This window comes from Sphaeramia orbicularis, chromosome 9 (assembly GCF_902148855.1).
Source record: "Sphaeramia orbicularis chromosome 9, fSphaOr1.1, whole genome shotgun sequence".
NCBI lineage: Eukaryota > Metazoa > Chordata > Actinopteri > Kurtiformes > Apogonidae > Sphaeramia > Sphaeramia orbicularis.
The window spans coordinates 28857866-28918813 of NC_043965.1; the positions used below are offsets into that span (position 1 = coordinate 28857866).

General features: G+C 39.1%; 1 protein-coding gene across 2 annotated transcripts; it reads right to left on the reverse strand.

Moving 5' to 3' along the window:
- Positions 1-26224: 26224 nt before the first annotated feature.
- LOC115426166 (drebrin-like protein A) lies at positions 26225-60501 on the reverse strand. Of its 2 annotated transcripts, none has more exons than XM_030144162.1 (16): positions 60163-60501; positions 38476-38531; positions 37228-37340; positions 36410-36484; positions 31820-31963; positions 31485-31562; positions 31195-31346; positions 31029-31083; positions 30074-30148; positions 29835-29943; positions 29103-29642; positions 28070-28585; positions 27644-27742; positions 27375-27466; positions 26984-27035; positions 26225-26869 (listed from the first exon to the last, which is right to left on the reverse strand). In XM_030144162.1, exons 1-16 carry the CDS (start codon positions 60255-60257, stop codon positions 26733-26735), a joined length of 2388 nt encoding a protein of 795 aa, XP_030000022.1. In that variant the 5' UTR covers positions 60258-60501; the 3' UTR covers positions 26225-26732. The 2 variants fall into 2 exon arrangements, with proteins under 2 accessions (XP_030000022.1, XP_030000021.1); XM_030144161.1 differs by having other exon boundaries at positions 27375-27508; positions 60163-60500.
- Between the last annotated feature and the right edge of the window lie 447 nt (positions 60502-60948).

Here is a 60948-nt window from a genome sequence, read left to right on the forward strand (position 1 = left end):
AAAAGAAAGCACCAGTTTCTTTCATTTTCACCAACTGAAGACGTCCAAGTCTTTATAGACATGGAGGTCTGTAGTCGATGAGAGCATTTAACACCCACTATATCTGGGTTACTTTGACCCAGTGTTGAAATAATTCACCAAACAAGCAGTCACACAAACAATCTAATGTACAGTAAAAAAAAAAAAAAAAAAAAAAGACATGGTACCATTTACATTTACTCAGCCAGTAAATCTGATATTTAACCATAAGAACAGAAAACACTTAATGACTCATTTCCTATCAAAGACGAGGCATGTTCTGTATGGATATACTGTCTATGTATCAAATAATGCAGTGAAATTCTACTGAATAGACCACATGTAAAAATTCTACAATGCATCTTACAAAAATGTTTATCCTTGTAAAGGAGCTGTCATGTTAAATCTCCCAAGCGTTTTCTCCCTGTTACAGACAAAATGAATCTGGTCGCCTCATAATGAGCCCTTATTATGGCATTGTGTTTATGTTAGGCGAAACAAATTGTTATTCCTATGGGGAGAGCTGAAAAAATGTGTATGTAATTTATGTACCATGGCATTGTCATCAAGAGTTACTGTAAAAGCAAGCTGCTTCTCAAATGTGATCTGTAAACACTCACATACATAAATGCACAAAAAGTATGTAATAGCAAAGCCACAAAAAAGGAGTTCAGGGGCCCATAAAGGCATAATGATAGAGCAGCAGTTGTAAATAAAATGTAATGAAACACCGCTGCTTGCTGTTGTCTTGATTCACTTCATCACATTGTGTTCCAAGATTATGTACATGTGTCTTGTGTGTTAATGTGTACACAGTGTGTGCAGGAGGAGGATTTTCTGTGTTTTATGTTTTCAGCATGGTGAATTGTTTGAGAGTCTGGAAATCTGATTTTACACATATTGGAAAAGTAGTTGTTAGTCTCTAGATAATAAGCACAATGCATTATGTCAGCTGAACATCAAGGTCAATACAACAAACTACTCAATCCAAATAAAGGCTGCAGTTCTGCTAGACTATAAAACCTTTTCATCCCCTAATGTTTGTCATAATCCTTGTGTGAATTCACTGATAAAAATACATGGTCAGTAACCATCATAGAAATCAGCGTCAATTGACTCCAAAATCTCAACCAATTACTTACTAAGTCTGAATCACAATAACCCATAACAGCATCCAAGGCACTCCAGTGGGCTCGGAAATGGTGTACAATTATGTAAATCACAGTTGAAAAAGACCAATAGATGGAATGGTAGGAACTGAGTAATTATAGGGGCATCCAGCAGTGGCTCCAAATGCCCTAAGCTCAGCTATTAAGTAATAGCCTTGTATCCACGGTAACCTTTCTGAAAAAAAAGTAATATGTGTATAATATGGCCCCATGGGATCCCAGAAAGGGAGAGAACAGCAAAGATGTCCAGCATCTTATGACTGAGAAAAAGTCTGAAAACTTGGAATCCACCAATTGTTGGCTTTACGTGACATAACTGCTATGAATATCTAAAGTGCAGTGTCAGTTTCAATCTTTCTGTCAACTTGAAACAATGTGAAAAGCAGGTCTTAGCATATGCTATGTGTTCCTCACATAGTCTGATTCAAAACAGTTTGCGCAAAACTTGCTTTTAAATCTATCTGGTTGATAAATTGGGGGGGGCCTCCAAACACCCTCCTTTTTTCCAGACCTCAGTGACTCCTGCATTTATCTGTCCTTAAAGATAAAATGGAGAAACATCAGTGTGAGCTTTCATCACATACAACCAAAGATGGAGAAAATGAATAAAAACTTTATTATTCATCACAAGGTTGGCAGCGTGAACTACTGAACACAATATATCCATTTGCATCAACCTAACAACATCATCCTCTGTCACCCTCAGCATTAAGAATTGAGCTCTGTATATCAGCCCTGGTCAGCACCTTTCAGATCTCTGCATAGACAGGACGACAACATTTGTATTTCATTTGTATTTTTTAGCAAAGAAAAAAAGAGATGTTTGGCGGTCTATGAACATTGATTGAACACACATGAAATAACGTCACATACATATGAGCAATCACCTTTGTATGAATCCTGAACACCGGAGTGAACAGGAATTGAGAAAAGAGGATGTCAAAAAACAATGCAGCACCTAAAATGGGACCAAGGAACGAAACTGGATGCAAGGTTGTTTTCTTTGCAGAAGTCACCTTTGCAGACTGATACAATGAAGTATAGCTGTGTTGTCCTCACTGTATGAGGTAAAAGTGGGACACAGCCAGACTTAATTTAGAGAGAGGCACAGCAGTTGCATGTGTGCACATAACATTGAGGCTGGTTGCCTAGTCACAGCGGAACACAGCGCTGCATCCTGGTCCCAGAGAGTGGACTGGAGATGCTGACTCAGCTGTATCCCTCAGCTGCAGGCTGGAATTGGCCCCCAGGAGCACAATGTCTGACCCACAAAACTCGGCACTATACAGTACAGCACCAGCATACATTAAGTTTAACAATACTTTACAGTACTTTCAGTTAAACTACATATGGTATTATATGCCAACACAATATCTGCGATAAACTAGAAGATACATCTTCTATTTTAGAAGAGTGCTGCATAAACAAAAAGAGTTACTGTGTGTTATGGTTTTATAGCTTTAGTTGTCCTCGAATGACCTAAGAACTGAATGATGGTAAAAGGCACAAATAATCATCCTATTTGTGAATCATTTGTATAATTTGTGAAGTAGCTTCCAGCTGAGCAAGAGTTTGTTTCTATGAACGGACTAAATGGGCATTTTGTTCTCAAATTAGGTTTAAATCCCATATTGGCCATATACTAGTCAATGACACATACATAGACACACATACACACACAAAGGACAGTCAGATGTGTGTTGGCCTGAGGCTTACTTGCCTGTAGCAACAGACCACACGACCATCGCCTCCCATTAACCTCCTGCCAAAGAGGGGGGAGAGAACTGCAAACAGACAAGAGCTGAAGACTTTATATTTAGAGATGTGCTGCTGAGGATCTGCTCTATCTGTTCCGTTTTTGTTCCACCTTGAAAGGCAGTGCTTGCAGGCTAGCTGTAACCTGGCAACAGGTTAGGTACTCTTTACTTAATGTGTGCTTTTATATAAAAAAAAAGAGAGAGAAAAAGAAAGAATAGGGAAAAAAAAGGGGGGGAAATGACTGGATAACACAGCTGAGAAAGTCAGGTAAGCTCACTTCACTGAGAAAAATACATGCTACTGAAGTTACTTTGATTGGAACAGCTAACAAAGGAGGACAAAGAAGGAAATAGGAACTTATGCAGTATATGAATGTGGCCTGTGATATTGGATGAGCATTTTCAGCAGCGTAGGTTTTCAGATATCTGCCCTATTCATAATCTTTCTATATACTCTCCCCTGGTGGAAATCCTATCCTCAACATTTTTCAAGATCAACTTTTGTATGGAAGCATGCTTTTGTGTGGGATTGATTGGTGGACTGGCAATTTATCATGCTGGTAAGTATAGCATGAACTGGAGTTTAAGACTAGGACAAGAAGGCACATCTTCCACTTGTTTATGATATGTGAAATACAGGCCTTATTACAATGATGAATTATTGTGGAGTTTATCAGATATTGTCCTCCCACTGTCATGTCACATTAAGGTGCATCAGGGATCATTAATTTAGTTAAACTTGGGGGGGGGGGGGGTTGTTTTGTTTTGTTTTTTACCATAAAGTGTCTAATAAATGAGAATCTGCTTTTACGCTGCTTGTTACACTTAAGCATTATATGGATTCTACTGGTCTGAAGGGCTTCCTTCTTCCAATCAATAATTCAAGGTGTTGTTTCAGGAGTGAGTAAACAGTAAACAAGATCCTGATCCATTTAGATAGCATGACCTCCATTATGTCATCATGAAGGCATGAAGGTCATTGATCGGTGGGGGATCATTAGCAACTGTCAAGTTAATTCATCTGCAACTCCATTTAATTGACAACATGGTTATGGATGTAGCAGTAAGAGGATCAACTAGACCCTGCAGTTAATCACCGATACATGACTCTGTAACCAAACCCCAATAACCAAATATAAGATTGCTCTGACATTACATACTGTATGTTTTCAAACTGATGGAAATAACATATAGTGACTGACACATGATACAAAAGCAGATATTGTACCACACACACCAGTTTATATGACTTAGGCTGTTTTATTTCTAAGTGTACCGTAGAAAAGCTTGTGTGAACCTTTCCATGCCAACTTTGATCAACCGTCTTAGACAAACGGTACTCTGGATTTTGTAAAGGAAACTTTGTCTTAATTGTTAAAACTAACACTGAGTAACCTGTGCTGTGTTCTCTCTGGAATACGGTGGGCACAACGGCAGCTGGCTCCATTTTGTTGTCAACTACAGGAAGGAGAAAAAACCCTGAACTTGTATCAGTAGAGAGAGAGGACACTTGGTATTATTAATAGTAACAGACCCATGACAGTGAACAGAGAGAAGCTTGTGTGAGCTGCCTTTTATTTCAGCTACCCTCCCATATACCCCACAACCTCCCACTTCCCTCCACCCCAGCATCTTATGAAATATGTACAAGGCAAACAGAGGTGGGGTTGATGCGCAGACCTTCCTCCTCTATGACTAACCGCTACACGTCCAGTACCATTACTTATTTATAAGGCATGCCGTGTAAGTGCCAGAGTGGCCTTGCTTGCTTCCCTCCACGCCATAAGGGCACTTTCATAACACCCTGTTTACATTTCAACCACCAAGAGAGGAGTGATAACAAAAAAGGATCTCCAATTAGTTACAGTGTCCAGAGCATGGGCGAGACTCACGGCGCTGTGAAGGTTCTGATAAATATTTGTAATGTGTCGCAGAGCCCATTGGTTTGTGCTGGTCATCATCCAATATTATTGGAGGAGATGAGCTGAATACTTTTCCATACAGTCTTGATTGGATTTTTAACTGCACAGAAAAACTGTAAAAACAATAAAGTTCTACTTATAAAAGAGTTGGACTGCGGTAAGATAGAACTAGTATGCTACATAGGCGTGTTTTTTTATGTGATTTGGCCCTTTGAAATTACGTTTTTGCCTTCATTTCTGCCTTCATCCATCCTTAATCACAAAAGAATACATATTTGTGGTGTCAGATTGTGTTTTTATGTAACAGAGCCATAACTATGACCAGCATTGAAAATTCTATCCACTGTACATGGTTTATAATCATTTTGAAACGCTATTCATTTCAGTCCATCTAATGATTTTAAACAGATGTACTGCACATTGAGAGGAATGATGGATGCTCAATAGCTGGATTAGATTCTCTTGATACACATGGATATAATAATAATTATAATTCTGACATTTCAACAAAATCAATGAATACAGCAAAGCCTTGTGCATAAGAAAAATATTGCAGATTTTCAGAGGAACCTCTATAATACAGAAATGTGGCTTCTCAGGAAAAATGCTTATTGCCACTTGCACAGATATAAGTGGGAGGATTTATTGTCAGCAAGTAAACAAAGCAGTGTGACAAGCCAATACCCCTCCCCACTGCTTTTGTTACATGAAGAAAGAATCAGATCAAATCTGGATTAAGAATAAAATGCCTGTGGCATTTTACATTCACATTACAACTGTATGGATTGTAAGCTTCACAAGCGTACTTAGCTACATGGTATAAATTAGTCTGCATAAAGCACACAGCTCCTTGGGTCTTTTCAGGAGTCACTAGTTTTACAAATGTTGAAAGCTGATAGATGTAATAGGAGAAGCCATAGAGAAAAGAACATAATTAATTGAGCCTATGAATTGTAAATTGCATATAGTTGTATAGTGTACATTTAACATTTGAAATTGCCTCTGTGTATTTTGTGAAAATGCAGCATCCCTTATGGCAATGTAGGTCATATTTTCCTCCAACTCTGTCTCTTGAGCGTCTCAACATGAGGCTAGCCCTGCCCCATCTCTGGATGCCACCAAACACAGAGCTGGCACTATCTCAGGGGACACACTCAACACACACATTCCGACAGAAGCTGTGCCAGGCAGACCACAGACATGTTACCATACTGCACCACTGTCTAGGACCTTCATTGCCACAGTATCCCCAAACCACTATCCAGCGCCACGCCTCATAGATCCAGCCTGAGGCCAGGCCAACCCTACCCAGCTGTGTGTGATCCAACGCAGACCTAGCTGACATAAGTCCATACACTCCATGGTTTTCCACATCTCCTACACCCTAATCTCTCTCATCACTTGTCTCTCGATGGATGGGGACTTGGGATTGACGGCAGGCTTGCTGCCTTCGTCCTTGCCATCGCCATCTGCTTAGTGAGTCCAAGGAAAGAGAGAGGAACAGTTGCATGCGGCTTCCAGCCAGTCAGCTAGCCTTGCCGAGGGGCGTTGTGTCCAAAAACGCTGTGCCATGCCACAGAACCTTAACTCACTGTCACAGGGCCGTCCACTGTGATTGATCTAGTCCATTTAGTCAGACCAGCCAAGTCTGGAGGAGGCCTGGTCCTTCTGTAGCCCCTCCAGCCCCCTTCAGCCCACTCTAGCCCTGACATCCCAACTAGCACAACACAAACACCAGAGCCCTGCCAGCTGGCCTGCTTATCAGTTAACATGCCACAGGCCTAAAACCAGGCTTACATGGCCGTCCACAGTTTAATTCTTTTGGCTGTGCTATTGAGGACTAATTGAACTGAAGTGAATCATAGTAAATGCTCTCATTGTGATATGCTTTCAGTACATGATAATGACATTTTGTTGGAAAGGCATGGCGTTTTATCTCATTAACCACAGGAAACCTGAGGTTCAGCAGGTTAAATGCAGTTGCTCAGCACTGCCAAATTAACACAACATGAGAAGCTAAGGCTCTGTAAAATTGTACTCATACACAAAACAGGAGAACATAACATACTTTAAAGCTTAAACAAATGCCCAGAGTATTCTCCGGAACATCCTCAGTACATCTATAAATGACAGATGAAATTGAATTCAGAGGAAATAGAGAGGTCATCAGTGCAGGTTTGAGCAGCTTCATTTTACATTCCCAGTATTATTTCCTGTTCTTCATTTTTAAATATTCCATCCCTTTTATTGAATGGGTGCTCTGGCTTGGCTCATTCAAGGGAAGACATTTTATTGGTGTTTAGTTACTTTGAAAATTAGTTCCCTAGACACAGAGGTCACGGCCACAGCCCTTCGTGCAGTTGCTATTTGTGCTGTGTGTATTACATCACTTTGAAATCACACTAGTGAAAAGCACTGACTTCTCAATGCTCCCTTTTAATAGACCTAGTGTTAGTTTTTGGGATTTAGCCATTTCCAAGCGTTATGGTTTTCCTTAAGATTCCAACCACATCACATGGGCTTATTTTTCTTTTCAGACGTCTGACTGCTGAGGATAAATCGATTCTTGTACAGCTCCATTTCACTATATAAACAGAAAATTATTGTAGATTTAGCATTAAAAGTTATATGAGGTTTACTTGATGTGTTGATATAGATGTGACATTTAGCTGAAAGAGACGTTGCACTAAAGCTTTAATTGTGGGCACTGAGGCACGGCTAAGACACAGACCTTTTAGTTTAAAGGCAGGATTGAGATGAGAAATGGACTCAATGTGGAGTATGTACGCTGAGTGAGTTTCAGAAACTCAGGGAAGTTGTTAGGGAAGTTGCATGTCCTTTCACTTTAATATTTAACAAGAGGAGAGCTTTTTCTGTGAAACTTTACAGCATCCTTATGGTCACAATGTTTTTTTTTTTCTCATCTCATCTCCTTCTCTCTCTTTCTCGCTCATGCTTCTTTTTTCTATTTCTGTATTATCTTTACTGCAGAAAAAATTCATTGCATCAGCTCCAGGCAGAGGGTATCACAAGGAAGTGTCTGTCATGTTACGTCCTATTTACCAACATATTTGTGTAGATAATGTTTAAACTGTATTTACTTAATTTCTGTGTGACTGTGTGTGCTTTCAGCTTCGTATCAGGTGACTTGATTCTGTGCTTTAATTGGAGGCTTCAGTTAACACTCTCCGTCCTGACACACCTACTTTCATTAGCGTCATATCGAAATGGGTGTATCTCCACTTACACGTGTCACTCCATTTAGACCATTACACCTCCATCTAGTCCAGTCCTGTTCTTTGTGCTCAAACACACTGGGCTTTAAAGCTCAATTGGCTAAAAAAAAACACAACTGTTGTCTTTTACATATTATTCTGCTTCTATTGTGGCAAGTATGGAATAGTAGTTTAACTATGACTAGTTTGAACCAGTAGAGTCTACAGGACAACTTTCAAGCTGTACTAATCTTTATTTCAATGTCACCTGACAAAATACAAGCATTAATGACAGCAGTTTCGGCAAGTATTTTATCTTTATTTACATTAAAAAAAATCAATCATATAAGTAAGAACAGACAAAAAGTCCTTAACTTTATGAATTTTTAGCTTAAACAGCATTCAACTTTGAATACACTGACAAATATTAAAATATAAACTGCAAATCTACTTCTAATGTAAATATGTATATAGCCTATAGAGTTTTATTATAATTATTATTATTTCTTGTATTGTTTGCTTTATTTTTATGCATGCACATTTTTTGTATGTTATCCCGTTGCTGCCTTGACCCGTGATTTTCTCTGTTGTTGAATCAATAAAGTTTCATCTTTTTTTTTTATCTTATCTAAAATCAAATCAAATGCACTTGTGACATGTTGACATTAATAAAGTATCTATCTATCTATCATAGTGCATGCCTCCCTTCAATCTTGATTCAATCGTACTCATATAATATTTTTCTATACTTTACTGGATTAAGAATAAAACTGTTCAATCAACTCCAATTATGAAAACAGTATAGAAAAAGCAAATGTGTTGTATTTATGTTGACTACAATGAAGTACAAGTCAAAGTAAATTTTAATATCTCAGCATTATTATTTCATTTGCATGTTCCACACTGTCCTAGCACTTTCTTATTTTGGTTTGTATAACTCATCCTTAAACCAAACACAAGATATGTTTAGAATTTTTTTTTTTTTTTTTCCGAATTTTAACTCACAATGCGCTGAGACAACCTAGCAAACCCTCTATCTGACTGAGGCATTCTGTCGCTGTGCTGTTCTGTGAGCTGTCCAAGGACCACCATGGGAACTTAAGTCTAAGCTGGAAAGATTGTGGGAGTGCAGTGACAGTTGTGGAACTTTTCTCATGTGAAAAGGGTCCGGCCGTGCCATAGAAAAACACACCACTAGAAACTAAAAGCATCCGTGACCTGATAATGAAGCACTCTGAGTTTGTAGTGGCAGTCCCCCCTTTTTTTTTCTTTTTTTTTTTTTTTTGCCTTCCCCACATTCGCACTCGAAGCCAGGTTAATTAAAGAATTCTTTTCTTAATTCCCCAGAATATAATCATGACAATTTTACAAGCAGCAAGGTAATATGATCTCATATTTTTGTTCAGGGCTGCTAACCGTGTTGCAAAGTACTTTTAAGCGTGTCTCCAATGGTGACATCTCATCATGGCGCAGTATGAAATGGTCCTGAAGTTGAATGAGACTCAAACAAAAGCGTGAGGGAATTAGTACATGCAAGGCACATTTCCAGAAAGTGTTTATGTTCTTCTTAAAGCCTTTCTCTGGCAGAAGCGATTACATGAACGTCTCCTACTTATTTGTTTTCATCTAAACGTTTGGCTGAGGGGTTTATCCATCTTGACAAGCACATAATATGGCTTTTGGTGCTGTGAGGGTGAAAATGAGGGAGATCGGAGGAGAGAGAGGGAAAAAATGTGAAAGTTAAAACAGAGGCTGTATGGTGGGGTTTTATCACTTTTCTTGCTCTTCCCTTCCTCTCTTTAACAACATGCTTAACTCCCCAAAGATGTGTTGAAAGATCACAATAATCCCCTCGAAATGACATTAGTCCTCACTCTCCTCTTTGAGTAGGTGGAATGTATCTGAGCCAAATTACTGAAGACACTCTAGGGTGTTGGGAACGATGTGATAAACACATAAAGTTCTCAATGTAATTTGATTAAGTCTAAAAAGTATAAATATGGTGTCTGCTCAGCATTCCATGCTAAGCCAATTAGAAGCTTTACAGTAAATGAATTTTGGTCCATATGATAGTTTGACTTGACTTCCTCTGCAGTCAAATGGTATCAGATTAAATAGTTAATATTAACTCTTTAAAACTTCCCATCATCTTTGCTTGGTCACTGTATTTTACCACGAAACAGCACGGTAAAATTTAAAAAATGAAGGAAGTCTACAGTAAATCCCGATACTATAAAAAAAAAAAAAAAAAAACAACCAAATATACGTTTTGGATTATTTTACAGCCAGTACTACTGGAAGATCACTCCAGTGGTTTTTGTCTAGGTTTTTTTTTTAAGGCATAATATTGCTGGATGGTCCTCTAACACACTGTCTCAACCACTTAACCACTACTTGACGCAAATTTCAAAATAGAGCATTACAGAATATGTACCTCTCCTCCACCAATGGTACATCTGAACAGTGCAGAAACAGCACCAAAGTGCTTATTTCTATTCCATCAAATAGGGAGCCAGGGAGGCTGGACTGGAGTGCTCAGCTCCTAAAATTGCTGCCAAGATTTGTCACTGACTTTTCAACGAGCTTTCACTTACAATGTATAATACAATAGTAGAAATGAGTCTTCCTGTTCTTTTGCTGTTTCATGGTGTGATTAAAAAGAAAATATTTGGTTGAAAATTTTTTTGTGTTTTAGTGGGTTTTTTGTTTTTCATTTGAGTTCCTCATCTGTAAATTAATCTGTGTAATACTTTCTATCTTGTATTGTTCCTTGTGTTGTTGTGGTGTATCCTACCTGTGTTTGCATATGCCTGACAGTGTTTTTACTGCCCATATAGTTCTGTATGTGTGTGCCTGTCTGTTTGCCAATCCACTTTCCCCCGGTGTGTGAAGTGTTGGATAATTAGCTGCCTTATCAGCCTGGGACACGGGCAGTCTCCTCTCCACTGACAGGTCATGGAGCCCAGGACCAGCGGGAGGTTGGAGGAAAAAGAGGAGGTGGGATGATAAGGCCACAGGAGGAGAGACAAGGAGGATAGAGCGAGGGAGAAGGAGCTGAAGGGAGAGAGAACAGGGGAGAAGGGGGAGGGGGCCCAGAAGCAGACAAAACCTGAAAGAGAGAAATGGGATGAGGAGCCAGACAGAGGAGTAGACAGAGAGATGGAGCAGTTAAAAAGGGGGAGACAGTTAGGCCCCGCAAGGACAGAGCAGCTGCTCCAGCCTATCAGCTCTTCCACGAGACCTCGGCACTCATTAGCATAAATTCGAATGACAAATGTGGCCCGCTTTGGCAAAGACTAATTAATTCACGAAGGGGGGAAACTCACCAGAGTAAGAATTCAAATCATTCAATGCCACAGGCCTGAACAAGTGTTAAGAGGGAGCATGTTGAGCTCCATTGTGTTTTGGAATTACTACAGTTCCCTTACATGTCCTGAAAAGGTTATTTCTTTCATGTTCTTATTTGCGTTACCTTTTGTTTTGTGTTTTGCTTTAAATAATTCAGTTTCAGCATTTTTAGAAAAGTTTGCAAGGAGGTTTTGCTCTCCTTTAAAATATTCCAAAGTTGTGTTTCTGGTTGGAGTTGGTGTGATTAGATTGATTATACTGATAGCTTGTGTTCAGTATTTTTCACACACATACACACACTCACTCAGGACTTCATGATTTATAAGAGGGAACAATGGACTGAAAAGATTGCTCCGCTCTGAAGTGACAGCAGGTTGTCTGAAAGACATAGGGAAAGGATAAGTGCTCCCCCTTGTGTTCACCTCTCAAACCTCTGCTTCTGATGCTGTTTCGCATTGGTTTCATAAATTGTGATTATGCACTGTAGGACAGCGTAACATTTTGTGTCATATTTAAAAGACATTGCACTTTGTCACTAAAAATATCAGAACAATGGTTTGAACATCATTTTCAGCCTCTTCCTTCTTTGCTCAATGAGCGTTACCTCGTTTTATCATCTATTTGTTTGTCTAGAAAAGATTCTGCCAGTGAAATATCTGCCTCCTCAAATTTTTGGTTAACAGGCCTATCACTCCTCTGGGATTTGTATAAACTGAATCAATCCAACATGTTGGCAAGTGACAAAAATTGTCGTAGGGGGCCCGAATGAATGAGTATGAATGAGATTAAAGATAAAGCGCCGGCTTTATGTCCCAGCTTGCGTTAACCCTAAATCCCCTTGTTTTCCACTTTACAACAGGCTTAACTAGCAGGAACATCTGGCTCTCATCGAGTCCAGGTGTTCCCGCTACAGTGTGAGTGGTTTGCCTTGGTATCTGACCGTGTGTGTTGCTAAGACTTCTCTGTTTCTCACCTTTCCTCCCGTTACATCTGTATCACTCTCTGCCGATTTTTACATCTCTCTCTTTTCTTTCCTTTTTCTTTCAACTCCAAATCACACCAAGCTCAGCCAGGTGCAACCGTTTTCCTTACCAAATCCCTTGTTAAAGACCCCACAACACTTGCCCAAGAGAGTTTGCTGCTAAACCAAGCTCTTCCTGCACCATAATTACATCAAAACAGAACATGTTGTGCAGCGTGAGGACTATTTATACATTCACACTGAGAGCCAGTTTTTGCTCTTTCTGCTTCCAAGGAACATCCTTCTGTGACTACTGTGTGTGCATTTGTGCACGTGTGTGTGAGTCTTGGGTAGTTGTTGGGGGAGTAAATAGTTGGAGGCTGGCAAGGGTAGTGTGATTCTCCAGGTGGCACACAGGGGCCCCTGTTACTGCTGCCCATTACCAATTATCCAAAGACTCCTACACCTGTGAAATACATTATATCTTGACCAAAACACTGAAAGTAGGTGGGACTCTTTTTGTCTGACAGAGTAAGACAGCTAAAACGATTTGAAACCAATGCCATAACCAACTGTTGGTTCAAAAGGGATCATTCAGGCAAAGCCACACTATTATAGGCTGACTATTCATATCTTTGCATGAGGCCATCACAATTTCCATACTTGCTCTCTATGTAAAATGATTGGTCTCCGGTTTAAACAACAGAATGGTCTTTGTTAGACAGATCACACAATCGTGCAGTGTTCCAGCCTCTAATAGGCAATAACAGGCAGTCATTTATTTATTTAATACCATTGCTACCATGGCAATGATGTTTTCCTCATTCATGCTAACATGTGGTCTTTGAGCATAAGTATATTTCTCAAAACGTGACTTTTGGTAAGAAAAGTGAGTCTTCAACTTTTGTCACTGATTCAGACATGATCATGTGGACAAAGGAAGACTCTTTTTCATTATTAAAGTGCCAATATTTACTATTAAGATACAAAAATGAACTCCTATTATCACAAGAGGAGAGCAGCATTTTACCATAAACTAAATAATATATGTACTTTCAGATATCTTAAAACATGTAAAATGATTTTTATATCAATTTATTAAATTATAGTCACTAGATGCTCACATCTTCTCAAGGAAATATCACATTTCTGTGATAATAAAAAAAAATTGCAGACATGTAGAAAGGGCTGCAATATCCTTGTCAATGCCACTTTCATGGCCTTCACGAATAATACAAATCCTTTGGTAACTCAAAAGAAAGATACTAGCTTACGACCTGAACACACATTTACTGTTGTTTTACTTACGTGGTAAACACTATTTGTTCCAAACTCAAATAACATAAAAACACTTAATTAAAGTTACCATGAATAACGAATAAAAATGTTTTTAAAATGCTTTGCTGTTTTTTGGTTTTTTTTTTCTAACAGCTGTATTTATGAGCTATTTAAAAATACTTCTGTTTGGCGAATAACTGGTCTGAACCTGGGGTCTAGCAGCAATGTGATTAATGTACTTCAAAAGATATATATGCAACACACTGATATCCATGACAAAATTGTTGTTTGCTTTGGTTATCTTTTTGATGTTTTCAATGTTCTGTGGGTTGTGTTTAGTGCCATCTAGTGGCAAGGTTGCACATTGCAGCCAACTGAACGCCTCTTGTATTGCTCTCCTCTACAGTGGCTGCAAATAATATTGTAAAGTACTCTTTAGAAACAGTTTTTTGTTTGTTTGTTTTGTTTTTTGTGAAGTAGGCATAAAATGGAAGAAGAAGAGAATAACTGTGAGCTATTGCAGGGACATGGAGTTGCATCAATGTGGTAAAAAACACAACACAGACAGGAAACAACTGATAGAAAACAATTAAATGCAAAATTCTACAATCAGAAACCCCACCTAAATCTTATACATTAGCCTTTAAACTAAAACTCCATCATGTTTTTTGTTTACCCCTTTAGCCATCATGTTGGAATTGTTCAGTGACTAATTCAGTGACAGGGGTCTCAAACTCAACTTACCTGGGGGCCGCTGGAGGTAGAGTCTGGGTCAGGCTGGGCCGCAGTAACTATTCCACATAAAAAGGGTTTCTGTACTGTACTTGCAGCGAGTAACATGCACTTTTTGAGGAACTCGCCTTCTGTGAATGACTTTCCGGCCCTTGCAGTCATCTCATTCACCACATAGCTAGCTTCGCCTGCTGCTTCATTCTCTTTGCTAACTTTCTTAAATAAATCTTGTTCGTTCACTAATGTCCTCACCAAAACAAATATTCCGTCTCCCACGTTGCCAACATTTCTCTTCACGGCACGTTTTGAAAGAGACACGACTGGAACTGGGTGATGGCATATATTTTCCGTCCATTTGGTGTCACTCCAGAGTATGTTTCAGCTCAGTAACTGACCTTCACACTTCCTCAGGTACTTGGCGCTCTGCTAGCTTGACAACCGTTGACCAGAGCCCAATAAAGAGAGTTACGACACGACTGATGTCAGCGCTCCGGTGATCACGTGGTTCAGGTAAGCCTGAAGTTTTCCAAATGAGCTGAGGGTTCCCATGTTATTCAATGGGAGAAACAGCAGTGAGCATGGTAAACCAAAAAAAAAAAAAAAAAAAAACACTACCGTATGTACTCTTGTGTGTGTTATACTTTTGAGTAGTGGGGTTGACCACTGGAAGGAGTGCATTTATTACTTTGAAAACTTACATTTTGGGAGAAAGGTTAGTGTTAGCTTGGGTAGGCTACTTACATGAGAGGTGCTAACTTTACAAGTTCATTCATTCTGCAATTGTACTATACTCAGAAGGAGATAATTTACCATTTTCAAGTTTCACTACTATAGGACTGTGGTACCAGCAGAAAACAGTGGTTAGCTGTGAACACTGTGTTTCTGCCAAGTTCTGCTCTGATAACACACACACTAACCAGCGGATAGCATAGCAGCTAAACTCATTAAAAACTCAACATTACCAAACTCAAAACTCAACAGAATTCTTATAGAATGAGTCAGATCTTACAAATGCCAAGTGACAGAAGTTTCTCCTCCTTTAACTCATGAATAATAATTTTAATGAGCTTTTATTGGCAGAGCTCAGCTCTACAGCAACTCTACTTAGCACATGACCTCAGCTGATAAACTGAACCAAACGCCACCAGGTTCAGCAAAACAACTAAAATAAAACCCACCGATAATATTTGTACTAACGTTACCTTATCTTAACGCCATAATTTGTGGTTACAGCGGTCAAATTTTAACAGCTGGCCAAGTCAAGCTAGCTAAATGTAGGGCTACAGCTGAAAATCCAACATAACAGTTGTTTAAGATATAAATTTATACAAACGCTAACACATACCAAAGATAACAGAATTTACAACATAAATGTCCACTAATATTGGAAATACACTGGATAATTTGAAAGATGACAATATCTCATTAACTTAGTGCTTGAATTGCTAGATCAGCTGCAACAGAAATGAATGTGTTCCAACGGTGTTACACTTATGCTGCATTCCAGGCAACCTGTAACTCCTGTTTTTCCAACCTTCTACCGGTGAAAATGCACTGGAATGGCAGTCAAACCTGTGACTTCCCACCCATGAACTCATACTAGATCGATGTACTCCCACTTTCAAGGTCTGACGTCACGTAGCAATGGCAGCCCCCATGGATGCGGTTTTTATCCAGATTGTTTATTAAAACAAGGTATTGCTCTGATATTATTTATCTGCAAATGTTCTGCACAATTAGCAGCTACTCTAGTGTTAGCTAGTTTTCAGTCCAATGAGTGCAAGAATAAATTAATACCAAATGCGTATCCAAATATACAAATAACATAAAAGGTCTAACAGCTTCTCTTGCCTTATGTGCCGTTTTTCCTCCTCTGTTTCCCTCAAATAAGCAAAGAGCAAACGCCTTTGGCGATAGAAATGATTGTAAATGAGCCTAACATACGGTCCACCATGCTGGTTTGTTTACATCTAGCTACCACAATTCCTTGCGCTCAGGCAGTTTGGCTTGACTTGCCTGGAACGTTGTAAAGTCGTGAGTCGTGGTTTGAAGTCGTGACTTATGGGCTCAAAAACCAGCCTGTAACACAGCATTAATGTAGGAACTACTGGCCCCTCCAGAACCTGGAAGTAGGTGCATATTTTGTCCGCCATTTTTTACAGAGGGAGTGTATGGAAGTGTTGCTACGCTGATATATATTGAAGACTCTGCCATTGGCAACAAATGCTGCCACGAGACTATCTTTGGTAGCCCATAAGTGATAAAAAAAATAAATAAAATAAAAGTGTGGCAAGACTCAGCAAAAAGGTGCGTTTGAGAACTATGTGCTGGCCACACGAACACTAAACTTTGATATCAAGTAGGGGGCCTCAATTGGCCCTGGGCCGCAAGTTTGAGACCCCTGACTTAGTGTGTCATTTTGGTCATATTTGTAAATAAATACATTTCCACTTTCCATCTGCCGGATTAATCTACGACAGCTATACACTGCAGGTAATCATTTGACAAATCAGATTTATTTAAGTTAAAAAAAGTCATCTGTGTAAAATGTCCTTTTATGCAAGAAAACATGTTTCTGCAGGGTGCGCATACAAACATGGCCAAGAAATTCAATGCCCCCACACTCATGCTATCAACTTCAGAGTGTCATGGCTAATAGTTTTGATAGGTGATCCACTGAGGGGCTCTCATATCACTGATAAGCCTGGGGAGCTTCAGTGAGAGATGTAAGTCCACCCAAAGACTCAAAAAGAGTCAACTTAATTGTCATCAAAACTTCAAAATTCCCTCATGTTGACTACATTTCTGGAAATATATAATTGTATTGCACTGACTTATTGTGGTTTTGTTATGGTATATGTTTAAGCAACAGTTTTAAAGGCTGGGGCATAAAATGCAAAGATCAGAGGATTTTTCCATATTGTTCAATAATCATATGTATTCTTAAGTTGTCAAATCTTTAAATTTATGCCATTTATACAAAAAGCCAGGAGTCCAATCTTTTTCAAATTTAATAAACATGATAAAACCTTTGAAGCACAATATCTGCCATGAACAAATAATTTCATTGTTATGATAGCGAAATTTGTGCTAACTTAGACTAAGGTGTAACTGCAATACACTGCTGACGCACATGGAGTATAAAAGGAAGGGAGTGGAGAATCATGGGAGGAAATGGTTTCATGGCTGAGCTGACTGTTTGAATTAGTGTATCTGAAATGGGCATCGTCTGCTAGCACTCTGACATGGTGTTGCTCCTGCCTTTGGCATACATCCATCCCTTCAGACTGACACACATGCACACACACACAGTCACAGAACAGACATGTATGTAGACACTCATGCGGAGAAATACACATCATGCATTTAGCTTGCCTTCCTACGACCTCCCCGCTGTGTCTGACACAGCACCCATGATCCTTTGCCTTGCGGGCTGTGAGCTGTCAGAGTGACAGGGCATGGGGAGGTTGACATGTGACGGTGCGAGACAGGATCAAATGTGTCATCATCTTCTCAAACAAAGGAACAAAGAGATGAGAAACTCTTTTCTGTATCATAAGCTAATTTATGTTACCACCAGCCAGGTTAATTTTCTATTTCATTTTGCTTTGTCACTCACATCAATGTATAAAAGCTGTGTCTAGAAAGCAAAACTGCAGAAAAGAAGTAAAAACCAAAATGTTAATTTAATGTTTCCTGGTTGAGGTCTTAGTCGATAAAAATATTGAAAAAATTACAAATATATAACGATCAGTAAGTAGGATGGTGATGTTTTCAAAGTTATTTTGTATGTTTTAAATGTTATATTCATGTGGCCAACACTAGTTTAAAAAGACAAATCTATTTTTAACATATGAATATGCACCATATTCTATATGTAAATAGGGGTTTGTGAACTGCCATTTTCAGCCATTGAAATGTTCAACATGGCCACGAATATGTTGAAATTACAGGGAAAAAATGGTATCGGTTAAAAGGGGTGGAGCTTGAGAAGAGCAAGGGGTGAAAATGAAACTTACTGAAAACACAGACCATATCAAGTAACAGTGTAAAGCTGCAAAGGATGGAAAAAAAAAAAGGGGGGGGGGGGGGGGGGTCCCCATCTCTCATATCAAATCAAAACATTCAATATAAATATACACAACCTAATGTTTGGATTTGCCACTTTTCCAAGCTTCTGTGTGAAGACATGGAGTAGAGCAACAGATTTACAACAAGCCAACAACATTTCAGCATCTGATGATTGGTTATTACAGCTGTCAATCACATATTTAATCCTCATCACCACCTGTCTTAAAACAGCTGTCATTAGCCAACATTGGGGTAGATTTTCTACAGTTTGCGTAGATGAAGTTGTGTTTATTAACAGTAATGACAAAGTTGTGAAGTGTATAAGCACGCTAATTACAACCACTTGAGCTAATTAGCCAGCTCAAAGACCACATAATCCAATGTGAGTTTAATGCTGATATGAGGCAGTTAGTTACACCAGGTATTGTAATTAAGTACCAGGAATCTTCATGATAGATTTACATGATTGACATAACTACAGGAGAGTTACCTATCAAGGAAAAAGCATAGAAGAATTAAGGTTAATTCAAAAGAAAGAAAGAAAGAAACTGAGGTAAGACTAGCAATCAGACAAACTCACCTTTAAATCACAGCAGCCACTCCCTTAATTATGCATAATTTTAGGACAGGTGCGTTATGTAAACATTCACTCCTTATACTGTTGTCACAGATGGAGAAATGAACTACAGAGATTTAAACTGTTTTGGTATGAGGCTGCACCAGGCTGCTGTAAAGTTGGTCATATTTAACACAGGGGATTAAGGGGATTGACTCACTTTTGGAATCAGCCCCTGTGGACATTCAAGTTACTGTAGATTTGAACACTTTGCTTTGGCTTCATTTTTCTGCCCCAGGGATTACCTCTTGATTTGCACCTACAGTAAATCACAAATCAGGTGAAGTCAGAGAAAATCATCATGAGAGGTCAATACTGAGAACTTAGACTTGAGAGAGTTGTTACTTGAGCTGAGCAAGTTGAGGTGCTAAAATAGATTAGGGGGGAAAAAACTAGTGTAAGATTACTCCAGTAATCCTCGCCTCTCCTGTGTATGACAAGCTGTCGACAGGTAGAGCACACATACACACACACATAAAGCCCTCCAGGTCTTACTAGCTTAGTCCAATCTGTCCTGGGCTGTCCAGGCTTCTGCTGCGCTAGTAGACCACACATCCGCACATCAGCTCTTTATTGTTCCTTCCACTGTGGTAATGGAAACAGAGTCAATGTGGCACGGAGGGGGAGGAAGTGGTGGCCAAGGGCTGTGGGCCCCGGCCCTGCACGGCCCCTCTATGGCTGGCATCTCTCTGCTCACACACACATAAATTCACACATACATGTAAGTCTCTCTTTCCCTTTCTCCCTCTGTCTTTTCACTGTCTGGATTTGACACACATAAATATACCATTACTCGGGAGTTAGGAAAGCCACACTTTAGTGAAAACACACACCGCCCCTGCATCCCGTCAAATGGTAGGAAATCCTGGACATGTCGAGCACATTCAGAAAAATACTTGAGGTTTTGAAGAAATTGGGATCACCTCATCTCGGAGTAACGTGATGCTGGATATATTAAAAAATGAAAGGGTCCCCATATGGAAGCTATCGCCGACTTTGTGCACACACATACACATCAAACGAACTCCAGCCCGGCTGCTAATGAGAGTGACCGTGACGTTTTTATGTTGTTATCCTACTGTGTGGCTTAGGTAATGGGATGGGAGGTTTCATCCACAAATGCACAGGGGGTCGGGGTGGTATTGTTACAGCCTAAACACATTTTTATGGTCTTTTTAGCCTTTGAATTATAGTATCAGTTCTACACATGGCAGGTACGGTTTAGTGGTTGGTTAGCAAGCAGGATTTATTTACTTTAAATGTCTCGCAGTAGCCAAACTAACACAAAGGGGAATGGTGCACTGTCTGCAGAGAAATACAAGCTGAAAGAAAAGCAGGACAGAATAGAATAGAATAGAATAGAATAGAATAGAATAGAATAGAATAGAATAGAATAGAATAGAATAGAAGATATATGTAGTCGCCACACAGACCTGACAAAATCCAAACAACTTGTTTTTGTTTTTTTTACTCTAGTTATCAATTCACAGATGAACAAAGAGTTGCTCAAAGCTTTGGTATTTATTTTTTTGCTCTGTATTTGTGTGCATGTATGTAACACCAAGTTACTTTATGGATAAATAAGGTCAATCTGTTCCTCTAATTTCATATTTATGATTTCATATGGTCCAAGCTCATGGTTTTGCAATGAATGAGTTAATCAAAAATCAGTCAGCATTAAATCAACCTGCACAGTGGCTGACAGTTCAAGAAATGTTTGGGTTTTTTTACATTACAGAAACAGGTATTATTTTTCATACATCTAACAGTAACATAAAAGTTACTTTTCCTTGAAACTACTTACTTTTATGTACAGATATTGATGTAATGACTCAATGACTTTTAAGAGACATAACTACTAACTGTAACTATTTTCTCATTTTCAGCACAATAGTGGTGACCATATATTTCATCATGTTTGAAGACTCTTCTCTCTAATGGGAACAAAATCTCTTATGGGGACAAAATTTATGTCATCTTTAATAATATAAAATAAGGTTAGGAATGTTGCGGTTCGTTTAAATCTCCAGGACATTAATATAAGTCATTGTAATGTCCCGTAAATGGAAACACAATGTGTGTGTGTGACAGACATGGTGCATCCATGTCTTTATCTGTATATTTGTGCATCTGTGTGTGTGCTTGCATGCATCTGTGCTATCAGTCTGCGTCAGGTCCCTGCCAGGGTGTGTGAAGGTTTGTCTCCCTGTGTTGTTGCAGCCTGTGTAATCATGGTATTAATTATTAGCTGTTTGCTCTCCATCATCCCCCTCCCCTGGGGCAGGAACCGTGCCTGGGCTGCCAAGGGCTGGCTCTGGGTGTTTCATCCACTATAAATCTGTACGGTTAACATCACAATCACTGGAGAAGCATGTGAAGCACGAGGTCATTTTGTATGTCTTAAAACAAGGGGGGAAATGAGAATTGGTTAAACAAATACAATTTTTACTTGCAGTACATTAATCTAAAAAAAATACGTATGATTTACTCCTTGCCCTTGTCATGTTCTGTGTTTTAAAACCACACTTTATGCCTGAAATCATGTTGTTCAGCCAAGAAATAAACAATGTGTCCCCACGGGCTTAGCCTAAATGGTGTGAGAAAAGATGTCACACATTATCTTGCTTGGTGTCCTCAGGCCAGGCTGTGAATTAGACTCAACTCTATCCGATCTCATATGTGTCCTTTTCACGCACTGCCGGCATATTCTCATCACTCACAAATACACACATGCTTATGTACATTTGTCTCCCTCAAATGCCACCATCGGCATTACTCCTTCAGAGATACTTGTGAAATGAATTGTCTGAGAGAAAGTCACAGCATCTGGCAGTGATTGTGGAGCCACAGGCAGTGTGTGTGTGTGTGTGTGTGTGTGTGTGTGTGTGTGTGTGTGTGTGTGTGTGTGTGTGTGTGTGTGTGTGTGTGTGTGTGTGTGTGTGTGTGTGTGCATGTGCGTGTGCGTGTGCGTGTGTGAAACCCAGAGCACATTAGTGTGTGAGTCACAGGGGCACGGGGGCTTTCGTCCACACGGGTCTTCAGGGTATGAGACAGATCACCCCAACCTCCAGTGACTTACCTACACATCTACATGTCCACTGATGACTTCTGGAAACGTGAAGCTTAGAGTCATGGTTTATTTTGACAACATTTTTCTCAGCTCTTGATCTTTTCTATTGCATGTTATTAAAGAATATGAAAAAATCTATCCAGAACATTTAAAGTCATTTACTGGATTGAAAGTAATTTAGATAATCTACAGATTAAGCTCTTTTATCCATCATTGATCTTGGCCAATTCTACTGCAGTTGCCTTTCAGTGGTTACCACTGCCTGTCATGTGTCCAATTTCTTTCAATTTAGATTTTAGTCATAAAGCCCAGAAAAGATTATTTTAGTAAAACACATTTAACATCAATTTACTAAATGGAAACATAAATGATTGGTATGAACCAAAATCCAATAAACCTAAGACAGAAAGAACCATATTTCTTCTGGAACCACAGCAGAGTTAATAAAAAGCACTTATGGTTTTGAGAGAAACAACAGAATTTCACTGTCCAGGATAACCATTTGAAGATGAGGTAAGAGATTTGATCACGCCTGTTGCAAGATTCAAAGCATGAATTTTTGTTTTCATCTTTACAATCAGGAAAATAAAGCATTTGTAGAGAGTCTGTTGCATTAATTAACAACTACCAATATTCCCCTGTGGTTTCCAAACACTTTGAAGATTCCTTCACAATAGACCAAAAGACTTAACCATTTACGAACTGAAGAAAAAAATCCCTGTGATTGGATCACAATGCCACATGTTGGCTGATTGCAGGCACAGAAACTGTATCGTAAAAGCAAAAACCGCCTCTTGGGAATCATGTCAGGAAAAATCCCAGGGAGGAAATGCTGCCAACTGGTCTTCACCAATGACTGGTAAAAAGAGATTTTTTTTTTCCCATTTTTACTTTTTTGCTTTAAGACAGAGAGATGTTCTAATCCTTTGCTCATTGTTAGGGTTGTGTGGGACTGGCCGAGGGAAAAAGCTTTTTGATGGCAATGGAGGGGAAAGGGAGCTTTGCCAAAGAGGGCTTCAGAAGTTAATGGGTCGGTTTCTGCGCTGACAGTAAAATCTTGGCTGGAACCATCAGGAGCTTCTAAGGCGTTATCTACTTGAGCGGTTTTGAAGATTATCTTTAAAGGGAAACGAGAATATGACAATGTCAAGAACAAGAGAGATGTCTAAAAGCAATGGTTTAATCAAGACTTATACCAGATGGAATTATCACCAGGCTAAAGCTGATTTAGCAATGAGATTGTCTCGAAACCAAACAAAATGAGCACAGCATTTGTATGTTTGATTCACCACTAAGATGTGCAGTAGTTTCTATGTCTGAGTTTCTGCTAGGCGATATTTGATCTATTGGATAAAATCTTTTAAAAAATAAATCCTGCCCTGTAAAAATTATGAAGCAATAGGAAAATGCAGTTTACTTAGTAAGTGTCCTCAGTAACATACAGATGTTCACACTTTATTTAAGGGAAAAGACAGGTGCTTTTGAGCTATTTTAAGAGCGGCGTTGCATGCCTGTGCTCTGCTAAAGCTTCATGAAAGCACACCTCTGTGGATACTGTAAATGTTGGAGTGAGTAACATCCAACCAGGCTTCTCTCTAGCACAAAGACAGTGTAAGGTAACTTGAAGCCCTGAAGAGAGACTGCAACCCTATCCTTCACATGTTTCGTTGCTTTTAGAGTGAGCCAGGAAGAAAACAAGTCCTATTTCCACTCACTTGCACACAGGTGCTCGCAGCTCTAGTAGTGAGGAAAGTCAGAACACAGGGTTATAAGAATGCTGTGGTAAGATTTTTGTCTCCAGTAAACTGACACCTCTCCCAAACATGTAATTAATCACAAAAAGTTGCAGCAAACTATTAGTTAGATGATGACAGGCAGGGGTTGAAGAGTGGCAAGGAGAAGAAGGTTGCTTCTGAAATGGAGTCTAAGAATAGTGGGTGTCGGTGGCTGTGTGTACATGTACGTGTGCGCATCTGTGCCCACATGCATACATTTGTGTGTGTCCGAGCTTATTCTCTCCTCCGAGCATCACTGGCGTTGCTAGGATTTGCTCCAGAGCAGAAATGCAGCCAATCAGCCACAAGCCATCAGCAGCCAGGTCAGATTAGGGTTCTGTCATTGGCCTTTGTGCTGATAACACTACAATGAGTGGCACTTCCCTACCGCCACTTCACCTCGGCTATCCCACACTTGTCAGCCCTCCACCGGTCAGATAGGGTCTGTCAGTTAAATAAGAGATAAAGGGAAAGTCAGGAGGAGAGGAGGGGGGTTGTCTCTGCTAGTTTAGCACCCTAGTCGAAGGTTTTTTTACTGACGAGGGTCACAGAAGGAACAGCCTACAGACAAAGGGGAAGGGAAATTTGAGTGGCACATTAGCTGGTGTTTCTCTATCACTCTGCTTAATCTTAAGAGACAAGGGATCACTTGAGTCGTGGGGATGACCATGGGAACGGGGACGTGGCAAAATGGGACAAAGGGGGGACACAACTGTCGAAACGGATTTGCCTTCACACCATTTGTACGCAGATGTCCACTCTGTCTTAGCCCATCTCTTATTATATTTTTACATACACAAATGGAAAATTACACATGTTAGTGTTCTGACCTTCCTTTCTCTGCCTTCATATAAATTAACTATTTTTTTTTTCCCTGTCTCTCAACTTCCTCATTTAAGCTTTTCATGGTTTTCTGCCCGCATTCCAATTAGTATTTCATAAGAGGCTCATCACCTTTTCACACATATCACTGACGATTAGCCTTCTGGAATAACCTCAGCAGAAGAGTCTCCTGGATAGATTTAGTCAGTCTGTCAACAGGCATCAGTTCAAGCGGGATGAGACCCATGTCAAACATTACCTCTCTATTTCAAAGCAGACGCGGAGCTGCCAAACACTGTTATTGAACTGGCACGACAAGAGCATAACCAGGGCCCCCTCCCCAAAAATATTAAAGGTGTATGGTTAAGAAATATTAATGTCATATTTAATCAATCATTATTACCCTTGAGGAAAATCCTGTTTGAGGTGTAGCAGCATTAGCAATTTTTAGCTTTGGAAACGTCTGGATATCCCACTTCTAAAATGTGTGTAACAATGAGCCTCCTCTCTGCCTGTCAAAATATTTTGCCTTTTGTCCTGAGGAATCCGTTCATTTCAGTGAGCTCCCTCTCAACAATGTTATTAGTGGCACACTGGGAAAGACGATGTCTCCACCTATAGCTGTAAGTTTAGTACTGCAGTTCATGAACTTTTTTTTTTTTTCTTACCACTTCATATTAATGTGGAGGAAATGCATCAAAAGGCAGTGAAAACATCCAAAGAAATTGTACAATTGGGATGAAAATCAAAATGTGGGGTTTTTTTGGACAAATTATGATTTTTTTTAGATGACTTAACAACTGACACGACACCTGCTACACAAAAGTAGCAAAATATTTAAGATTTTAAGATTTCTTCCTTTAAAATACAGACTGAATTTGTTTATTTCCAGATATTTGTCCATAAATGTATCAGAGAGGCAACTGACACGCAATACATGAACAGAAAACAGTGAATGTACATTCATTTTTAAATAAAGAGTCAAAGCTTTTAATAAATGTGTTTTTAGATGCAGTATATTTGTAAGTTTGGAGTAAATAGAAAGAAACGTACATACCATCAAACAAGTATACAACAAAACAAACATTCAAGCCAAGTATAGAAAAAGAGAAGGTCTTTGATGTTTCTATACATTCTTATATACAGTGTAATGTATTAGGATATTACAGGAGATTAAACTTGATAGTTTTGTTGAATCGTTTGTGTCAACACGATTTAAAATTTTAAGATCTAAGAAAAATAAGGTAAGACTTAATCATATGATAAATGAAACGGCATCACCTTATGAAAAAATATAACCCAGTCTTTAAAAGTGATAGACATACACATATCAGTACAGTGCCTTTTTACCTTGTTTGTTTATCTCGTTATGATGTTGCTCATCTGGTTTTCAGTGGGTAAATTAAAATAGCTGTGAGTGCCAATAACAAACACAGTGTAGCAAAATAACTCAGGAAATATGGGATGATAATAAGATGATGTCTGATATGTATCTTGATTATACATATATACCAGTCAAGAGCAGGATTTTTTTTTTTTTTTCCTTTTTTTAATGTAACACATAAAGCAAACTGTGAGCTGAATGTAATGCTTGTTATATGAGTGGATCAAAAAAGGCCTATACACTACAAAAATCTGTTTGTGTTGCTTGTGAGAAAAGCAAGTTTGTGATCATTTGTCATTGTTTTTTGTTCACTCCCACCATCATTTCTACTGTATCTCAATAGGAAAATAAGTTATTTTGGTCCAAGAAAAGGTCTCAACTGTTTTGTACAAAACAAATGAGGCTGGATAATTTCTGCAAACTTGTGAGAATATTTTGTTTTTCTCAGAGAATGTCAAAAAAGGAAGTTGCTTTTTTTCTTAAAGCTTCTTACAACAGAAAATACAAAGTTTCAGTGGGAGGATGAAGGTGAAAACATAAACGTAAAGGGGAGCTGGTTTCCCTGAGTGTGTGAATGGGTGTTTCTGTGTGTGTCTATATTGTCTCCACATAATTGGCAGGGAACAAGCCTTGACGGCCATCTTTGCTCCATCCCCTCCACCAGGCTTTGTCCACGGTTTCCACATCCCTGATGATGTCACCAGGTTCAAAGGAGATCTCGGATTCGTCCTCTATGGGAGCCACAAGATAACATGGTGAAGACCCACTAATCATAGTGCAATCACTGTAAGTGGAGGCACTTAATGTGCACATGCTTCACAGTCGTCCTCTAAAAGGCAGCTTACCTGCTTGATAGTCATACAGAGCTCTTACACACATCTGCTGCTCGGCTAAAACCTATAGAAAGGAAGTAGAGGTAAAGTGGTAAGTGGGAAGGAAACTGAGACACAGGAAGGCTGTAATCAGGAAATGCTGCAGAAAATTGGAAAATTACTATGACATTATTTTCATGGGAGCTGCCTTCATATGAACTTTACTGTCAAATGACAAAGCTGCTGATACTATATATTTTATATATTTGATAAATCAAATCGAGAAGAAAAAAAAGAAAACCAACAACCAACAAATTCACAGTATTCACCTATAGAATTTGAGCTTTTTATAGATTTAGTTAACTTTTTGTACAAATGAGCTAGAATATTTAGTTGTTACAGTAGGTGTTTGTAAATTAAATACCTCTTGTCCATTTTCTGAGATCTGCTGATCTTCATTCTCAGTGACACCATCTTCCTCCTCTGTACTGTGGAGTTCATTGCATACAACTGGCTCTGGGGAGTTGAGATCAGTGTCAGATGGACTCGGAGGGTGCTCTAGGGAACACCAGTGTGAAAAAAAAAAAAAAAAAAAAAAACATTCATCACATTTGCACCAACAGTGTAGTTTTCAGCTGTTTAAAATGTGCAGTAAGGCTTGTACTGTGTAATTAAACCCATTTGTTGTCAAACCTGTGCCGTTCTGTTCCTGCGTGTTGTCTCCATTTGTGATCACATTGGTTGACACATCTACAGTTCCAAGTTTGATTTCCTGACAATTTGTTTTGGCATCTGAAATAAAAAATTTTATCATAACCTTTCATCAGTGTAAAACATTTTATGAAAAGCAGTGTTCATATTGTTTACAATGTGTACATCTTATACACTGTTGGCAATAAAGCTGGAATAAAATATTTTTTACCTCTTCTCATGAAATGATCGTGACAATGTGATTTATTCTTGATAGATAAAGTGTAACTGGGACTCAGTATGTAATCATTGTGCCTGAACAAAGGTGATTACTGATGTGTATAAATAGGAATAAAAAGAGGAATCGAAATTATTCCAACTTTATGGGCAACAGTGAATAATGTAAACATCGGTGGAGAATGAAGCTACCTGTGATTGATATGTCTTCATCTTCTAGTGGAAGCTCGACAGGCTCAGCAGGGGCCTGACTGTCTTTTGATTGGTCATTCACCTCCTCAGCTTCATCCTCCTCCTCCTCCTCCTCCTCCTCTTCTTTTTCCTGAACAAACTCCACTGGTTCCTCCAGTGTTGCAGGTTCAGATTCCTGTTTCAATCCCTCCTCTTCCTTTTCTTCCTCAGGCTGCTCCTCCTTCTCCTCCTCCTCCTCCTCCTCCTCCACCTCCTCCTCTACCTTCTTCTCCTGCTCCTGTTCAACCTCCTGCTCTTCCTCCTCCCTCTCCTCCTCCTCCTTCTCCTGCTCCTTTCCCTTCTCCTCCTCCTTTTCCTTCTCCTCACTTTCCAGCTCCTCTGCTTCTTTTACCGTATTCACCGCACATGGCTGTGTTTCCTCCTTGTCTTCTTCTTGTACCTCCGTCTCCTCCTCTTCATCCTCTTCCACCAGCACAGCCTGCACTTTGTAGCCAATATCTGCAACCTGCTCAGCAGCTGTGAAAAGATGTATTAACTTAAAATTATACAATACAAAAAAACTAAAAACACAACTGGTGATTTTTTTTTTGAACCGTGTACATTATAAATGTGCCACCACAGGTCAAATATGTCTGAAAACATGAGCTCATAAGTTCTTGTTGTACATTGACTTTGAATTTTCTATTGTAAAGAGTAGTGATTATTTTAGGGAACGGCATGTACAAATATAGTCTGTCGTTTCTGTTTAACAACACAGTGATTCATACTCGCTTTTGCTACTTTAGACAACTTGGAGCACATTGAGTAGGTTTTGGCAAGTCACTTTAGCCTGTAATAAAATTTTAAAACCCAGATTTTAACATTTAATGCCTTTGGAACACAACGGAGTAATGAACAGGGTATTATGAGCTTTTTTATATGTCATCTTTTATATGTTATATATATCATTACCCTAATTGGCTATATTGTTGTTTATGGTTACTTTAAAAAGCAACAAGATGATGACGTATCTGCGTTTGGTGTGCGGTCTTACCTGTGTTTGGCTGCGGTCTCTCAGGAAGAGGAGCCGTTGGAGCCTGCAGAGCTAAACCAGACTCAAAGCAGAAAGTTGAGTGCTCTGGCTGGGCTGGGGAATTTGGGGGTGAGGCTGGCAGGGCTTCTGGATGTGACTGAGAGGAAGTGTTTTTTTCTGAACTGGGCAAAAAGGAAGCCAAGAGAGTCGGGGAGGCTGGAGGTGCAGACGGCTCTGTTGGCGACGGTGCTTTGGGCTCGAACACGGCCTTGACTTGGCCGCTGGTTTGTGGAACGCTGGGCAGGTCTAAAGCTGGAGGGGCAGGGCGGAGTGGCGATGTAGGCGGGGACATGGGGGCTCTGGGCCTTTGTGGCGATGTGACAGGACGGAAATCTGGGCTCGTGGGGGGAGATGTAGTACGGTAGAAAGGAGAGGGAGGGGCACGGGAAAAGGGTGACACAAGGGGAGAACTGCGAGGGGAGGACGATGTGCTCTCTTCAGCCTTAGAGAAGATGAAGGCGGTGTCTGTCAGACTGCGCTGGTATCGTCTGAATGGTTTGCCTGGAGAGTTGTAAAACATTTCAACATTTCAGAGTTGATGAAAATACATTGCGCAGCTGAGGCACATAACCAAAGACATCAAACTGAAAGTAATGCAATTCACTCTCTCTTTTTTTTTTGAGAACTTGTCTGAATCTTCAAGTAAATTTGTTAGGAATACTTTCTGTTAAAGTTCACAAACAAAGCACACACCGGTACGAGACGATCCAGGGCTGGTGGGACTCTGTGATGATGATGATGACAGCTGCCTGAAGAACTCCCTAGGGTTCATGGAGCGTTGGGACACTAATGCTGCTGCCTCCTACAGGTAATTTGTCATAAATTAATAGATTTAGACTCAGAGAGTAGTTTTTCAAAACTCAGTGACAATAGTAAGTCCTTAAAGCTACATTCACTCTTCAGGATGATATGTTATTGTTGCATTTACTTACTGCTGCTTTCTCTATGGATTCACTCCTTCTAAGACGAGCTCTCATATCGTCCTCATGCTCCCTCTGTTGTTGTTCCTGTAGTACAGAGACACAGCAGATGTCCTATTTACATATTAATCTGGACAGTACTAAATAGACAAATTGCACATATTTGTAGACACTTTCTTTTTCCCTTATTTGAAAGGTTGTTACTCTGATGGCAAAAACGCAGGTAATTTTTTTTTTTTTAATTTTCATTCTGTCTTTCCACAATTTTTTTCAGTGGTTGTTTGTGTTTGTCCATGTTTGGGCAAGGTTATGTGTTGCATCATTGGTGGATGTTGTTCAGAAAATCAAAAATGATCTTCTTGTATAGTGATTGTTTTATTCATGTTCTGTCATCAATAAAAATACCTTTGAAAGAAAGAAAAAGACAGGGATGTTATACTGCAAAGCAATTTTCTTCATGTGCACAGAAGAATGTATTCATTTGTACTATATATATATATATATATATATATATATATATATATATATATATATATATATATATATATATATATATATATATATATGTATATATATATATACATATTATGTGTGTCGGTCATAGAACACTTATTACACAAAAGAGACAGATCAGCTTTATGCACTAAAGGTATTCCACTGTTGTATTTTCTATGCAAGTGTAAATCCATTAGGAGTCTCAATGCATTAGCAGATAACCTTGGCCATCTCATAGATCAAATAGTCAGTCTAGTTATAATGTTATATGCAGCCATAATGTCATTTAACGTCCCCATTAACAATAACAGCTTCAGTGTCAGGCCTGATCCATTGCCTTACTTTCTGCAACACCACTGAGTTCAGATTTATGTGGTGAAAACATGTAGACAGCAGAGAACCTGGTATGAAATCTTTCCAGAAAAAAATATGTAATTCTAGTGAATATCCTCACATATATATTTTCACCCACCCATTTTAATTTCTCCTGTCTGCGCAGTACTTCTTCTTGCTCGGCCTGTTTTCTTCTGCAAGACACAAATTTATTCACACAGAACTTCAATAGGTATTTGAATCTAGTCTATGTGACATACAGCCACTAGAGGGCAATATTTGCATTATTTCAAGACTGATCCAACCTTTGCTCTTCTATCATCTGTAGTTTCTCATTCATCTTTCGATCTCTCTCCTCTGCATCCTTTCTTTCCTTTAAAACTCTTTCTCTTTCTAACCGTCGTCTCTCCTCTGCTGCTCTTCTCCTCTCTTCTTCTTTCCTCTCTTCTTCTTCACGCTGACAAACAAGGGGAGGAAAAATGAGGGCAAAGATTAGACCTCAAAAGCCAACTAATCTCCTCCTTGATGACAGCAAACATCCAACCTTTCTGTCACTGAAATACAATCAGGTAGAAAAAGAGATACTTCTGCATACCTCTGCACGTGCCCAAAAGGAGTCTCTGTTTATTAGTCTCATCTCCATTGCAGCATTAGTTTTTCTGTAATTTGTGCCCTATTTTGAGAAACAGGGAAAAGTTACATCTTTTAATACAGCCATTTTATTGTTGCTTGAACTATTTCCACTAAATATATTTCAGTGTTTTAACCTAATAACATGTGAAATTCATCAATTTCATTAAATTAATTATGACAAAGACAGCCAAATTAAAGCATAACATTGAGGTCAGTGAAAATCCAGGGTGTGAAAATGTATATGTGATAGTCTCTGTCTCCATCTTATGGAAAATACTGGTATCACAGCAGACTTACCACTAACTCCTCCTTGTCCGCAGATCTGGAGCTCCTCCTTACCCACTGTGTAGAAGCATTGTTTTGGGCCTTGCTAAGTTCAGCTCTTATTCTCTCCTCTGTCACATCCTCTTCTTTTTCTGCACCAATGAACACATGTGCTTCCTGAAACACAAAGACCATGGAAAGAAAATTATGCAATATGACAAAGGCAGGGATAAAAAAATAAAATAAAATACACCCAATCAATGCATAATGCACTGCAGCCAATCCCAGCATGGTGAAGACGGTACCAGCAAGAAGGTCCTGAGTTCGGTTCCAACACTAGGAACCTTTCTGCGGGGTGTTCCCACCATCTAAAGACATGCACTAGTAGGTTAATTGGTTATCTAAATTGCCCATAGGTGTGAATGTGTGAGTGATTGGTTGTTCGTCTCTATATATGTCCAGGTCGTTATTGAAAATGAGGATCAGTTCTCAACTAACCTGGTTAAATAAAGGTTAAAAAAAAAAAACATACTAAGGCAGGAAATCCATACACAAGTGCACGCAGTCCCTCTCTTGGTTTCATTTGGTCTGACTTGAAGTTATGCAAACTTGTGGCCAAACAGTTGTGCAATTGCTTCAGTTATAAGAGCTATGAGAGAACAAAAATACTCCCTGGCTTCAACAAGGATAGGAATGCTTTGGTTTGGATGGCTATGGATTGCAGAGGGGGAGATCAGAAAAAAAGGGAAACAAGGGGGTGAAACAGAAAATGTGAGAAGAGAAAGGTAATAGAGGCATGTGTCTACAAACGTGAAAGATGTTAACTTAAAATGCAAAATTAGCTCAATACTTAAAGTTAAACCGAAGGGCTTTTCTTAGACTTGAAAAACACAGTTATATTTAAGAATCATAAACAACAAACACGTTACAGTACTCATGTTTTTATGGAATATAAATATATCTGGGGCTGAACTCCTATGTGTTTACCATGGTGCATGTCTATGTATGCAGAGAGCCATTTGTGTTTGGCTTCAGAAATTTTCCATGGAGAGTAAGTCCACACTTCTTGATGGAGGGCCAGGTCTGTCGGCTTCCAACAGGAAACCACAGCTTTATCTGAGTGACAACACTGACACTGACACTGAACAGAGCACTCACTGCGCCCTGTAATACTTGTCAGTGCAGTGTATAATCCATATCACTCTAGCTGTCACTGCCAACTGCACACACACACACACACACACACACACACCAGACAGGCAACCCATTGAGCTGTGTGAGGGACACTGGTAAAATCATGGAAACAGACAAAACCACAATCTACAGCAAAGCTCTGAGCAACACTGTGCAGTTTAGACAGACACAAGCAGAAAATCACTTTGTTGGCTTCTTACTGACACCGAGGCCCTCATGTAGACGGTATGTGCCCCATGTTATCAATACATACTATCAATCAGTGTATGTGTATGGACTTACAGCATTTAGATACAGACTGAAAATGCTAAGACTACCAGTAACATATAAGCTGCATGTCAAAAAGCAGAGAACAGACTGTTTTATCTTACTGCAAATCACCTCTAACTTTTTTTCACAGCCAAATCTTTTCACAACCTGATATGGTTGAGGTTGGAGATTAAATCAACCCGACCCCACTCCCAAACTGCTCCTATCTCTTTCCTTTTCATGTTGTTCCAACCCTGTAACATATGTTTGTATTGTAAATATAATCCTTTCACAGCTCCCCATCAGAATGCTGGAGTATTTTATTCAGATTCTTAGATTAGATTTATTGTAAATACGTCACACGTCAGCTCCACCTTAGCAACTGTTTGTTTTTTTTATTGCAGTGTTGTTACAAAAGAAAACCTCATTCTTTATCCAAAATGTGTCCTCACATGCCCTATTCATGTCCATGATTTTTCAAAGGGTAAAGCGGGATGTTACATGAGATCCTAATGTCTCTTTAGAATTTATCATACTGGTGACCTGAAGTAATATCCATACATCTGCTATGGACAGGTTGAGCAAAGTTAGTTCAATTAAGTTTATTTAATTTTCTTTTAATTACTATTTAATGGTTCTTTTTTTTTTCTTCATACAAGTGTAAGGTAAAAGAGTTTTGTGAAAGGGCAACACAACACAGCCATCAGTTGATGCTTGACGGCAGGTGACAGTCAAAACATGTTGTGGCAAAACCTTGTGTTCGTCTGAAAAATGAACAGTTAAATTTGCACAAACTTTCTGCTCTGCTCTACGTCATACCCTTAGGATTTTTGTGTGTGTCCCAATTGAACTGATGGACCACCTACAATAAATATCTTTATTTAGAAGTTGTCGCCTTGTTTTGAACTTAAATATTCCTCTTAAATATAATATTGATAATATTTGAGCCTATGGTGTATTGATAAGAGTAATATAGAAGTTGTGGCAGTGGATTATTTTGACCTGGTGGCATTACAGTTGAAGTGATTTGCTTAAACTTGACCAGTTCCAAGGGATTTGTCTGAACAAAATGAAAGATGCAAATGATGAAGTGTTAAGTGACTTGACTGAAAAGGATATTTACTCTTTGTCTAAATAATTATACTGTACTTCTCTGCCTCCTGCTTCATCTCACGAGATAGCTTCAGTTAGCTCCAGGCCATGTCACCATATTAGATGGGAGGATATATTAGATTTTACAGTGGTGGGAAAACAAACATTCAGCTATTCAGTGCTTCCTTTTAATCCCCACTGGTCTTTATTATGTTTTAGAGCTATCAGATTTTAGATACTATACCTTCTCAATTGCCTATTTTTACTACTAGTTGTCTACAACACACACATGCTTTTCTGACTCAGCTGTATTCATTTCAGTGGAAGTGGAACAATGGAAAAATGCGCAACCTATTGATATTTTGGTTTTCATAACTTACTGCCACACTGACATACAGCGAGTAACACGCCCAAATGTTCTGCTACAGACTCGCCTTAACAAAACCCCCTCACTGCTAGCTGGGACATGCAGTACATCAAGCCAAAGAGATGGAAACACAAAGAAAGAAAGAAAGAAAGAAAGAAAGAAAGAAAGAAAGAAAGAGAGAGAGAGAGAAAGAAAGAAAGAAAGAAAGAAAGAAAGAAAGAAAGAAAGAAGAAAGAAAGAAAGAAAGAAAGAAAGAAAGAAAGAAAGAAAGAAAGAAAGAAAGAAAGAAAGAAAGAAAGAAAGAAAGAAAGAAAGAATTTTATTGTACGTTTTAATAAATGAATAACAAACAAGATGAGAGACATGGTTAAAATTGACCCTAACCATGTGTTGAAACTGTCGCGTTTGCTTAGAACCCATGAATGGAAGACACACAGCATAGTTATTTATCATCACCATGGTCGTCAGGTCAGGATATTTCTGCAAATACAATCCATATGCTTGACTGTGTTGTCCAAGGTGCACGGTGATACGCTATGTTCTTTACCAGCTTGAATCATTCAATACAAGTAATTTCCAGTGCTGAGTCATGTAAAACAATCTGAAACTATTGTATCTAAAACTGACAAAACCACATTCAATTAATTAAATTTAGTGTGGTTTACAACAAATTCTGTCTGTTCTTTTTTTATCCTCTGAGGACAAAAGTGACAGAACTACAGGGTGTTTACAGTGTAGTTGCATCTGTCTGGTTATGAATGTATGGAGTGTTAGAGGTTACAATTTTCCCACAATTCAGCAAAGTGAGGGATTTCCTTCACCCCACAGCATATTCACCATCTAATCATCATCCTAAAATCACACACAAACATGTGTAAGACCCAAGGGTGTGCATAGATACAACCACATGCACACTCATTCTGTCTTAGAGAGGGGTTGGGGGCTTTCAGACAGCTCACAAAATCCCAGACTCTGCATTTGCTGTTTTTTTTTAAAAAGGGTCAAAAAACAACAAACATTCCAGAAATGCTTGTGCAGTTGACTGGGTGATGCCTTTATATGGAAACCAGTAAACTTAGGGGTCAGTTAACCCTCTCCTGGTCAGACTAAAATGTTAATGTTTCCATTGTGTCTTGTCCAGTGTTAACAACAAAACATGTAGTAGTGACAGAGTTACATATACACAACTATGCAGCACCTGCAGGATAAAAATATTCAGAATTAAAAGGCCTTCATAATTTTTTTAATCAGTTCCTTTCTTTATACAGTTCATTCTCTCAACTTCCTGTCTCCTCTGTCAGTGGTTGAGTTTGGGATGTACTTATGCATGACACCATAAACAATAAAGCTTTCAACCCTAACCGTAGTCGTCTCCCTTTGGTAGCGTCATGCCATACCCATGATGCACAGGGCAAACAGCAACAGAACAGGAAGTGGACTGAGCACAGGAAACTCTCCAAACAATGCAAAGTAAACTGTCATGGGTAAATATAGCATTTGAGAGTCCACGGGATATGAAAGAGAACAGAACATAAGTTTTCTTCTATGTTGCAGGAATTTGGATTAAAAAAAACATCAGGTAGCCTGTTTGTATTGTTTTTATATAATATACTCCTTCTGTCTTCTAAAAGTGAAGACCAAGTATGTAAAACATTTGGGTGAAATATACAAAAGGAACAATGAAATCCAAAGATTAGTAAATGCATTTTTATCCTCTGTACCTTAAAGAAGTTCTTGATAGCTGGAATGTGGTTGGCACATTCTGTCCTTCTGTAGTCATCAACATTTTGGCCGAGCTGTGGACAAACACAGGAAGTAGACACTCACATTCATATCATACCTTTGTCTGAGGAGACAATAAAACGAAGAGGAAGAGAGGGCAAGGAATTCTGAGGATTCAGATTTTTACAGTTGAGTCTAATCTGTGTTTCACAAAACTGACCATTATTCATTATCACAGTAAATATGTAAAAAGTAGACTGTAATCATATACTGTATATGTGGAAAACACACACAAAAGGTTGAAAATTGGACTGAAATTAGATTTATACTAGTTTCATAAATCTACACATTTATATACCAAAAATGCAAATGGACAGATTGTGTTTTTGTATCAACACAACATTTATAAAGTCAATATAAAATGTTGTATTGCATTAGAAGTCTCATATTTGTTCAGATGACAAATATCAGTCATTAACACTGTTATAACAACAGGCTCTCACAACATTTTTCACTTTTAAGAGGCCTGTGTCAAAGCCTAACTACAGAATGTGAATAAGCCAAGCAGCTTAGGCTTTTCTCTAATGCATTTTTCAGGATTGTAAGGCCAGAGGTTTGTGTGTATGTGACCGTTTAAGATGTTAAACAAATGATTGAAGCTATTTAGTGACTTTGTTGACTCTAATTTACCATGTGCATGTTGTGTGTGTGTGCTTCTTAAAATGCCGTAATTTCGAATGTATTTACAGAGTGCTGCTAAGTGTATTATAACACGACAGACTGATGCATAAGCCCCATGAGTCCGACTGCCACTCACCCACTTAATCATAGCAATCCGGGTGCCTCCTGTTTCTGCATTCCCCATTCTGCACAGTCCATACTGAGGCTTGGCGATGTGAAACTTTCCTGCCAGCTCCGCCACACCACCAGCTGTGAGATAAGAGAAACGGATAGGGAGATGAGGAGAGGATAATGACAGTGTGACAGCAAAAAATGCTACTTTTGTTTTACTGGCAAAATGTCAGAATGTTACAGCATACCACAACCCTTTACTTCACCTTTTCGCTTTAATATGCTGTACATAACATTTAGTTTAATACAAGGGTGTCAAATGCATTTCTTCCAAGGGCCACATTCAGCCCAATTGAATCTCAAGTGGGCCGGCCCCCTAAAGTACTAGCATCATAACCAATTAATAATGACAACTTTTTCTCTTTGTTTTAGTGCAATAAGAAACAATAAATTATAAAAAATATTTACATTTACAAACTATCCTTTAACAAAAAACATGTAAATAACCTGAAAAAAAAAACAGAAATTTGTAAGAAAAATAAGTGCAGTTCTAGTAATATTATGCCTCAATTTATCATTTATACATGTGCATTACACAAACATGTGGTAACAGGCAGAATATTGGTAAAAAATTTGGAGCTTGGAACTTAAATAAGAACAATTTCTCATTCAATTTCTCATTTGCCCAAGTCATTGTCCTACTTGGAGGTTCAACTGGACTAATTTTGCTTCAAAAGAGCAAAACTAGTCCAGTTGAACCTAGAATCTAGAAAAATGGGGTTGTCACTATTCATAGCTTATTATGCTATTATTTTACTTATGATCAAACTGGTCTGTATGTGGAACCTGAACTAAAATGAGTTGGACACCCTTGATTGTTAATATCTTCAGTGTAATTTTTGCCTTTCGCAAATTCATCCCACAGACCAGATTGGACCATTTGGTGGGCTGGTTTTTGCCCCCGGGCCACATGTTTGGGACCCCTGGTTTAATACAATAATTATGTAAACACTCCACTCCACTCCTTCATGAATGTTACCCACATCCACCTCCACACATGCAGGTTTAAGGACATTTGTGTTCATTATTGTATTTTCTATCTAATATTATCCCTCCAATCAAAATAACTGATTGTAATTTTGATAACCAGCCTCCACATAAAAAAGACAATGAGCATCTTTTAAGTAAAAAAGAGGCTGACAGCTTTCACTCTTTGTAGAATGTCAGGAATTTGAACTTTGCATTTTACACCACATATCACAGTCCACCTTACCTCCTGAGTCAGCCAGTTTGAGCTTGTTGCTGACTCCATCATATGTGAATAATGCCCTGTAGACATACAGACACACACAAAGGTCATCTACTGAGAAATGTGTATGGCAATGACATGACAGACAGATTTTGAAGGTTTAATGGTTGAGAAAACTATCAATTGAAACAGCTACTTGTCTAAATTCCATGTGTTTAAGAGTAATGGCACGTCCAGAGCGTTCCTAACCATGCTTTAGGACATCTGGTTACACAAGGTTTCAGTGTAAGTCACTGTGCCTTGAGGACATACACAAATACATACATGCATGGCTGGATGTTTAACTGTGCATACTTTGACTGAATCAAAGCATGCTTCAAAGTAGGTTAACATCTCTGTAACGCAAAGTCAAATTTTGTGACCATGCACTTGTTTTTCTCTGCTTTCTTGCCCTTGTTACATTGAGGCCTGAGGAGTTCATATAAAACAGAGACCTAACACATAGTATTTGCTTCAGAGATGGACAGCATCTAAATGTGAAAAATATAGCCAGTGCTGTTCATTGCCACAGGGTTTCTGCCATTTTGCAGGTGAAAACCTGTCCCACCGCACCCTTTTGTCAGTCAAACTGCAGGTCACTGTGGTAACTCATTATGTTTTGACTGAGATAATACTGTTCTGCTGAAGCTAACTGCAATGAAATGAAAATATGTCAGTATAATATGTAGGTCTGCTAAATGCAGCCAACTGGCACCAAACTTAAATATAAGTATATCATTATGCCATAAATGTCCATAATCAGTTTTTATCTATACATTTAACTCAAAAAAAAACAAAAGACAAAACATACCAACATGCTGTTTAACATGACAGGCTTCAGCTATATTCTTGATCTATGTGTCTGTTTGAAGCACAACTGGAGGCAAACGTGTGTGCAAGCGTAGGTGACACTACAAGGTGGCCTGCAGAGAGATAAACTGCTGAAGTGTATGTGTGTGTGTGCATACAAGTGTGTGCTTGTGTTTGTCTGACTGCGTGTCAGTGTAAATTTCTCTCTGCAGGACTCCTGGGGGTGTGTCAATAACATCTGGAGCTGGGTAGTGAGAGCATAAGGCCATGAGCAGCTATTACAAAAGGCCAAAGGTGAATGTGGTGTGTGTTTGTGGATGTGTGTTCGCATATGTGTGGGAGAGTAGGCACATGACAGAGTATGACAATGGGTTAGTATGGGTAGAAAATGGAAAGAACCACAGGAAAAGTGGATAAAGTTTATGAAGGCGAGCCTCTGTAGCAAATACACAGACCATCACTAATGCGCTGTCAGACAACAGGTTCACTAATCTGATCAGAATCTGAATTACTCTGCTATTGCTTCACAACAGAAAGTTTCTGTTTGTGCAACAGCAAAGAGCAACACAAGTCAGTTGGTATGTGTGTGTGTGCGCGCTGAAGACACAATCACCTTATTGTCTGTGGGTTAAGCAAGCCTCACTCTGGCCCAGTGTGTGAGGATGCAGATTTTTCTATTGCGCCAATAATACTGACAGTGGCCTCAGTATTCATCTTTTTTAAGTGTTAAGTATGATCAAATGACAACATATTGTGATTCTTAGAAATATTCACAGAATTACGTGAGCTTTGTGTTGCCTAAATCAGTCAAATCTCACTTAGCCTCCAGGAATTAGTCATAGCCACAATAACTACAGAAACAGCACAATCTGCTCCCTCAGAACCACATCTACTGATCTTTAGTCATCAAGACATTCCTAAAGGTCACTGTTCACGAGCAGCCGTGGTCAAAGGTCACTGTGCCTCTGAGGGACTTAATTGCATGTGCAAATTCTCCACCCACATGAAACAGGCTTGCACATGAGGGTGCTGTAGAAGAGTCTTTGTTTTGTCAGAGCTTTGACTGAGATCGAGCTTGCAATGATCCTATTTTCAGACATTTTTCTCCCTGGGAATTTATTTAATCCTCATCTAAAATACTAACAAAGCCAAGAGGTTTACAATCAGTCAACAGATGCAACCAAACTAAACAAACCTTGGTGTCACTTTAAGAAAAGCAAAGCTGGGTCATACTCCACTGTAAAATGTTCATGTTATTTATCTATCTAATTAACCAAAACAAGAAGATATATCTCTGAAATGTACCACAAACCATTAATGTTTTAATATGCTCAAGTTACATTGTACACATTAACTGTGATTCTTTTCTTCAGAGTTTAATTCTAAGAACTATGTAGTCTCCAATTGTTTTATAAAAAAGATTATCTGCATAGTTGAAAACTCTGATGAATGAGGGAATTTGCTGAGTAAATGAGGAAAATGTGCCAGCTGTGGAAAACATGCTCCTTGCAGACATGGCATTAAAAGAATTATTGCCATGAGATGCAAAAAGCACAGCTAGTGATCCTGTTGTGATGTTCTGCTTAAATTATAAATGGGTTACCTGTAACATCCACACGTTTGTGTGCTTATGTGATGTTCATAGTGAAGTCTGTGGTCTTGACACTAGCTGACTCCTTTTTTAAGCTAACACTGGATAACTTTACATACTTCTGCTGCTACACTGGAAAAAATCAAAAACTTACCAAGTGTATTTTCCTCATTTCTAGTCAAAATATCTCATCACACTTAAAATACGACATAATCACCTAACGAGTAACTTTTCAGTGAGATATAATAACTTATTTTTAGACAGTAGATCTGAAAAGATAATTTTCACTTGTTCTATTGGCTTATTTTTTTACTTGAATTAGGCAAAAAAAAAATTGAATTAAGCAAAAAAATCTTGAATTAACCCAAAAAAAAAAAAAAAAAACTGCCAATGGAACAAGTGAAAATTATCTTGGTGAGATTTCTTGAAAAAAGATTTTCAGATCTATTGTCTAAAAATAAGTTCTTATATCTCACTGAAAAGTTACTCTTTAGGTGATTATGTCTTATTTTAAGCGTGATGAGATATTTTGACTAGAAATGAGAAAAATGTACTTGGTAAGATTGTGATTTAGCTTCTTGCTTGAAGAAAAAGTAATCTACCTTTCCTATTTTTGTTCCTTGTTTGACTTTCTGGCACATCGATGTTATTGAATATTGTTAAAGGAATGCAGTTGCATTCTAAAAGGCCTGATAAACATGCAGATTTTCACACAGTGAAACAGAGGATATAGTTGACCCTGTTATACATTTCTGATAATCTGGATAAACCAGCACTGTGGTGTAATGAATAAAGAGGAAACTTCACAGAGCAGAAGGAAATAGTTTAATTTCACAAATGTATTTCACTAAATGGTGGTGAAAACTCAATCTTTAGTCACGACAGCTAAACTGATCCATGGTACATACCTCAGAAAGCCAGTGGGCTGCCTTACTATGTCTGCATTGCTGAAACTGATTAACTGTGTTACTAATGTTGAGGTATCAGCAATAAGATTGTTATTGAAATCCCCCATCGAACAGAGCAGACAGACCCTCACCCCTTCACACATGCAGGCTTCTCTAGAGTTCCACTAACTGATGAGAAAAACAGACTCTCATCTCTGTACTCCAGCCCACCTTCAAACCCAGCCAGCTATGACCTCAGCTCTGAAAGAGGGAGTGACGGGGGGTGGAGGGAAGAAGAAGAGAAGAGAAGAGAAGAGAAGAGAAGAGAAGAGAAGAGAAGAGAAGAGAAGAGAAGAGAAGAGAAGAGAAGAGAAGAGAAGAGAAGAGAAGAGGAAGAAGAAGAAGAGAAGAGAAGAGAAGAGAAGAGAAGAGAAGAGAAGAGAAGAGAAGAGAAGAGAAGAGAAGAGAAGAGAAAAGAGAAGAGAAGAGCAGAAGAAGAAAAGAGAAGAGAAGAAGAGAAAAGAAGAGAAAAGAGAAGAGAAGAAGAAGAGAAGAGAAAAGAGAAGAGCAGAAGAAGACAAGAGAACAGAAGATAAAAGAAGAACAAGAAGAGAAAAAAAGAAAAGAGAAGAAGAGAAGAGAAGAAAAAGAAGAAGAAGAAGAAGAAGAAGAAGAAGAAGAAGAAGAAGAAGAAGAAGAAGAGGAGGAGGCCACCAGTGAAGGGAATGGGGTTGTAAAAGGGGAAGGGTACAGCAAAGAGAAAAAAAAAACAGTGATGTCATATTATGAAATATGTCATACTTTTTCTGCAATAAAAAAATAAAATATATGTCACTTCTATCCAGCCCATTGCATTTCCACAAAACAAATAAACATGCATTCATCTTAAAGTATGCAAAAAAAAAGACACACACAGACACACATTCTATTCAAACGTACATAAGCCTGAGCCAGGAACAATAGCAATGGTTTGTTTTGGACTGCCAGAGCCCCTGTAATAGCTCCTAACATGCTACGCTCTACCATTTCAAGATGAACATAACAGAAGCAGATGGTGAGCTGTGCTGGAGAAGGCCTAGATCTCATTTACCCAGGCATTCCACAACACCAGGCTAAACTCTGCACTGTTAAAGTGTGGTATTCATGGACCATGTGCACACTTCTGTTATTTGGAATATCTCCTTGAAGACTCTAGATTTTTCAGCCTAAAAATCCAATAATCACTTGTTCTTGCCCTTGTTCATTTCATCCTTTTTCAACATATACAGTAGATAGTCATCAATACTCTTCTATCGTTCTTACATCAGTATTATATCATCTATATTGTGACACATATTGTGTTCCCAAACCTGCACCACAACATGCCTCTTTCACAAACCGAAGTAATATCTCATCATCTTTTTTCCCTCAACTCCACACTTCCAACTCTCTGTGTCTCTCTGACTGGAAGATCTTGTGGGCTCATAGGTCATTTATTCATTCCATATCTGCCAGCGGGGGGAGATATGAGAGATTTGTGGTTATGCTCACAGTTGCGATATGATAAACTGCACATGAGGAGAGGTAAATGAGAAAATGGATGACAGGCCGGGAGCTCTCACCAGGATTCACCGCTAAGATTAAGGTCTCTATCAGATATCATTCGCTTGTTTCTTTTTTCTTTTTTTTTTTTTTTTTGTTCTTTATGTTGCACATGCTTCACACACAACATTCCCAATATGTAGTTAAAGGTGGGTTCTGAGATTTTAGAAAAACAGTTCGAGCAAGCTACATTTTGAAAATACTCAATTCAAAAGTCCAAACCCCTTTCTTCAGATGTCCCTCTGAAGCCACACCTCCAGAGTAGTGGCACGCGCAATGCTTGTTCCTGAGGGTTCGCAAGCGCTGCACAGCGACAATATGCCGGCTGCAGGTAACATCTAAAAAACTATACCTTGTCTGAACAAAAGAAAAAAGAGAAGTATAATTACACCGGCTGCTGCTCCGGACCCAGGTTGGGCTCCGACGCTGTATGTGGTCTGAACCGGGCCCGGCCACAGCTCCATCTCTTACACGGGCTGAGGCTCCGTCGCAGGCTATGGCCCTGGCTGAGCCTCCGACACCGACTACGGCCCTGGCTGAGCCTCCAGCTGGCGTATCCATGCATACCTCATTCAGTCTCCTCCAACACCCCCAGTTCAGACCTATGTGACTAATGTTACATTTCCTAGTGGTTTATGTTAGTGACTAAACAGAACTTTCCATCCTAATAGAACTAATATAACCAGGTTCTGGCTTCGCTTCCTGTACAAGCACTTCCAGCCTCTGGGAACTCGCGATTCATGCTCGAAGAGGGGTACGCACAAAGGGGGGGAAGGAGGGAGGGACGAATGGCAGTTGAGTTTGATAGACATATCACCGTTCAATCATTTCAAGTGGGCGCTTAAAATGATTGGATGGTGTTTTGTCAGTCCTGTCCATTCCACAGATGACTGATTTTTTTTTTTTTTTGTGTTAGAGCATTTAATTAATTACTTGTAATTGGAGTGTGAAGGGGATTTTAAGGAATATAGTTACAAATGCTCCAGGAAAACATCTCAGACCCCATCTTTAATAGTTGGGATTTTAACAAAATGCAATCAGGCAGTCTTTTGAACAGGTCATGCTATTTCCCCTTTTCACAATTTTGTTCCATCTACCTGCCCTCAAGCTTCTTTTCATTCCGTTCATTTTACATCACGTGTTTTCATCTCCCCTCCTCCTGGCTCAGCGCTGACCTGGGCCTCCGGTGCTATTTTTAACCTGTCTCTGTCCACCTCTTTGTCTGTGCTGGATTTGGGAGTTTCGAGACGTCCCCACAGCACACAGCGCTCATTTCCTCTCTTCAAACATGGGCAAAAGAAGTCCAGCCAGATCCAGCTGCTGAAAAAGTCATTTCCCCCCCTTACGTCCAGCATGTTACTCATACAGCTTTCACGCACATGGATGCACTCCTGCTGTCCATCTGGACAGTCCAGACACTTCAGGCGGGTTACGGGTAAAGGTTAAGTAACGACAGAAACCTAGCAAATGAGGGATATTTAAAGCAAAGAAGAGGGGAGAAGAGGAAAAGGCTCTATGTTTGTCTGGTTAACTGAAGGTCTACAGAAACGTTCTATTTGTTCTAAGGTGCACTGTAAACACCACAACTGAAAAACCTGGTCTGGTAAACCACAGACACATTCCAGTTGTAATGTGGTAAAAGATGTTGCTAGGATGCATGCACACTTTGAAACAAAGACAGCTGTTCTTTAACATGCATGGGAAAAAATAGACAAAAATCAATCTGGTAATTATAGTTTTTCCTCAATTGTAAACACGCATTTCCTTTTATATGCTCCAATTCTTCTGTTTTACTGTAAGTGCAAACAGTTTTTTTCATCAATAAATAAATGGAAAATTATTTTGAGTTAATTTGAGTTTATTTTACTCTAACACATTGAAGAAATCAAGCTTGTTAAGTCAAAAAAACAGCATGTCACTATTACTCAATGCAGTAATGGGTTTTTACTGAAGTGTTTTCAATTAATCTCACCCAGTTTGTAGTGACTCTTGTGTAGTGTTTGTGTATTTGATGGCTTTTGTGTGACGCCTTACAGCACAGTTTGGTTTTGATACAAGATTCCATGGTTTTGAGTGGAGGTTTGGACATGAAATTTTATGTAGAGTGTGTGCAGTTGTGTTGTTTAGAGTTTTAGTATCTGGAGCATAAACTTCAGGAAGTGTTACTTGGCAATGACCAAAAAACGGTAAACAGAGGATATAAAGACAGTCCAGTATTATTAAGTGAGAGTCAAATAAATAAACACTGTTGTGATTTAAGATGTTGGTCATGCAAAGAATGATCTGTCTCAGTCAGAGTTTCAGAAAAAAAAGACCAGAATCTGAAAAACAGGTAAGAAAAAAGGGAAAAATTCCAAGTGAAATGAAAAAAGAAAAGAGCAAATAAAAAGGCTTAGCTTAGTATTGCGTCAAGTGCCCTGCAGAGAGTGGACTGAAACTACAGCAGACCAGTCAACAAGGCCCCTTAATAAGAGTAGCTGAGCAGGGGGGATTGGAAATCACTGCCAAAGATTCTCAGGGGACACCATAATTGACATTAGAGATGTTATATTTGTCTAACTGCAACAACATAAATGCATCCTAAATGAAGGGCAACAGTGATGTGAATGTATTACTTATGGAAAAAATGTGCTGATGAAGTCACAAAGAGTGGGTTAGAAAAAAAAGAAGGGTTTGTGGATCTGTTCGATGATGTGGGAAGAAGTTGCATGTAAACAATCCAAACATCCTCAAGCAGTACTGCGGTTTATGGCATAAGGTGTAATATCCTTCTGCTGTCATTTCCACTGAAGACCAAACTTCGTAAACCCCTCTCCCACTGAGTTTAGATTCATACAAGGCACAAAGGCAGCGTATCACCAGCTCATATCCAGGCCAGAATAAACGACTGAAGAATGTGTTTTATTCTAAAACGTTCTGTACACTGTCAAGCTTCAGTTGACGGAGATATTTCACCACCAGGAGAAAAAGATCCATGTGTACTGTATGTTCAGTCCGCCATCCTGCACTGATCTTACCATTTAAGAAACAAACTAAATATCGTCCAAAAAAAAGCTCCAACTCAGAAAAAGATGACATAGTTCTAACAGTCAGATCTTTTCTTTGTTGTATTTTTAGTTTTGAATGGCTGTTACAGGACAACTGAGATCAGCTGAATTTTCCATTAGCAGGAAATGATTATTTTATTCTCTTAAAGGAGCTATATGTAGTATTTGTTTTTTAAAACACTGAAATATGGCCTAAAATTATCATTAGAGTGTTGTGAATAAAGGATTCTGAAGTTATGCCAAAGATGCCAATGTAATGGAGATATTCAGGGGTGCCGCTACCAGTCATGGGCCCCATGAAAGCATAATCATTGTGGGCCCTACTTAAATTGGCGTTTCCCATCTTCTCCATCTGTCAGAGCGGGGGTGGGGGGGTTGCGATCAGTCAATAACGTCACTAACGCAAAAACAAAATCGAAACTTAAAATCCTCTCACCGTTCTACTCTAAACTTCTACACTTCTCATCTACAGCGGATCTTACACGAAATTTTAATACCTTCTATGTCCACTGGGCCCCCTGCACTGCTCTTTGGGCCCCCCCACAAACACTGGACCCCATGAATTTGTCATGTTTACCCCCCCCTTATTGGCGCCCCAGGAGATATTCATACCAATAGTGTGACAGGTTTATGTGACCACTAGAGGGAGTAGTGAGTCACTCTGCTGGTCTCCCATGGTGAGGAAAACGAATGCCATGGAACCATTGAGCGAAGCATCAGAAAGGCATGAGATGGAATGAGAACCCATCAGAAACAACTTTTAGAGTCAAAGAAAGTGATAAAGAGATAAAAGCAAGAAGCACTGTTATTTTTCTCCACTGGACACAGTTCTAAATGAAAAGAACTGAGTTCGATGCTGAAAAGGCAGAGTTTCTCCTACACAGGTGTGTTTTATTCTGAAGCTTATGACAGTATTAAGTTAATATTTGATATGATTATGTTCGCTATGCTCACTTTTGTTGATCCACGGTTCAGACTGAACTGTGACATGTCTGACCTTGTTTGGATGATTCCAAACACATCTTTAGTGCAGCTATTAACACAAACCATATACGTGATCTGTGGTTTTACTATGGTAGTTTTCTGTCTAAAAACAGAGCTAAGCTAACAGTTATAATGTAAACTATCAGCTGACACAATATGTGAAGATTATAAGACACAGTTTTATTTTGTCAGACTGTCAAAATAACTGTATGTGTGTTTTTTATTTGATATGTGCATACTTTATTCAAGGAGTGATACAATCTGTGGATATATAGCATCGGGTTTGTTGTTGGTTTTTGTAATCTTAAATGTGTTCTGGTACAAAAAAAACATTCAAACAGGAAATACTCAAGGAAATGTAGGAATGCAAATGATTGTTTTGACTCCTGCAATCCAAGTTGCTGTAAAGATAAAAGTTTAAATGTTTTAAGGTTTATGTGTTGAAATGAAATGTTCAGCTGGATGATGATAACAATGAATTGTAAACTTGTTTTATTTATGTATGTATTTTTTCACTGTATTTGTATTTTAACAGACCCCAGGAAGAGTAGCAACCACTATGATGGAGGCTAATGGGGATCCGTATAAACAATAAAGATTTGGGATATTAATTCCACATAGAACCCTTTTAATAGTAAAGCACCACCCTAATGAGTAGTTACATTTAGCTCCTCTTTTAATATGAGCAGTGCATGTCGATATTTAGCATTTAAATATATTTGACACTTGTCCTGACCCACCCAGTGAGTAACCCTGACTTATCTGTGTAGTATTTAACTGGGTGGAGGACACAACCGACTCCCCAGGAGACTATTACAGACCACTGAAGATATTTCGCCTGCAATGAATGATAAATACTGGAGCAAATGACAGAGGCAATAGAGAGCAAAATTATAAGAAAGACCAGAGGCTGAAGCTGAATTAAAAGTTGGAAAACTTATATAAGAAAACAACAGAACCCATACAATATCAAGCAGCAGCGGGGGGTGAGGTAGTGAGAGGCAGAGGGAGAGAGCAGATGGAATGCCGAAAGGAGGAGGGGGGGGGGGAAATATTCGGTTCTCAGCAAAATACAGAGCCAGAGAAGTTTAGAATATGACAAACTAAACAAATAAGTAATTAAATCACTGCCAAGGACCAGTGAGAGAAAACAGCCCTCTGTGTGCTGAGGCACGTGGAAAAGAGCGGGGGATGGACAAAGAGAGGAAGACAGACAGAGCTACTGTGAAGTACATGTCCGTTCTAAATGTCTTCAATCAACAATTCAGCCACAAATACACACAATACTAAACATTAACACCCCAGTCCGAGCAAACCAAAACTTTTAATGCCACGAAGTCTGGGTGTAGCGGTGGATTGCATGGACAACAGTTGGCCATGACTTAATCCACAGACAACAGCAGCCAGTCATTGTATAAGCAGAACTGCACATGTACCAATTACTTAGCTACCACATTTCCCTCTGTGTAATATAATCCTAACAATCATGAAAGCAGAGTGTGTGTCAGAACAGGTGTATGTGTATCTAAAGAGAGAATATGAGCACCAAAATGTATTACAGTATAATGTCAGGCTGCTGCACTATATTTAAACCTTGAAACAAAGCTGTCTAAAAGAGAATAAAAAAAAAACACTTTCAGTCTTCTGTGACATATTTCTATTCATCTGGAGGAAGCGGTCTAGACCACCCTGTTCTGTGTAACATATGAAAGAGCTGATAACAAAGAGGATGCAGGTATGTTTACGCTCAAAGCTACAATTCTGTTCCCTCTCACACAAACAGACTTGTCTGGTAGAGTGTAGAGAGCTGGAGTAATTTAGGAATAACTGTACTAGCTCCAGATGTTGTAACAATTAGGGATGCACTGATAGTTTAATTCTTTGCTAATACTAATGTTTAAAATAGCATTTTGGCCATAGCCTTTTTTTTTTTTTTACTGTTATTTACCCCCTTTTCTGCCAGCAAACCAAAGAATTTGCTTCATTAACTGTAGTCTTTACCCACTTTTATTAGTCTTTGGTACATTTATTTGTGTATTTGGACCCTAATAGTTCATAAAGCTTGAATTTGAACCCTCCAGGTGCTGCAAAGCCATCTTCATATTCATTCCGGGAAAAATCAAGTGGATTTCTACAACCCATTTCAATTCCTGCTTAATTTGTTACATTTTATGACTAGTTAACTCACGACATTTGCACATATGAGGTCAAGACTTCCAACAAACATTGCTCCAATAGTTTATCAGCGGCAGCGGTTGTAGTAAAAACTGAAAATATGTCCAAACTTTGAGCCTAAAATGTTCGGTTGTTGGTTGTATTAATGAACTCAAGTTGCTGAATGGGACAGAAAGCATGGTCAACAACCTGGAGGGGGTGGGACGTAAAGTGGCTCATGTGCATTTAAAGGGCCAGCGCTCAAAACGACCTTTCTGGTGTCATTATTCAGAAATAGGGTTGAAGATGGACCTGTGGAGTTGAATTAATGAAGAATTCAGACCCAAGAATTCCATTTACAGTTTATGTGGACCACAGGGAAATGATTTAAAATGCATAATTGTATTTAAAAAGCAAAACATCACTCCTTTAAGGCTTTCAGCATAATACCTTCAAGTTCAGTAATTTCTCATGAAGTTTATGAAACAGCCATGAATACAACATGACAGGTGAAGACTGGACACTGTCATTGATGAAATAAAATCTTATTTGCAGATAGCCAGTGACAACAAGGTCAATATCAACCTGTATCGATGTTCAGCTGATGTATCTTTGTTTTCCAAATGGCAATATCACATTGCAGTGATTCTGAGATAATTTGATAAATTGCAAGGTAATAATCAATCATACATTGCAGATAAAAGGAACAAAAGCAGGAATAATTAACATAGGATTTGTCAAATGAAGTGAACTGATGAGCTAAAAAGTGTTTAGTGCTTCTTCAAGACACACATTTAGTGCATTTAAATGAAAATATTTTCCTAATTTATTCATTGTTTTTAGCAGGGAGAGTGCACAGTACATATTTAATTTATAGTCCCTGGATGTGAGCCAGGATCTAACTTCAGAGGAAAAAAATAACATTAGTCAATGGTGAGAGATGCACATATGATGTTTGTCAATTTAAACGATAATGTTACAAGCCAAGAAAGATGTGATTATTCTCAAATATATTACAGAAACATCTAGTTTTGTGTTAAACGCCTAAATGGACTGCATCTCTTGTTGCACGTGAAACATGTCACAAACACAGGACCAATCATTACCTCAGCATACTGTACTGTACTGTAAGAGTGGGGTACAAAAAGTATTACAAGAGGTGGTGGAGATACAGCCATATCTTCAGTCAGGATAACATCACATCTGCAACTTTCAGGTGTGTAATTTTGTACTGACATATTTTAACAGTTTGGTACTTCAACCATTTTACCGTAAACTGTGATTTTCACTGAGGCTTATAAAATGATCTTAAATTGACAAACATCACATGTGTAAATGATTTATAAATGAAATGAGATCAAAAAATTAATTGTCTGTTAACATAAACTAATGTAATACAATAATCAAACCATTTCCTCCTGAAACAAGGTCCACGACGTCAGCTCTCTATAGAAAATCAAAACCTTACATTGTTAAGATAGCTGGAACAGAGTAAAATACTACAAAAATAATATATAAAACAAAAATTACTATCCCAGCACCAGCAATGTGAATAATATCCATACAGGAAACACACTTTAACAATCCATGAAGCAACACAATTCATCCACAAAACACATTTGCACCAAAACACACTCAGTACAGTGACTACACCTGAGCATCCTACATTATATATATTATATGACATCCTCTTGTATCTATATTTTGCCCACCTCGAATACATGATAATATGATCACACTTAACCATTCTTATAATGTATAGACAAATTCATAAATACTTAACATGGCATATGTGGTGCAATTATGTGTTTAGGTTTAATAAAGCATGGGTGCATGAAAAGGAATGTTGGGAGGATGTGTACTTGAAGAATAATGAGGCAGACACAGAGAGAGAAGCTTACCAGAAGGAGGGGGTTAGATTCAGGTTGAATGATAGGGTTCACACTGGAGAAAACGATAACGAAATGGACCTGCTAAGAGGGGCACATTTCACAATGACACACAATGGGAAACAGCTAGAGTGTATGGGAGGTTTCCAAGGGGGCAGAGGAGTATGTGGTTATTGGGGGCAAGTGGCTTGATAGGAGTATTACTGGGTGAATGTCACGAGTCACTATGGGGTAAATTGTTATGACTCTTAAAAGGACCCTTAGAGAGAGATATATTGTCTGTCTGCAGATGGCAGGGTAAAGGGGGGGGGAGGGGGGAGAGGAGAGGAGAGGAGTGGAGAGGAGAGGAGAGGAGAGGAGAGGAGGAGAGGAGGAGGAGGAGGAGGAGGAGGAGGAGGAGGAGGAGGAGGAGGAGGAGGAGGAAAGTATAGATGATAAACCCTAAAATTGTGTTCCACTGGGATCACTCTGGTATTTCCTGTTCATGTTATCCCACACTGCTACATACACACCGGAACACCCTCCCATTTCCAGATCACAATTATTATACAACTATACAAGCATGATGGCATCTTATCTGTCCATATCTGAGCATTTCCTTCTGCTAAACAAAGTGTCTTAAGTATCATAGGTCCACTTAAGCCGGTCTTCTCTGCAGCCTCTCTAAATGCTTTCATCTCTTTCACTGCTCTTCAACCCTCCACCTGTCCTCTCATCTTCCTTCTCCCAGATCCATCATCCCCTTCAAACATCACTCGCCGATTCTCCTTTTCAACAGCCTCTTGTGCGGACCACCCTACTAAACCTATTTTCACTCTACATGTTTCTTTTCTTCCCTTACACCTGTTTTCCTTTCCCGTCCGGTTGTTCCTCTATATTTCTTACAAAGTGTCCTTGCCCATTCATTTGCACCCCCTTCCCAGCCTCCTTAGCCCCTCTTCACTCACCTCCCCCATTTTATTCTCTCTTAACAAACAACCAGGCTTTCCCACCAGGGTCGTCAGGACAACAGAGCCCACCGACTCTCTTCACCCACCCACAACCCGATCCTACCAGCAGCAAGTGAACAAACAAGACAGGAGAAAGGAACATGGAGTTCCCAGTTACGGCCCAGCATCCAGTGTGACTTCTCTGCGCAACACTGATCGTTAACCCTCAGAACGTCAAGATTATACCAACGTTGCCCCTTTGTAACCATGGTGAAGAGGAACTAATTGCATAAGGAACTCAGTAAACACAGCTGATGATACCTCATGGTGCCAGGACAGCTATGGGAAAGAGAAAACGACAGCTCAGTCCCTATAGAACTAGTATGTATGTGTACATTTCTGCCTGCAGCTGTGGGTAAAATATGTGTGCAAGTGTTGGTGCATGTGTCTGATGATCTCATAACTGTGTAATTAATAGGGAAATAACAATAAATATGTGATCGTCTCTAAAAAGATTTGTAGTTGTCAAAGGCAGCTGCTGTTGTGCTTGGCACGGTTGCAAACAGACGAGCCCCAGCAACATAATGTGACAAGAGGTTTCAGCATGAACCTGGATACTGTTTCATAACATTTATACACACTTTACTGTTTCAGTTGCCTTGAAATGACTTGCATAAACCAACTACACTTTTTAGAGAAGCTTTTTCTTTTTACATTGGTTGGTTTAATTGTAACAGAACTGTAAAACAAAGAGATAAAACTGTTTTGTAACATAACCTGACTATTATTTGCTTCACTGCTTGAGTTGGTTCTTTAACAATGAGAAACTATGTGGGAACTACCCTGAAGTGTGAGGAAGTACAGAGTCTCTATCAGTTACTTCTACTGGCCAGTCCAGACACTTTGTTCATGCACATAACGGTGATTGTAGAGCATGAAATTCAGTGCAACTGGGTGCCAAAAGCTTGGTTTCACAGATCATATTTTTTTGACAAACTATCCAACTCAAATACATGTACACACCAACTGAAGAATAGCTCTGTGATATCCCTTTGTTGCACAGACATCCCCCTTTGCATACACTGCCAAGGCACCACATTCATAAGGTACAGATGTTTTTCAACAGCTATTTGACACACCCTTTGGAAGAACCGCAAGGCCTGTTAGTCAGTTCAGTTTCTATGTTTATTAGCATTTGCATGAAAACTTCCCCAAGTTTTCACAGAGAGCATCTCAGCCATTATTCTGAATTGAAAAGGGAAACAATAGAGCATTTGTTGGGCTGTCTATTGTAGGCATGCAAATGACAGATTTCCAGTGGAAACAATTTTCAGAGGGCATCTGGATTAAGGTCAGCTGCTCTGAGTTGAACTCTTCTGTAGGACGATTCAATAGAAAGGTCAGGTGTGAGGATGTTCGAAAGAATGTGTCGACTGTTATTGTCCAAGACACTCTTTACAGTGTTAAACATTTACTGTAATAAAATTAAAACGGTGAAATAAATACTTTTTTTTTTTCAGGGAAGCAGCTCTTTTGTCTGTAAGGTATTTAGTTCCAAATGGAAAACTAAGAATTACAAGAGCACTGTACAGCCCCCAAGGCATGAAACATTAATGACCATCTGTCTTGCATCTTCTATGGGTCAATTACAACTCAAACTCCAACACGGTGTCAATTTGTGGGACTTAAACCCAACAGTTAGCCTGCTAAGAAACCTAAACATACAGGGACACAAACTCAATAAACACATAAAGTATAATCATATTCAGTCATGTCTCATCATGCCCCAGACCTGCTATTACCTCAGAGCCTTATCCCAGGCCCTAGATGAACATAAACAATGTTTAAGTGAATAGTAAGCAGTTGTTTAGTGATTACTGTTCAAGTTATTGTCTAAGTTCATCTAAACAAAGCTACATATAACAGCCATTATATCCATTATTGTCATCATCTTCCAGCACGCCACCCACAGACTCGCTCACACAAGCAGCTCAGCAAACTGAGGGTTTAGATCTGCCCAATATGAAGAAAAACTGCAGTGTACAATTACTACTGATAAATACTGCTAGGATATTATGACTTGCAATAAACTAACCTCACAGTCACCAATGAATCTGGGAGTAGCTGTTAGTATTGCATAAACAGAAGTATTTCCATACTATGGTAAAGATGGAGATAGATCTGACATCATCCACTCTCATTCCAAAATAGGAAAAATAACTGTTTGGGTTGTTAGGCTAGGATGCAGCAACAGTGTGTTTTCAAAACAGTGTTGGGGAATAATTTATTTTGGTGCAATATTTTCACAAAGAGAATCAGTCCATGGTATTAAAATGAATGAAACAACTAAACCCCACATGAAAAGTTTACCTAAATTTGCCATGTTCAGAGTGTAGTTGCACCACAGAAGTTGTTTTTTTCCCCAAGTGATTGATTGATTGATTGATTGAGTGATTGAGTGATTGATTGATTGATTGATTGATTGATTGATTGATTGATTGATTGATTGATTGATTGATTGGTTGATTGGTTGGTCGGTTGACTGATTGAACATTCATTTAACCAGGTAAGTTAGTTTAGAACTGATTCTTATTTACAATAACGACCTGGCCAAGAGGCAGCACACAAACAGAATAAGTAGCAGTACAGGTTGCGTGTGTAAACAACAGAACACATTAATATACAACATACAGGGGTGCAGGGGACTTTGAGAGACACACTAAACTAGAGGCACATGCTGACTGAAACTATATGAAAGCATAGCCAATGAACCCAGGGCTCTGTCTAATGTCAAATATTTGCATGCTGGGTGAGAATGCTTTGCACATTAAATTAAAAAAAATTGCATGACTATTGCAGCTTTTACTGCTAAAGCAGCTTATCCAAATAAACAAGTGGGAACTAAGTTGGGGTGTTATGTCCTCATAAACTAGAAGCTTAATGATGGTGAATGTGTGTGCTTAATGCTTCCCTAAAATTCTTGTTGAAGTACAGATTAGCTTGCTGTTGTATGAGCCTGAAAATGTTATCACTGTTCCTCTCACTGCTGAACAGAATTTATTATAATACGACTAACTGCTAGAAAGTTAAAGGTGACAGTACCTAGCACAGTAGCTAGCATTAGCCTGGAGGAATCTGCAGTTTCAGGTAACCTCAGCACAGAAAGGCTCTGGTCCAACTGAGTCAAACCCAAAACCTTCTTACTGTGAGGTGGAAGTGCCAACCAATGCACCACCGCACCAACGAGATATTAGAGTGGGTTACAGCAGCATAAATCGCTTTAATTACAAAGTTTCCTCGTTCATTTTTGGTGGAGCAGATTATTTTTTCAACATCCTGTAAATATTTCAATGTCATTTTTGAGTATCTATTTTGCATCTGCTGTAAAATAGATACAAAGAGGTACCGCAAGAGAGACAGGTCTAGGCATTGACACTGTACACTGTACAATTGTCCTTCAACACTCCTTCCATGATATACTGCTATTTATACCAAAAATCAATCAAGCATGCTGCGTTATCATTTTTCCTGACAACAATACTGTGTGAGGTATCTGAGACCTTCACCTCAACATCCAAAGAAAACCGGACTGTTTGTTTTCCTCTGTGGGATTCCAGGGTCATATGATCAGAAGGATTTGTTTCAATGCAGAAGCTAGGACAACCTTCACCTAGATGAGGATTGCACAACAGATCATGTGGCAGCAACTGATTAATATGCTGAGAGACTCATTTGACAGGTGGGGCTATAGGTCTAAAACAACATTAACAGAAGCAGAGCTAAGTCATTTCTGGATAACAGTATGACTGATAATAGTTGTTTATCTATAAAAAGTACAGTCTGGCTTCATGATCTCCCTCTGGATTCAAGAAGGACACTGAGGCACGAGAAGAAGCACTCAAGCTTGTACATTCATGGACAATGGAAGCCCTGCAGTTAACCTTCCACCGCCCATCCTCTTCCTACACCCACAGGTGTATTTCATCTGGCTTGTAACTTTAGACCTAAAACTCTTTAAGTCTCAGTTAATCATGCATGAGCCTGTAGAAATTCTTGCAAGTAGTAGCAACAAAAACACCCCAGGCCTATGTATTATGAAATAAAAGCTCCTCCATTTATCACCAATAGGAGAGTCCCTTCATGAGATCACTGAAGGCAAAGCATAATGAGTTTATTCTTAAGTGATCATGGGCATGATTAATTACTCCATTTTTCATCTGAAATGAAAAAAGCAAATTAAATTCAATTTTTTCTTTCTGTGCTGTAAAATGCCGCAGATGTATTTTAACAGCTGCCAAAAAACTGTTAAGATTTTTAACACAAGCAACTGAAACCATTTATTAACAGATGCTTGTCACTTTGCTTTGCTAATGTCGCACAAAACGTTTTACATCACTCAACAGGAAACTCAACTTCCCATGAAATCCCTACTGTTTCACTCTTTCAAGTTTTCCCTCTACCTCATGCAATACAATTGAAGCTGGTCAAAAGTTGCATAAATGTCTCCATAATACCATCCAAATAACATTCTTAATTGAGATCAGTACTTTTTATGATGCATTGGTTACATGTACCATCCATGAGAATGTAAATACATAACTGAAGCTTCTAGAACTCGATCTTCAACTTGAAATAAATGAGGAAAAAGATTGATTGCTCTCTAAATGCTCTATCTAAACTGAACCCCTGTTACTATAATGAAATCACATATTTACTTTATGAGTCACTGCCTGACAGTAATAATCCCAGCAAGAGAACATAGTGAAACACTTAACACAAGCACAGCACCAAAGTTTGGACTGCACTTTTAAGAAGAAGGTGTGTTTGGCAGTGTTCAGAGTCACCAGAGCCCACAGATGTCTGCATACAGCCCACACCCAACTCTGATGAATAGAGATCTCACTGCTCCAACGCTCAATAGGAATTCTCATTTGATATGCTTTACAAGACTGAAACAATGCTGTAAACATTTTTATGAACTCAATTCTGGCTCTCTTTTATTTTATGCTTGACTAAACTACTGTTACACTTTGTTTAATACTTGGCTGAAGATAAATCTGGGTTGCTCATGCATAGATTTGTAGAAAACAACACTGACAAACAACATTATTTCAATTTTTTTCTTGATGGGTCATGCAGTTCATACAAGTAGAAGATGCATGTAGAGGGCATTGGCTTCCAGCTTATAAGTGAGACACCGGTTGAGTGAGGAAAAACCTCCGAGCCTCTATGTAGAACAGAAAAGTCTGAATGAAGGACGCATTGAAACTGCTTCTCTTTTCTTCAAAGTCTCACCACAAAAGGTCTGTTTCCCATTCAGGACACAAGGTCATTAGATAATACACACAGGGACCTCAAGGCCACACAGTGGGGGTGGGATCATTCAGCAAAACAAGCCTCCATCCCCTCTCCATGCAAACTTCTCAACGCCTCCCTGCTCGCTTTAATAGTCTCTGCAGGATGCAAATGCACACCAGGAATCAGATATATTCACATGCAAACTTGAAGACATGCGTGGACATAAAACCCCCTCAACAAGCATCAGTTTCTGTCTCAGCAGTTTGACAGTGAGAATTATGACATCATCATGTCCCACCTCACTACTCTATCCTTCAAAAGTGGGCTAAAAAACACTGCTGGGGGATTTCTTTCTGGGTTTTTTTTTTTTCCTCTTTTTCTTCTCACAAACATCTGAGTGTTAGTGGTGGTTAGATGGATTAGGTCTGTGTATGTGCTAGGTTAAAACTGTTTTGCTCGCCACAGATAAACTTCTGGATTAGAGGTACAGTGGGTGTTGAGATGGCATGGCAAAACCTTGAAAATGAGGCTGTGACAGAACATTGAAAAATGAAGAGATATAAAAAGCAACATTTTGAGCCTGTAGAGAAATATCTTTCATTCACAAAGCTGTCAGGTTTTAGGTCGGATGAGCTAATTTTGTGAATGTCCTTCTGTTAAATCTGCTCAACGTAATAGAAATATAAGAAAGAAAGCTGAGATGTAGTCTTAGATAAACACATGAGCACACATGTTAGCTTTCCTTGACCTACTTATTGAAAGTATGAGTCATAATTCAGAAAAAAAAAAGTTCATGGAAATGAGTGGACAAGTTGGGGTCCTATATTGTTAGTAATAGCAATGAGTCTGTAGCTGAAGCTGAGTATAATAGAGTAAACACATGCATATAATGAGGTGAAAATCAGAATATATTAAGGAGACAGGCTGGTAACTGGATAGTTTTGGAAAAGAGGAATAAGTCAGTATAGTGCCGGCTTACCTAAATCCTGTGACAAGAAGACAGAAAGGGCAGTGTCAGATGACCATGTTACAGTATTATGTTCCCTACTGCAGCATTAACCCTTTCATGCACAAATTGTGAGAACCTTAATCAAGATTTTTTTTTTTTTTTCCTGAGTGTTTTTATTCTTCTTTAGGCATGAAAAAACAATGCAATTGAAAATTTTCTTATGAAAAATAAATAAATAAACAAACAAACAAAAACTATATAAAAAACAAAAAATAAAGTTAAAAAAAAGACATACTACTACTACTAATAATAATAAAAATGATCTTATGAACCTATTTTACATGAAGTTGCAAAAATGTCCACTCAGATGGACACCTTGCATTTAAATTTTGAAACAAAGAAACATGTAGTTACAGATAAATTGTGTGAAAACTGGAGGGGGGGGGGCTTGTAGTTCTGGGGGTGAGAGTATGCTCAGGGGAGATCTACACAATGTTACCAATTCATGTCAGAAAAGATATGTAGTGTCTTAAAACTTTAATAAAGATATGTGCAAAAACAAACAAACAAACAAAAAAATCCATGACTATATAAGAGATCAGCTGTAGAATAGCTGTCCACTGTAGTGACCAGTATACATGAAAGGGTTAATGAAATGTATGAAGATGATGACAAAGACCACTAACTTGTTAAATTTAACTATTAGAACTTGACAGTTTTCCAAGTGAATTCACTCCTTATAATTTGTTTCAATATGCTTCCTTTGCAGAATACTGTTTCAGTACTATGTTTCAATAGGGTCCATCTGGGCTTTGAAATGCCATCCCTTAACCATCTTTGACTAGTGTTCAATCTCAATTCTAGCTCTGCATTTTAATCAGCATTATTGGTTTGTCATGCCTGCACAGTGGCTGTCTGTCAAATTAAAGAGCCTCTCCCTGAAAGACAACCCCTGTCAAAGATCGGCTCATCAGCAGAAACCCGATCCTCAACACAGAGACTGAAGCCTGGAGGATCCTCGGGGAGAATAGCAGAGTCATGAAGCGCACGGACCCGGGTGAGGGCAGCGGGCCGCCGGCCAGGTGCTGCGCTCTGGGACGCACCATCTGCCTGGCGTGCGTAGTGGACAGCTATCCACACCTCACCGATGGGGAGCAGAGGGCCAGTGCATCCATCCACATACCCCCTTATGACAACTTCCCTGCGTACATTTATCACTCATGGACTTGTAAACATAGTCCTGGCTGCCTCTACTGGCCTAGACATTATCCCTTTTACTCACTGGATTAAACGAAATCAATCCAGTGGGTAAGCCTGTGCTTACGCAACAGCCACTCTGGTAGAGAAAAGTAAACGTCTGCAACTCTTACAGTGAAACAACATGGAGAACGTCAAAGTTTTCTGAAGTTTTTCATCTTGTATTATTCTATTACATGCAATTATTAAAGTTATTAAAGTTACATTTAATCTATTGTGTTAGGATGCAAAGAAATGAGGTTCTGTTATGGATAATAAATGAGGTAATGTTATTGAAGAAGATCCCTCTGTGTTACCAGTTAGTGGAGGACCGTGGGTTGAGAATGTCCTCTTTGGCCGTGAGTAGTGACAGGCTGTAGGTATCAAGGTTGACCGTTCGCGTACTCATCATGGCAAAAGTTTCCACACCACTCCCGCAGTTTCTCTCTTCACAAGTCCCGACGGTTTTCGGGGTCGGATTATGTGCTGGAAACAGCCAGAACGAAACGCTGAAGGTCGTTCACGGCAAAGAAAACAGCAGTATAGGTGAGCAGGTTCATGCAAATGTAGGCTTAAGTTCCAAACTGGAGCGATCTGTGCAGGCGCTGCGCACACACAGCGTGGAGGAGGCTGAGACTGCACGCTGCTCTTTGTGCTACGGGGGTAGAAGAAGTTTTCAACAAAAAGCCCCACCTCCTGTTGGGAGAGTGGAAAGCATAATGACTTCACTGGCTGGGTCATCTGGAAGAAAAGTGTTCATACTGCAAACTACATATAGAAAAAGCATGCATCACATCACGGATCTAGACTGTCTGGCAAAATGTGTATCTGTCAGTTCACCTCCACTGAGACCAAAAGTCAGTGTGTTGCAATGACAGCACTAGTGTTATTGCCTCACATCACTACTGTTGACTTAAATACCAGCAGATGAAGGAGATCTGAGGGTCTATGCAAAAAAAAAAAAAAAAAGAGGATTAAAATACTTTCTTTCTGTTTTGCTGTAATGATGATGCCAAACTTCTATTGTGGGGTGATTTAGAGGGGTTAGAGGGGAAACAGGGCAGCTTTGTATCTGTCAGTCTTGCTTTGTCTCTTTTTGTCTT

Excerpts from the sequence above, each read along its gene's own strand:
- LOC115426166 (XM_030144161.1), bottom strand. The coding sequence starts at position 60,257 with ATGATGAGTACGCGAACGGTCAACCTTGATACCTACAGCCTGTCACTA. Across the intron at positions 37,341-38,475 it reads CAAACTGGCTGACTCAGGAG|CTGGTGGTGTGGCGGAGCTG; the intron begins GTAAGGTGGACT and ends CTTATCTCACAG. Across the intron at positions 28,586-29,102 it reads GAGACCGCAGCCAAACACAG|CTGCTGAGCAGGTTGCAGAT; the intron begins GTAAGACCGCAC and ends ATCTTTTCACAG.